The 50994-nt window shown below is 39.5% G+C and overlaps 3 protein-coding genes and 1 non-coding gene across 7 annotated transcripts; all 4 read right to left on the bottom strand.

Annotated features, from left to right (window-relative positions):
* Positions 1-3342: 3342 nt before the first annotated feature.
* Positions 3343-7949, bottom strand: NAA20 (N-alpha-acetyltransferase 20, NatB catalytic subunit). Of its 2 annotated transcripts, none has more exons than XM_041398341.1 (6): positions 7770-7949; positions 7601-7625; positions 7422-7512; positions 6048-6249; positions 4944-5089; positions 3343-3667 (listed from the first exon to the last, which is right to left on the bottom strand). In XM_041398341.1, exons 1-6 carry the CDS (start codon positions 7820-7822, stop codon positions 3582-3584), a joined length of 603 nt encoding a protein of 200 aa, XP_041254275.1. In that variant the 5' UTR covers positions 7823-7949; the 3' UTR covers positions 3343-3581. The 2 variants fall into 2 exon arrangements, with proteins under 2 accessions (XP_041254275.1, XP_041254276.1); XM_041398342.1 differs by having other exon boundaries at positions 6048-6183; positions 7770-7942.
* A 2002-nt stretch (positions 7950-9951) lies between these two features.
* On the bottom strand, positions 9952-22739 carry RABGGTB (Rab geranylgeranyltransferase subunit beta). 3 transcript variants are annotated; one of them, XM_041398327.1, is made up of 9 exons: positions 22669-22739; positions 22077-22184; positions 20886-21083; positions 18642-18747; positions 17173-17225; positions 16935-17045; positions 13777-13902; positions 12837-12986; positions 9952-10940 (listed from the first exon to the last, which is right to left on the bottom strand). In XM_041398327.1, exons 1-9 carry the CDS (start codon positions 22669-22671, stop codon positions 10800-10802), a joined length of 996 nt encoding a protein of 331 aa, XP_041254261.1. In that variant the 5' UTR covers positions 22672-22739; the 3' UTR covers positions 9952-10799. The 3 variants fall into 3 exon arrangements, with proteins under 3 accessions (XP_041254261.1, XP_041254263.1, XP_041254262.1); XM_041398329.1 differs by lacking the exon at positions 22669-22739 and adding an exon at positions 22428-22448; XM_041398328.1 differs by lacking the exon at positions 22669-22739 and adding an exon at positions 21681-21730.
* Positions 21830-21912, bottom strand: LOC121332671. Its single transcript, XR_005952183.1, has one exon. It is a non-coding gene; the product is annotated as a small nucleolar RNA SNORD45 (small nucleolar RNA).
* Positions 22740-24889: 2150 nt separating the features above from the next.
* On the bottom strand, positions 24890-39700 carry ACADM (acyl-CoA dehydrogenase medium chain). The gene is made up of 12 exons (XM_041398333.1): positions 39486-39700; positions 36111-36210; positions 35163-35260; positions 34971-35040; positions 32980-33080; positions 32814-32894; positions 31876-32006; positions 30680-30788; positions 29687-29827; positions 29513-29608; positions 28576-28824; positions 24890-25190 (listed from the first exon to the last, which is right to left on the bottom strand). The coding sequence occupies exons 1-12, from the start codon at positions 39507-39509 to the stop codon at positions 25119-25121; spliced, it is 1272 nt and encodes a 423-aa protein (XP_041254267.1). The 5' UTR covers positions 39510-39700; the 3' UTR covers positions 24890-25118.
* Between the last annotated feature and the right edge of the window lie 11294 nt (positions 39701-50994).

The raw sequence follows: 50994 nt of genomic DNA, 5'->3' as shown, positions 1-50994 counted from the left end.
CACTGGTAGTGAGTGTGTTAGCTGGTGTTTACTGTGAAGCTCTGCTCTCCCACAGTAGGACAAGATCCTGAAGCTGACCTCGGGTGCAAAGTTAGGTGCGCGCTGCTGTCCTTACCACGATCCCCCGGTGGAGCCGTGCTCCAGAGATGGGCAGCAGTGAGTCTGCGGGTGCCTTCCCAAGGTGACAGAGCTCGCCCTCCCTCCCTCCCTCCCGTCTGCAGTCAGGGGATGTGAAGGCAACCATTGCTGTCCTCGGCTTCATCCTCTCCAGTGCAGCCAAGCACAGTATAGACAGTGAGTCTCTGTCAAGTGAGCTGCAGCAGGGCAAATCCCAGCAGGTTTATATCCTCAGAGGAGCTGCAGCTGTTTGGCTTCTCTGACTAAATTCAAGGTGAGCAAAGGGGTTGATGAAGGAGCAAACTCTTCAAGGAAGTTACAGCACTTTGTTTCTTGCTGCAACTACACTAAGTGAAAGGGCAAAGAACTGCTAAGAAATATGGTTTGTGTTTTGGCAGCATAGTTGGATAATTGTTGGATAACAATTGGCAGAGAAGTTGGATAATTTGTTTTTAACTTGCATAATTATTTCCTAGTGATTATTCCATAGTTCTCCACATGTGACTAAGCAGGGGGGAGAAGAATAGCAATATGAATAATGTAACTCCCATTGGAACCTTTAATTAGAGCTATATATATTATAAACAAAAATAAGAAAAAGAAATAGACTCCTGGGCAGTGTAAGGGTTACATGTGTGCTGGGCCCACATGCTGGTGTGACATTTGGTACTGGGACATGGGTAGGAGCACCCTGAAATGTAGATTTAAACCCTTAAAATGCTGAAAAAGAAGAAGCTTTCCTCAATTAAACCCATTAAATTGAGGGAAAACGGGGGATTACCTCCACTTAAACTGATACAATGGCAAGTAAACGTCTTCTTCCCTTTAATTTAATCCCCTAAACTACTGGAGAAAGGTGGGGTTTTCCCACTTTAAATATCTCTGGTGATGGGGAAAGGAGGATTTTCCCTCAGTTCAAACCCTTTAAAAGGAGGGACAACTGGCCTTCCCCCTCAAATTAAACCTTAGGATGATGAAAAGGGGGGGTTACCCTTAATTCAAGCCCTTAAAATAGCATCATCAAGGTTATTGCCTTCCATTTAACCTGGAAAATAATGGAAAATGAGGGTTCCCTGTCGATTAATACCCCCAGCACCATGGAAATAGCAGGGTTTCCTTTAATTTAATCCATTAAAATTGCAGGGGAAGCAGATTCCTCTTCAATTTAGACACAGACAGTTACAAAAAGGAAGCCTTTTCCCTTATTTTGAACTCCTTTTCTCCTAATAGCCCCTCTCTTTTCTGGGGGCTCTGGGGGGGACTGACCAGAAGAAAGGGGGAAGTACATGGCCTCTTGTCTGCCCCTGAAGCACCAGGGTGCTGGGCTTTTCTTTCCGTGGCAAAGAACCAGCCTTCTCATCCAAGTGCCCATGGCCAAAATTGGGATTCTGCCTCTGAAATTCTGTACATCCTAGCTTTGTAATTACCAAGGAAATTCTCCATAGACCATAAGTGATTACTGGTAATTTTTCGTCGGTAATCTGTTGCGGTGTGATGTCATGATTTGCCTGTTTCCCCTGGGTTCTCCCTGAAATCTCCTTCCCCAGGTGGGTTGTCAATCACCATTCCTTTCCCCACCATTGACCCCTGCTGGGCACTGTCTATCAACCCAGAGATTCCAAGGGGAGCGTCGAGCAATTGGCAGGTTCAAAGGATGCTCTCCAGCCCCTGGGGGGCCACTGGCCCACCCAGGTGTCCCTCTCACCTGAGACCCGCTCGCCCTGTGCCTGGTTGGTGCTCCCTGGGTCCCCTCCCCTGCCCCTCTGCCCAGGTGAAAGGGCGAGCAGACCACGAGGCCGGGGTTCTGGTGGAAGAAGTCTGTTAGAGAGTTCATGGGAATTATTGCAAGATTCAGAGACTGTGCCATGGAAATAAAAACTCTGGATTAAAAACTCTGCATCGGGACTCGCTCCTTTCTTCACCTCGCTGTAAAGCTCAGGAAGGCCTGAGGAGTGACCCCCTCAAAGCAAGCTCCAGCCCGCAAGCACTGGAGCTCGGGGCATGCCTGGACTTGTCTCCACGTGCTCAGCTGCAAGCACAGGCACTGAATAGCGTCTCTGGGGAGAAAACACCACAGGTGCCGCTATTCGGTCAGCAACCGAGACCAGACAGACCAAGACAGTCCCGTCAGTAATACTGGTACACTCCAATAGTAATCATTACTGACCTGTGTTTCTGTTGAAGCGTTTGACACGTCTCTTGAGGGGTCATGGGTTTGGCTGTGTTGTTTATGGCTAATCCTGATGAACCTGAGCACCCCCATCGCTGCTGTGCCCTGAATTTCAGTGAAATATATAAATGCTCCCTTTGCCTGCTCCGCAGTCTTTCTCTGTGCATCTTCAGGGAACAGATTTACTCCATCCTTTGATCCCAACCGCAGCTCTCCGGCCCAAATGCCAATTCTCACAGACACAAACTAAGCAGACAGCTACTGCAAGTGTTTGCCTTTAAAGTAAAATTCTTATTGCACCTGGCTGTACAATTAGAATAAATACATGTCTTGATGGTCATCAGAGGAAAGCTTTTCAGACGAGAAAATATCCATTTTTGTAGCACAGATTCAATTTTGACAATATTGCATTCTTTTGAGTTTGGGAATCCTGACCATATAAGAGATCTGAAAGTTGGTATTTTGCAGTTTGATATTTTGAAATGGGGTCATTCTGATATTTTGGAACTTGGTATTCTGGTATTTTCAATTGAATTATTTTGGTCTTTTGGAGCTTGATATTCTAGTGTTTTCAAACTGTGTTATTTTGATATTTCTGAACTTGCTGTTCTGGTATTTTGAAATTGGGTTACTTTTGTATTTTGGAACTTGGGTTAGGTTAAAATTCTGGTATTTTAAATCGGTGATTTTCAAACCTGGTTTTCTTTGATATTTTGGAATTTGGTTTTCTATTATTTTGAAACTAGGGCTCAAAACTGGGGTTTTGAACAAAAATACACTAGGGTTGTATTTTCGAACCTAGTTTTTTGTAGGGGGAATTTATGGCATTTTTGTACTTGAGTTTCTAGTACTTTTGTAACCTGTTTTTTTCATTTGGCAACCTGTGATTGGCAGGGGTTTGGGGCATCCTAGTTGAGTGTCCTGGCTTCATTTGCCTTCTTCCATCACAATTAACCTCACACGGGAACTGTTAAATCACAGACTATACAATAAGATGCTTCCTGAAACAGAAATAAATTCTAGCTGCAACAAGAAAACCAAGAAAAGACCATACAGGAAGTAACTCCATTTTAATAGTCTCCAAATCTCCAACATGTGAAAGGAAAAATAATAGAGTAAGTGTAGCAGTATACAGCCATTACCAATAGAAGCAGTGTTAGTCAGCTTCTCAACGTTGCTTTTAAGTATTTTATGGGGAAAACATTTGGCCTACAACTTCTTATGCATAAGTTGTTGGGGGTTATAGGAGATGGAACCTGACCCTTACTAAATTGCATGAGAACCACAGCTTAAGTTACTCGATGTCTTCTGGTCTCACAGGATGAGGCAGAGGTATAACTGACTTCTTTTCTGTATCTCTGGAAAGAGCTTTTCTCATATCTATAGCAACAAGAAAAAATGTTATTACAGTACTGCAGTCATTGTACAAAGCCATATTAAGTGAATTCTCCATTAAAATAAGATAATTTTTAATCAAGAAAATTTCCTAGAATCATAAGACTACCTCAAGTTCAAAAGGACCCATAAGGATGCAACTCCCTGCTCCACACAGTAATACCTAAAATTATACCGTATGATTAGGAGCATTGTGCAGATATTCCTTGAACTCTGATGGGCTTGGTGTCATGACTCTTTCCCTGGAGAGACCACTGCAGTAACCAACCACCCTCAGTGAAGAGCCTTCTGACGTTCAGTCTGAAAATTCCCTGACACAGCTTTGCTTCATCTCCTCAGTTCCTGTCACTCGTCACTGGAGGGAGGAGATCAAGACCCCCCTCTGCTGTCCTTGGAAGTTATAGACTGTGACAAGGGCATGCATCAGCTTTCTCTTCTCAAAGTGGCACAAAGTCATGGACATCAGCTGCTCCTCCTAAATCTTGCTCTTGAGGCTCTCACCATCTTGGTTGCTCTCCTCAGGACACACTGCTGTCCTTAATGTTGCTCAATGGCAATAATATCAACTGATACAAAACACTGCATGAAACTCAGCCAAATGGAAAGGAAATGACAAGCTAAAGCGACAAATACATGACTTAAGTCACATGCAGCAATGCTAGGTGTCCATCTGAGCCCCTGTATTTCACAGCACTCCTCTACAGTGCAAGAACAGAAACGATACATAGCCTGGCCACGTAACCCTTTGGAAGGATAATTTAAAAAAGGACCTAGAAAGAGGAAGCACTTGGCAGTTCACTTTTGTTAACACAATTAACATTTACATACTTGAATTTCCATGTTCCTTCCCTTTTAAATTGAAAATGTTACCCAATTCTTTGTCATTGCTGAATGCTGACAATTGTTAATTTACAGGTAGACATCTGAGAAAAACAAAGTTTCAAGTCCCTGTTATGGGATGAAAGGAAGAAAGCACTGACATTCCTTCTCATTTATTCTTGTTCTGTGGTCGATTTTGCCAGAGATGCTACAAAATGTATAAATGGCAAGATTAAGTTTTGTAACTAATATAATCTTAAGTAGGAAAAGTTACAAAAATACAAAAATCCCATTAATCAGCAACTATCTGAAATGGTTATTATAATTGTTTCATGTTTTTTATATGTTTCATATAAAAAAATTGTAACACTCTTACAAACAAGCCCAGGAACCCTCAAGATGAGAATAGTTCCATTCAATTTGAGACCAAACAAGAACTTACCATAAGCATCTTCATCTGGCTCCCCACTGCTAGCTGAGTAGTACTCTAAGACTGTCCGGTATACACTGTAGCCTAGTTGCTTATACATATTTACAGCAACCTGATTTGATACTCTCACAAAGAGATCGACAAAAAATCCACCCTTTCTTTAGCAGGGGAGGAAAAGAAACAAACAAACAAAACCACAGTAAGGAATAGTAGATAAATGTATTTCTAAGTAACAACCCATAAATTGTAATGAAACCAAAGCAAGTCCAATGTAGTATACTAATTAAACATCTTTCCCAATGTAATAACAGATACACTCTTTTACCAAGGGAAAATTCAATCATAGACAGGGATTTAATTTTATTTTTATCACATGGCCACTTTTTACCAGTCAGTAGGTTCAGAAATTTGACCAGAAAGAACAAGACAAATTCCCCCACAGGTCTAAATAAAATTTAAAAAGTATCCACATTTTAGATTGCTTGAATTAGGAGGACTGGAATCAGTCACAAAATTCAGTTGCCTAACAGGAGATGATAGACCCTTCATTCCACAAGGCAAATTTTTCAAAACATCACACTACTTTCCAGTCTTACCAACCATAGCGGGGTTGCCCTACCAGAATCAGTTAAGGACATTTCCCAGTGGGTTCATCTGACACTAAATTAAATTTTCTCAGGTAAAAGTAACCAAGCACGGGATGGCAAGTAAACTAAGATACTCTCCACAGTACAAAATTTGTTCAGGATTGTGCCTGAGGGCATTGCACAAAGCCCACAGTTACTGAACAAGTATTTTGGAGGCCCTACAGGAAACAGTGCTGTCATTTCACAAAGCTCTTTTCCTGTCAAGGAATGTTCTTTTATACAGTATCTCTACTGGAATTCAGCCTATGCCCTCCTCATTCTGGCAAGTTAGCCTTCAGAGAAACCTTGAAATTCTAAACTGCTAAGCAATTTTCATAACTCTTTTTCTTCCAACTATGAGGAATTCCAGAAAATCAGAACACCACATAAAGCAAAATTCCGCCATGTAAAACAGGGACAGGTTTCTGTAGAAATACTACTTTTAAATGTTACTTTAAAAGATAAATTTAAAGACAGTCATACTACTCACTTTTCTGAAATTTCTTCCAGGAGCTCCATCAATTTAGCAGCCAAACCCAGCCGTCGGAATTCTGGTGCAACAGAGAGAGCAGTAACGTGTCCATGCCATTCTTCCCTAGCCACAGAGCCTTCAGCTTTGCCCATGACTGTGAACACACAGAGCATCAGCGCAGCAGCACCTTTGGGGTAACGCACTGCCTGTAGCCAGACAACTTCACAAGAGGAATAAGCCATGGATAAACACACGTTACAGTGGTTGTCATAAAGGCTAAAACAGGGATGTCTACCTTTTCACTCTATGATTCAGCAGCCACTGAAAATGTCATTTTGCTCAAATATTACAGCAGTTTCTTGACTAATGTAAAAAAATACCAAACAAGTTTGCAAATTCCTTGCTTGAGGTGACTTCTAAATGCAAATTTTAAGCAATTCTCACAAGTCTCACCGAACCAAAATTAAAGATCTGACTGAAATAAAGGAGGAACAGAGGACTAGAAACCCAAAATTACCATCCCAGCAACTATTTGAGACTTTTGGAGATTATGGGGGAATACAGCTTGGGAAGCTTAGCCAGTCTGGCAATAGAAATATAAGGCCCTGCCAACACGATGTGTTTAGGGAAAAACAACAACAACAACAAACAAACAAACAAACAAAAAACAAACAAAAAAAAACCAAACAAAACAAAAAAAACCACCAAGAAGCGGAGGTGGGGATGATGTTCTGGGGGGGCTTTCTAGTTTCTCTCCTTTCTACACTGGGCCAATCCACTGTTAGTTTATTAATGAACATTCACACTTCCACCCTGTGCTTTTACAGATATCACAGTCACTGCTAATAAGCAACAAGTGTGGTGGATACAGAGAAATGTTCTATGCAGCACACATACTTTCAGCTTTAGCATGTCAAATACTTTTAGTTCCTGGATCCCTGCAAAAACCATTACTCTGCCCCACCCTGTCTCCTGGCAGTTCTCTTTGGCATGATTTCTGAAAAACACAAATATTCCACAGCAAATTAGCAAATGACATCCAGGCCAGAGCTTTTCCCTCACAGGGCAATGCAAAACGCAAGCCCAGCACTTCTACTGACTGTGGGTAAGGACTTAATATTTCAGATTACAGAAATACCCATTCACCAAATACGTGTGGATGTTACCACAGCCAAGGCTCCTCGCTGCGCTAGGAACATCAAACTGGAAGCTATGGCCATGAGTCCTGCATAATACCCTAAGACATTTAAAAAACGGGAAGATGCAACGCAGGGTTCTCTCTTCCATGCTGGACGCGTTTGGTAAACGCGAAGAGTAAGAAAAGCTCCCGCGTTATAATCCCCGAAATAGGCAACGAAGGGAGACGTTACCGCCGGAACACCCGGCACTCACTGTAACCCATCAGCTCCCCGCCGGGCGCCTCGGCGACGATGAAATACTCGGGCCAGTGGGCGAGGTACTGCAAGTAGAAGGGAATCCCGTACTGGGCGCTCGGTTAAGGAGCAACTGCGGCCGCCACGGCTGCGCCGCCCGCGCCCGACCCCGCGCCCCTGCCCCGGCAGGAAGGATACGGTCTCGGTCAGCGGGTCCAGATTGCTGTGGGGGAAAGAGAGTGCGGCGCTCAGCATGGGCCCGGGCCGGGGCGCGGGCCCGCCCGGCCGGCGGGGCGCCGCGAGGACCCCGCGGGGTGGGGGAGCGCGCAGGGGCTCGGGGGCAGGAAGAGGGACAGCCGGCGCTCACATGTTGTTGAATCGGAAGAGGTCGTCGCAGGTGAAGGCGCGGAGCGTTGTCATGATGCTGGCGACCACGACGCTGACGCCGAGCGTGACGGTGATGACGCTGCCCCGGAAACGCTCGCGCGCCCAAGGGCCACCTTCACCACGGAAAGGCGGCAGACGCGGCGGCCCCGCCCCCTAGCAGCCGTGCCCCGCCCCGCAGAGCCGGCCCGGCCTGCCCGCGCCTGAGGCCTGCCGCAGCGGGCCGTGCTGCCACGGGGCAGGGCTGCGTAGGGGGCGGCCGCGGGAGCCCTGACCGAGAGCAGCGGGCGGGCGGCTGGCACGGCCGAGCCGGCCCGTACTGGCGTGCGGCACGGCGGGGCGGGGCCCCGCGGGGCCGCAGTAGCAGGAGTGCTCTGAGCTTGGGCAGCTCCGCGCCGAGCCCTCACGGGCGACACGTAACGTGACGTGACGGTAGTATGCGAGAGTACCATATGCAGAAAAAACAACTCTGCCTCTGGTAAGGCAGAGGGCACACACTGGAACTGCCGCCGGACGAGGTCGGACACACATTGGAACTGCCGTGCCCAGCACGTGCTCGCCTCATGTGGAATGAATCCCACAGCTGCTTTCAGCACCAAAACATCACTGATCCTGAGCACCCCTCACCACTGCACTGATTTACACACCTCGCTCATCCCATTCTGCAGTCTTTCCACCTTACCCTCTCAGACCATTGGCCCTTCAACTTCGCTTTCAGAGGGCTGCAAGTCAGAATCCATCCTCAAAAAGAACAACATCGATATAATTGGGATGCTGCTGCCATCAGCAGTAGGTGCCTCTTCATGATTTGCCAAAACACAGGGCTGGAGGTCATGCCAGCCAACACGGACCTCTTCCACAAAAATACTGTCCTCAGTAGTGGACTATACTTCACTCACCTGTTGCACAGCATGCAACTTTGCCACAGCACACTTTGCTGTGGCACCCAAAAAAATAAAGAAACAAGATGTCCACTATGCCCATAAGCATTCACCTACTCCACACAACCTGCTGTGCCATTTCTCTCACTTCCATTCAAATGCTGAGCTATTTCTGAAGAAAGTTACCACTGCAAGAGACCCAGATCACTCTAGTTATTCTCAAGGAAGATTTGCCCAAAAGTTGGAGGCTATACTGTGGGTTTGATTTTTGTCCTTGAAAATTCTGCATGACATGCAGTGAATGGAGTTTGGGTACATATTTTGGGACAATGAAAAAGGCCTTTCTTGACCTGGAATCAGGAGATGCTGGCAAGGCTACACCAGACAGAGCACAGCCTGTCAGAGTCGAGATCTGTCAGATTTCTGGTAATTTAAGGGTCAACGTTTTGGTAGGAGAAAGTTGGTTTAAGGTCTGTAAGTTGTGGTGCAACAGTGATGTGGGATTTCAGAGTTGCCAAAAGCAGGAAGAGAGTACACTTTTCAGGATGGTGGTGGAGGTGTGAGGAGGAATATGAAACTTGGGAGAAGGAATAGATGATTTTAAGGCTGGTTCTTGATCCTTTGAGGTGTTAGGAAATGTATAGCTTTATAGCCCTCTCCTGCTTGAGGCACCCCCTCTCTTTTACTGCAGAACCACAAGAATGATATAATGACACACACTTAAGAACAGAAAAAGCTCAGCCATTCACTTGACGGCCGTGACTTAAGGCACTCTCTCCAGCCAAACTGGACCTTGGGCTACTTTGCTGTACTCAAGATAAAGCCTTTGCTTCTGAAGTGCTAAAAAAGGCACTAAAAAGTGCAAAAAGGCACTTTTGTTACTGTGACTGAACTTGGTTCAAAAGCTGGTCATGGCTAGAGTAGTCTTTACTACTACCAAATTAATTCCCAATATTGTAGCCTAAGGCAGTATTTTCTACTCAGTTTGGGTTTTTATTTAAAATTACTAGACATCAATACATAGTTCTGCTAGTATGAAAACTGTGCAGGCCAAATCTTGGGTGGCTATCTCTGCTGAGTGAAGTACAGGTGAAACAACTTTAGGCCTTACTTAAACGTAAGTACAGAGATTATCAAAGACTTCCTCCCCTTCTCAATTACCTTTCACTGTATGTTACAAGTGGAGTATCATTCAGTCTCAGCTAGGATGCGTGGAATGTAAATTAAGAGGCAATTTTTGCACTTCTATGAAGACAAAGAGGATTTCACCCTTCAGAGAACAAGTATTTTCCACAGCTAATTTTATTTTCAATTACACCAAAATCAAGTGTTGACAATTAGTGTCTTAAAAGCTACAAAAGAGGGATTTCAACCCAGAATTGATTCTAAATCTCTTGCTATGTTCAATTACAAGTCACCGTCCAACAGAGACCCTCTCTAAAATGTTTAATGTTAGCAAGTTTCACTCTACATACTCAAGGTATGCTGCATCTCAAGTGTCAGTGGAATTTTGTCTAAGGGACTCATCAATAAATGAAGACATTTGTATATTTAAAATAACCATAATTATGGTATTTCTGGCATCAATTACTTTGAGAAGAAGCAGCTGTTTCTCAGTATAGAGAAGCGATGGCAAATGTGAACAGGAATAATTAGATATATAAGTGTGTGGTATTAAGTGCATGCCTTAAGTAGGAAACCTTGTTTGGTTTGGGGTTTTTTTGGTTTGTTTTTTTTTTTTTTTTTTAAAGTGCTTTGCATGATCCACCATCAAAAGAGGCCTGTATGAAGACCAGTACTAGCATTGTTGATATTACAGGAACAGAAAAGTTAAGCATTCACATAGTCAAGCTCTGATTTGAATATTATATTAAAAAAAAAAAAAAGCCAAGGCCCATACATTTAGACACAGAATTGAAATGTTTCTACACATCTTAAAATACAATCAAATAACATGTTACACTCAGATTATAAGAACCAGCCTAACAATTTATAAAGTGACAAAGCTATTGCTTTACTTCCATAATGTAAACACATCTGAAAGAAGAATATACTGAGAATTTCACTGATGAGATTATAAATTAGTAAAACTAAAGCAATTGGTCACACAAAGCTTTTGTCCCTTACGAGGCTTAGCTTACAAGCTCAGGCTGTACATTTATTCTTTGAAGGACATCTTCTGGCATACAAAAGACAGGATTGACGGCCTTAATTTGTTCTTCTCCTAATAAAGATAGTCCAGCAATACCAAATAAGGTGTGAAATGGATCCACCTGGAAGAAAAAAGAAAGCTTGTGTCTGTTTCCAAAAGTCAACTGGTTTTTCACTTTTATGGAATGAAATTTTCATTTGCCAGCAAGGGAACGGAAAATCTCCACGGCTTCTCTGGGGAAGACAATACAACTGAATAAATTTTCATTTATGCTAACATGTGTTGACAGGCAAGAAATTTCCATAGCAGGCATTTACAATACTATGATTTACTCAAGAATGCTTATCAATTATCTGCTGCTAAGACGATTTTCAACTCTGAGTTAGACAGAAAGCACTCACATTTGTCTATTAGCATGCAATATCACAGGGTGGTAGAAGCAAAAATAATTAACATTTTAAAAGTAAACTGCATTATCTACAGGTACCACTTCCATAAATTCCCCATTTGTTCTTCAGAAACATCATAATGCTCTATATTGGTCTCCAAATACAGAGCTGTGCTGTAAAACCTTGAGAGGGAAGCAGCAACATATTTTGCTAGAAAACCTCCCAGAACTATAAATAAAAACAAACCCCAGCCCCCCCCCCAAAAAATCTATTCCTAAAACTACACAACCACCACCCCCTCTCCCCCCTACAAAACAAACAAATGAAAAAACAACCCAAACACAAAATACCCCCAAACAACAAGGTCAGTTAGGACTGTGCTTCTGCAGGGATAAAGCAAAAACCTGGAAGTCAACATTTCTACAGGAGTAGAAATTTCTACACTTCAGCAAAGACAGGTAAAACTAATATTAAATGACTGCTACTGTAACATAGGAAAGCTGTCCCAAAGATGTTCTCCTTAGATATAGAGAAAAGGCTCTTCAGAGCTGCTCTTCCAAGAAGACACAAATATTTCATTACTCAAAGCTAGAAAAGCATTTAGATGTCAAGTTGTGGGCTTTTCTTCAAGAATTCTGAAAAGGGAAAAGGTCTTCCTGTAAGGTCCTTAGAAATACAAAACTCTTCCTATTTTAAGAACACAAAAACACTTTCCAAATGACAGATCAGAGTTAACAGATTTCTCCCCCAACTGGGAATAAAGTAGCTGCTTGCAAAAAAATTAAAAGTTACTTTATTTTTTAATGCATTTGTGGAGAAAGGAGCAAACACGGGCAGCTGCAATAAAAACAGCTAATCCTTTCCAGCTAGCCTTTCCAGACCATTAACAAATAAGCCAAGTGTTCAACAGGAATGCAGTCTTACATTACTTTTATTTTATCTGTCCAGCACTCTTGAAAGATAAAAACTTTATTTGCCATTTCACTGGGACAATATCAATTACTTCCACTTGAAACCAAAGAGAACAGACCAGCTAAATCGTAACTGCTCTCTCAACAAGCAAAAAATCCATAGCACCAGCCCCTTAACGTTGTTATCACAAAAGTTTCTTCCTCTTTCAGCTAGACAAATGTCAGCTACAAGATTTATTCAGTGGCTGGGCTAGCAAAGAATGAAAGTCAGTGTATAGGGATTCTTATTAAAAACTCATTATTTAATTAGATCAGACAAAACCACCAAGAGAGTTGAAGACTATTTAACCAGACTTTAACTTGAAGATCATTTCACAAAACAAAATAATACACCCAAAGAACTCACACATGCACCAGAAAACCCACCACGAAACAGAGCGTTTTTAAACAGATCTTCCAAATGGTCTTGTGAGAAATGGTTTGTGTTGCGTGTGTTATGGGGGATCAAACCAGATTTTGTAAGGAATGGCAACTGACTTCACTGGGGGATACATGTGCGTTATAAGGAATGCGCTCCACAAGAATGCCTTCAATGGCAATTCTACACTCTTCTTCCTTCAGAGTAAACTGCAGCCTTTGCAAAACCCACTCAAAAAAAAGTTGAAATTTCCAGTTGAAATTTTCATGTGTATTTTATTTTGAAAAAATATCACTTACCATATCTCCCGGTCTGTCAGCAAATCCTCCAGTCTCCTCATCCTGGCACGCCAAAATAAAGCAGCGCAGTTTCTCTCTGTCAATCCACTGTATTCTACCAATCATCTTCAAAGAAGCTAGCACCCACCATGAATAACATACATCAGGTAACTGGCAAGCAGAGAGGCAGATTAAATATTTGCTTGGGTTTTAAACATAATGCTGCAAATTTTACTGGCAATTCTGCACATTAACAGGTGTGCTATCATAATACTCTTGCGGAGACACAACACTTAAGAGTGTCTTTGGAGCAAAGAATTTCTTGACAAAGTCTCTTTTCAGCAGACTTCTGTTTTCAGGAAAGGAAACTATCTTTTTCAAACTTCTTCAATAAACAAGACCACAAGAATGTGATTTTTAAAGACTTCACCTTCTGTGACAGAGGCTGAAAAACCACAGCTCTTCATTCAAGAGGAAATACAAAGAAGTTCATATCAACTATTTGTATTTTGAGGGCAAGGGGGGAAGCAGGGGAATCTGTTGGTTGATTATCTATTTGCCAGAGATTATTCTAGGTTATGCAACTCTCTAGTGCGATGTAGAACACTATGACACTCAGGGTTTACATCCAGTAGAACAGTAATTTTTATACAAATCATACAGAAAAGACCATTCCCCAAGTCAGAAAATATTAAAGACCCAGTTTAACAGGATAATGGTTCAAGTGGTCAGCAAGACATCCTTCAGTATGTGTACTTTGCGATACTGAGGACTCACATGAAGCACAGCTAAGGACTGCATGACAGGTGTTAGTAACAAAAGAAGGAATCAGGATGAAGGCCTGACTTCTTTGAAAAGTTCACTAAATGTTTTATAGAAGTCATGACATTTTCCAGTAGTTCAGCTTTAGAAAAGGCAATCTCTATGGAGATTTGAACAAAGAGAAGAAGCCACACAATACCTTCTCTGGTCGCCCGTTGAGACCTCCAGAAGGTAACTGACGTTCACAAAGCCACCAACCCAGCAAGTCCACATTTACTTGATGCAATTGGTCTGTTATAGCCAGAAATCCTGTGCAACAATAGATCTAAAATTACAGACATAAATTTTTGTGTATTTAATAACTAAATATAGTTTAGCAGACTAAATGCAGGAAGACCTCAAAACAGCAATACAGTCATATAAACAACACAAAGTAAGCTCACACCCATTTCAACTTTTAGTCTCAAAGACTTTTTCTTCAGAAAACCATGTTATTGTTATAGTTCCTTTTGTAAAAAAGTACCAGTAGCACAATTTGTAATATTACACTAATATAAGACACTAATGCATGGTTTGGAAAGTAATTGTAGGAGATCTGAGAGAGCCATATAATTTTATTTTAAAAACTCAAAGAGTCTCAAGCCAGAATAGTCAAACTGACTTCTGTAGGCTGGATATGGCCTTTTATAAAAATTTTGCATCCAGTCTATGGTTTGCTCCTGTACCTGCCTTTTACCCTAACGCTTGCAAACAGCAAACAAAAGACCAAATTAACTCCCTAACAGAAACAGGCTCACTCAGATCATTAACTATCTTGGCAATTCCCTATGTGTTTGGTCATGCCATGCTTACTTTCAAAGTGCCATGTAATGAATCTGCATTAATTAATCCCCTTTTAATTGTATTAATCCCCTAAATTAATGAGTTAATAAAATTAATTAATACAATTAATTTTATTAATTTTAATTCAACCCCCCTTTAATATTAATTTTTAAATTAATAATTTTTTCCTGGGAGATAGCATTTATGGTGTAACAGCATATTTTGGTCACATTTCATGTGGTCACTAAGAAAGCAGCAAAGCGCAAAAAGCCAAGAATCATAGAACTATTAAGGCTGGAAAAGGCCTCTAAAATCATCAAGTCCAACCTTTAACTTAATACCACCAAATAACACTACACTATATCAGGAAGTGCCACATCTACTAATTTTTTGAACACTTACAGAGATGGAAGCTCCACTGCTTTCCTAGGGAGTCTGCTCCAATGCTTAACCACTCCTTCAGTGAAGAAATTCTTCCTAATATGCAACTTGAATCTCCTGCAGTGCAACTTGAGGTCATTTTCCCTCGTCCTGGAACTAACTGACTGGAAAAAGAGGCTCACCCCACCTTGCCACAACCTCTTTCCATGTAGTCTCTCCTGAACCTTCTTTTCTCAGGACTAAACACCCCAGTACCCTCAGCTGCTCCTCACAGGCCTTATGTTCCAGACCCTTCCTCAGCTCTATTACCCTTCTCTAAACATGCTCCAGCACCATAATGTCCTTTTGGAAGTGATGGGCCCAAAACCGCCCTCAGGATTGGAGGTGCCCCAGCAGTGCCAGCACAAGGGACACCAACTGCCCTGGTCCAGTGGCCACACTGTGGCTGGTACAGGGGCCAAAGGCCTTCTTGCCCACCTGGGCTGATTCAGCTCCCACCGACCAGCACCCCTAGGTCCTTTCCTGCTGGGCAGCTTTCCAGCCACTCTTCCCCAAACCTGGAGCGTTCCACAAGGTTGTTGTGACACTAGTGCAGGACCCGGCACTTGGCCTTGGTGGATGTCCCACAGTTGGCCTTGGCCCCTGGATCCAGGCTGTCCAGAGCCTTCTGCCCATGAATCAAAACTCCCACACAAACTGGTCCTTCCTTTGACCTTACTGAAAATGCACTTGATTCCTTTGTCCAGACTACTGATGAGGATATCAAACAGGACTGGTCCCAAAACAGAGCCATGGAGAATCCCATTTGTGACCCTTTGGATTTAACATCATTCCCCACTACTCTCTGGGTCCAGCCATGCAGTCAAAACTGCACTTGTCCAAGCCATGAGCTGCAGGAGAATTCTGTGGGAAAGCATGTCAAAAGCTTTACTCAAGTCTGGGTAGACATATCCACTCCCTTTCTCTCATCTACTAGGCAGGTCACCTGCTCATAAAAGGAGATCAGGTTTGGCAACATATCCAGAAAAATACTGAACTTCCATGGAGATGAAAGAGAGAGCTTTTTAAGGGGTACGTGAATAAGCACAACAGATCTAATCCTCACAGAAAATGCCAGCTGCAAACAGAGTGGGTTCAGCTATTGAACTGACTTCCTTGAACACTAGAACATGGTCCAGCCATTTAGACTATATGGGTAATGCTATTATACATTAAAACTATATGGTACGTACATGTAACAGATTTAACTTTTTTTCCTGATTTTAAACAAAGAAGGGGCAGGAAAGCCAACACTCGTCAACAAAATGCCTTTAGTATTTTCATGTGATGAGGTGAATCCTAGCTATGGCATTACTCACCATAATTATGCAAAATAAACAGGTAACTGCAACAGCATTAGAAGTTTTTTTTTTCACACATTCAGGTTAAGAGCACTAAACTTTTCCATGAAAAGAAAAAAAATATGAAAGGTAAATTTAAATTTATTTCCATTATGTAAATCTCCTGTTGAAGGAAGTTATTTAGATTGTCTTCGCTGGGAGATCCCTTAATTTTTTCTAATTATACTGCATTTTCTTCTCAAGTACGTTTTACTGAGCTTTTTGTCAGAATTCACTGTCACCAATAAGAGTGTATAACACTACTGATTCTAGCTGATAAATACGCCCATTACTAAGTTCGGTATGTCATCTAAAAACTGACTTTCCTCAAAAAATTAAGTAATTCTTGACAGGATTCATGTCTTGTTTTCATTTGGGTTAATTGGCTGATAAATCTCAAACAGACTACACAATTGATGTTTACGTCTCATTATGACCTGCGTCAGGAACAGTGATAAATCTTGTTCACTGTCTCCACTGATACCCATTTCAAATTCTCTAAAAATCCTCATGCTAGCAATTTCAAAATCACTCAAATTCAGTCCTAAAAGCTGTTCCGTTACTGTCTTTTTTCCTACCTAAACTCTCAAGTCTCGACTCGCCTTCCCAGATTAGGTTACATATCCATTCATTTATTTTAACTAAGGTACTAGAATCAGACATTTGGGAAACAAGAGGTACATCCATGGTCATCACTGATACATGCTGTAACGTATCACATGGCAGTATGTGATGCTTGCTAATTTAAAGTATTTCCATATAACGAGAAACTCACCTGTCCTGCATGTGATTCGGAACCTGGTCTACAACCAAATCCTCCATCAAAGTTCATACACGACAAAACGAATTCTACTGCTTTTCCCACATCAATAGCATCCAGCTTTCCCTGAAAGTCAGAAAATAACTAATGCACTCGATATTCTACCAAGCTGATCTTCTGCAGAAACTTCAGCAATACCAAAGAGCAGTACCAATCAATTCTCTACTTGTGCAAGTGATGGTTTAGGACTTACCAGAAGTGCAAGAGTTGCTGCAGCACAGAAAGAGAACCTTGTATCTATTTCGCCTATAATATGGGGGATAAGAAATGAAATCAGATTATTTTTTCAACAAATATACATTTAAATCACTACTGAAAATACAGAACAAAATGTTAAAATCCTAGGTTCTACATCAAAAAAACCAAAAATCAGCTAAAAAAATCCCCCATACAATTTAATTTTCCAGCTTACCAATTATTTTCCCAATAATTTAGAAAATATATGTTACCATTTAAGTGATCTGTATGTTTTACTGTCCATAAACGTCAACAAATCATTCAGAGCTGGACAGCTACATATCCAAATCAATTCAGCTAGTGGTAATTTACAAACAACTGTTTAATTTTAAGAGTTTATCTGTAGTGCTCTACAGAGAGTTGCAGAGCAATAGAAATAATGCAAAAATAATCAGACGTCTCTTGCTCTGCCTTAAATCCAGCTGGAAGTAGAAGCCATTTCTTGCTTTAGGGGAAATCTAATTAAAGTTACAAGGCTTTTTTTTGCATCTTCGTACTCGGAAGAAAAACCAAAGCCCCTACACCTATAACAGAATGATTGCTTATCAAGTCCAATATAACTCTTGTAGCACAAACTCCAGGCAATTAACACTTGAAGTCACAATTTAAAATTTAACTGAGCTGCAAACATTCTGTTCCTTGGTTGAACTTTTGCAAGACTTCTGTTCTTAAGAAATTCACAAGCTGAAACACATAATCCAAACATCTGCTGCTCTATCCTACATCAGGGATCACACTCCCTCAGCCGTGCCTCTCGGAATACTTCAACAAAAAGGGCACAGCAACCTATGAACCAATTTAGCACACAGCATATCATCTACCTTTACAGTAGCATACCTATACTAAGATCTCAGATGCTGAATTTTACCTGAACAAAAGTGATATGCAATAGATTTGCTTAAAATTTAGGTCTTCACTGGTGATAAATACTTTTAGAGTGACTAATTATTTATGCCACAGCTTAAAAATGCTGTGTTTGTTCATAAGAATTTATATGCAGAAACAAAATCAGTATTAAGAGAAGTTCATGAGTACAAACCCAGTTTTTCTCACACCCACATAGTGAAAAATCCTTTCACATTTGACACGGATATAGGTCATTACTAACTACCATCAAATAGCAAGTATAAAATGTTCCTTATGAAACAGTGTATCTAGTATTTCAAAGTACTGTTAACTTAAAAATGCCTGAAAGTCTTCTTCCTCAAGACACTTTATTCTCAATACAAGAATGGGTCTGAACTTGAGAATATTTATGAAAGGAATTAAACATAATTCTGCCCTTCACAAACTCTTCTTTTTCATGACTCAGAAAATAAAAGTGTCACACATAATACATATGCAAAAAGACCATCCAAGGAAACTTAAGTTTACAGACTTACACAAGTCAACCTAGACACTACATTTAAAAGATCTAAAAATTACCCCATTCATCTCCAGCAAACGATCCATCTTCTTTCTGCAAGTTCTGTATATATTCAACAATTTTATTTACATCAACTACATGGAGACTATCATATAAAATAAGAATCTGGGGGGGGAAAAAAGGACACAGTAACAATCAAAGAGGAGCAAAAATTTTTTCTTAACAAAAAAAAGTATTTATAAAAGATTTGATTTAATTAACTCTGAATACAATTTGGTAAGGTTTATTAAACTTTTTTTCCACTTTAGTAGTTAATCTCTGCACTGTAGATTATCTTTGTCTAAAACATTTACGACATCCTCAAAAGGAGATAAAAACAATTCAAACTGAACTCTTTCATGCTTTGTCACTTTCCAGCGTTGAGATCTTCTTTCAAAAGCACAACCAGGTTTATTTATTTTATGTTAGCAATATGATGTGATTATGGTTAATATTGTAATGGGACAATGACACCTTAGATGTACCAATGTGTAGTTTTGCACTGTGACTACTTGGATATGTGTATGTTAAGTTACTAACTCCACTTACAGTGGAGTCAAACTTGTCAACAATTACTCATTTCAAATTATTAGATTTTTATTTACATTAAAATTTTAAATATAACGAATAGAACCAAAATGCAATAATTTAAGAAAAAGTATGAACAATATGATTATGCACCAACTGTACAGTGAATATATTCTGGAAGAAAAATAAAGGTTATAGTAGGGAATACAATTTTCTAAACCACCGCTGATTTAAACCAGCAAATCAGTATGACACAATGTCATGTGAAAACAACTGTTTCTGAGCCCTATCTGACCTAATGTTTTTACTCATACCTTGCATAATCAGTAGGGAGTAAATAAGAATTTATTATATATCACAAAATGGAAAAAAACCCCATCTGAAACGAAGCAGTATTATAGTACTGACCTGAAAAACACGGGACACTATGACTTTAAATCTAGTTAGCTGGAATCTTTCAATTCTTAGATAAAATTGAAGTCAAATAAAATATAAGTCTCACAGAAAATTCCAAAAAAAAGAACGTACAACTCCAACAGAAAATATATAATCACATCATGCACCCTAAATGCAAATCTGAACAAATTACTATTAACTGTGATTACAAGAACATACAATTTGACCCTTTAAACATCCCAGATAGGTAGACAGAAGTAAACGGTGTTTGTTCACTAAGACCACACATATTCATTAAGATACGCTGGTTAAGCTTACCACAGAAATTTTACATCAGCATTTGTGAACACTTTTTCAGTTTGGACAGCTACAACTCAATTTAGCTGAAAATATCTCCTAGTAATACCAAGTACATATTTAAGAACTAACATAATATGTAAGGTAACAACCTCAAATTGTACCCCCCTTATACTGAATTGGAATTTGTGAAAGAAGCTGGATTGGACAGTTTGGAAAAGTTCAGACATCACAGCCTGGAAAAACTTTAGTGTCCTGGTTCTCACAGTATTCAGAGTAATTCTAGTGCTAAAGTGGTGGTACTAACGATCAACCTTAGAGCATCCTGTCCTACCTAAGGGGCTCAAACCTAATATCTTAAATCAATGAGATTCAATGAGAGATGCACACTGCAAGCAATCAAGCTAATTGTTCAGAAGTGTTTGAGCCTTTTTGGTACTTTTTCACACAATGGCTTGCATCAGTAGAACAAGCCAAAACAAAAAACAGAACAAAATAAAGGCATATTGTGAGCAATAGAGAGAAAATAAGTCTATAATGGAGACAGCTGCAGTTAAAAAATAAGACTGAGAGTTACTTCTTATCAGGGGGAGCATACATACCAAATAAATTAAATGCTCAACACACTAGTACAATTTTTAAATTACACACCCCCAAAAAACTCATATAGAAATTAAAAAATTTGCTCTTGTTCTGGTCATATATATCTGTCACCTCAATATACACTAAGAATTTATAAATCAAAAATTATCCATAAAATGCTCCAGTAAAACCTGTAGCTAAGGAGTATTCCAAGATAACTTACAAAACTGGCAACAATGCAGTAACCATTAATTGATATTAAAAGTAAAACATTCCCAAATATGACAATTTTTAGAAAGTGATATATCTAAATCCTACAGTTTTGTCTATCAGATTTTTTTTATTAAGATACTGAAATAATTTATGTCATGAGCCTCCAACAGTAACTGGTTCGTAAATCTGCAATCATCAAAATCTTAATCACAAACACTGTTTTTCTAAAATTACCCTCCTACATTTACCTGGACAGCACTGAGGGTATACAGAAGGTGAGGATCATGACCTATGCTGGCACTTATTCCACCACACTCATGTTGGCACGATTTGATGAATGACAGAATTTCTTCTTTGTTCATTCGGTGCAGCTGGCCCATGAGATCCATTGCTGTCAGTCCCCAGTACACACCACTCATCCTCAAATACTCCGACATACAGTACTCCTAAACAGTGCATTATTTTAGTTCTCGATCAGATAAGCACACCATCACTATAGCGCAATGAAAATACATTAGTTAACTCTCACAAATAGCTTCTAGTCAACCATTTTCCAGCCATTTAGCAATTACGCATCAGCCACTCACAGATATTCTGTACATCATGCACATGTGTATATACACACTCATACATATGGGAAAATGCACATGTAGATACCAACACGTACTACACTCCCTTCCTTCCTGTATTTTTCTAGTTCACACCGTCAAACTCAATGTCTAATTAGCCACAAACAAATAGTTGCACACCAATTCACTTCAGATCACTTATTATCTCGACATTCAAAGCCCTCAAATTACCACTCCAACTAGTCTCAAAAAATAACAAGTCTATTTCCGAGTGCCAAAACTCTCACAATTTATGTTGCACTAGAGAGTGAAATTTCATACTGAATTCTCTTACATTGATTACATCACCTGCACTACATAAACATTATTTTTTACATGCACTAAAATTGAAAGCAACAGTGCTTGGCATCCTTTTGTGAACAGTAAAGGTAACTGCAACTTTTCTTTATGTAAGCAGTCATTGACAATTTTTACCTGCCAGAAGTGGAATCCCATTGCTGTGGACTACATCCAACCACTTGTGGCTGTAAAATTGACGTTAAGTTGTCCCATCAAAAGAGTAACATGCAAATGCAACTCTACTTGCGCATTCTAGTGGATGACGAGGCTAGTAGCTTGTTTCTCAGGTCTCAGAGTAATTACAGAGCTAAAATTATAATCTTTAAATTTATAGTCAGATAATACATGCCAAAACTCATCGCAGACCTAGAGAAATTAACAAGGGCACCTTTGTTTTATACTTTGGATTGCAGGGTAAAATAAAAACGAGTTAGCTTGTTAATATGCATCTAACCCTTAACTCTGAGCCAATAAATAAAGGTTATTACTGTTAACAAAACCACAGCTGTACTGTAACATACTGATACCTACATAATCATCTTTCTTTGTTCCATATGAAGCTATATAGTCCGCATGTTTTTCTGAAAGTAATGTGCTTGGGGCATCGGGTTTTATTATAACATCCTTTTGCGGTGTCCCCTGCAAAAAGCACCAACAAATCAGTTGCAATGTCAGGTCAAAACGTTTTAGCAACTTGGTATAAAATAGACAACACCGGTGACTGTGACTCTGGGAAAAAACATCTCTAGCTATTTTGAGCCTAAGACAGGTTGCGCATCTCAAGCCATCACTGTCCAGCCTGGCTAAACCCTTCCCCAAGAAAGGCTACGAACCGAACCTTGCAATAAAGCTAAGAAGTAACACCAAGTCGCCAAGAATGACCTGAAGTGCCGGACGCAGGAGCCCTTCCCCGAGCCCGGCCGCGCCGCCCCGCGCCCCCACGGCCCCGCGAGGCGAGGCCCGGCCCGCGTGCTCCCGGGGCCGCTGGAGAGACGAGTGCCACCGCCGTGCCCCGAGCGGACCCCGTGCGACTCGCGTCTCTCCAAGGCGGATACAGCCGCGCGCCTGAAAACAAAGCGTTCCCGCAGGCGAAGCGAACGGCAACACAGACCCCTACACCCACCATGTTCTCCGCGCGCACAGGAAGAGCCGCAGCGGAAGGCAGCGGCCGGCGGCGCCTCGCTGTGCCCGCCCGGCCCCGCCCGGCCCCGCCCGCCGGTGGCTGCGCAGAACCGAGCGGCTCGGAGCTGCGCCGTGCCCTTCACGGGGCCGGGAGCGGCCGTGGCCTTCCGCGTTGCCGCAGAAAAAGTCTACTCTGAAACAGGTAGTAAATTTAAAGTACACTAACTCCAGCTGTGCACTTTCTTGCATCACAGCAAATAGGACAGCGTTTAGAAGTAACTTCGGTTTCCTTCCTCTATGAAAAAGCAAATCCAGGAATTTAGTCGCAGGTAAAATGGATAAAGATAATTGTCCTTTTGCTCAAAACCGTCTCTCTTGCTTCCTAATTAAAACTATCTTGGGTGATTCTGCTCATGATTACTAGCTCTCGATTCTAGCACATGTTCCCCCTGAACTATACCAGGCAGGAACATCAAAGAAGTAGTACTATGTATAATGCTGTGCTGCATAGGACAGTCAAAAATAAGGTCTGTTTCTTACATACGTCAAATAGTTACCAAAGATGTTGCATTATGACTCTTCCTGGAGGAAAGTCAGTAATTTTTAGAGAGTAAATGCTTTCTTGAAAGAACTGATTTTTCCAGGTAGCTTACCCAAGAAGGATTGAAGAGCTTATACCTGATGACAGTAGTAGTACCATCCAGTAAATTCAGATGAGACATGAAAGAGACAGACACAGGCAAGGACATTTTGGAGTAAAATTGGAAATTACTTATAGAATTACTGAGGTTTGAAGATACATCTTGAAATCGTAGAGCACAACCCATCTACGCCAAGCAGGCTTAGCTAGAGCAGGTTGTTTGAGACCACTGCCTGTTGAATTTTGAGTGTCAAATGGAGACTCCGCCACCTCTGCCAGCATATGACATCCCTCACACTAAAAAAATAAGTTGTGTTTCAGTGGAATGTCATGTCCTAATTTGTCCCCATTGCCTCTTGTCTTGTTAATGGGTACTGTGAGGCTGGATCCCTCCTCTTCATTACTTCCCATCAGGTATTAATGCACATAGATAAAATTACCCAAGCTTTCTCGTGTCCAGGCTAAAAAGTTAGCCTCTTCTCACATTACAGATGCTTCAGGTCCTTATATATTTGTGTGGCCATGTGCTAGACTCCGTCCTTTAAGTCCCCATCTTTCTTATACAGGGGAGCCTAGAACTGGATGCAGTACAGCCTCACGTATCCAGTAATTTGTCCAAGAACTCCAGGGAATGTCCATTCTGCCAGCATTGCCAAGAAAGGTCTATCCAAGGTTAAAAAATAAATAATCTCCTAATTCCTTCTTCTTGGCTGTTCTTGCTGCAAGCATAGTTAAGTATATACATTGATGGAAAGGAATAATAGGTTTACATATACAAGAAAGACATTAAGCTATTAGACAGCATCCAAAGGAGGGTAATGAAGATGGTGAAGGGCCTTGTGGGGAAGCTGTATGAGGAACAGTAGAGGTCACTTGGTCTGTTCAACCTGAAGAAGAGTTGGAGGGGACACTAATCAGTCTGCAAATTCTTTGTGAGGGGAAGAGGGGCAGTCACTGAGCTCATCTCTCTGGTGCTCAGTGACAGAACCTGAAGGAATGGTTGGAATTGAGTCAGGAGGTTTAGGTTTGGTATTACGGGAAGGTTTTTGCCCCAGAGGATGGTCAGGCACTGAACAGGCTCGCCAGGGCAATGGTCACAGCTCCAAGGCTGCCAGAGCTCAAGCAGCATTTGCACCGTGCTCTTGGGCACAGAGTGGGATTTTTGTGCAGGGCCAGGAGCTGGACTTGATAGTCCTTGTGGGTCCTTCCCAACTTGACATACTCTCTGATTCTGTGTTTAAATATACTGGATTTTAAATAAAAAACATATTGTAAGTCATTGTTAAGGGAAAGCTACACATTCTCACTTGAAGTGACTCATCCTCATTTAATATGTACATGCTTCAGAGTGTAAAGGCCAGACTCTACTGCTGACTAGTATAGAAATCCCCAGCACAGACGCACACAGACAATAGCAATGCAGGCCTTCCTGCTGCTCAGCTGGAACGGCTGTTCAGCTGCTTGGGGCAAGAGCATAGAGAAGCTGAAATACAGCTATTAACGTACTTCAGAAATAGTATTTTGGCTTAGTTGTCCAGTGAAAGTGATATGACAAGCAAAATTAATACAAACCAACCACGCCTGTCATAAAAATATTTTATTGAAATGCAGCATTGACTGTCAAAAATTACACTCTTGATTATCTTATTTTATAATAAGAACAGAATCAGTGCTTAATAATGAACAGAATAAAAATATTTTGAAGGAATTTTTTTTCATCCCTTTTTAATTCTATTCAGAAACACACTAAAATCTTCTTCCATAAGAACACAGAGCACTACAGCAGCACCAGACACACTTTATGCATTTCTTTAAGCCTTAAATTTGCCAACATGTTCACGAGCTATGATCATCCTTTGAATCTGAGCAGTTCCCTCATAAATCTGAAAAGAAGAATTGCAATAATGTTACTGGGTGATTTTTAAAAAGGTTTTAACAGGTATATGTTTGTACACCTCCATGGCACTAATCCAGTGTGGATTAGGATGTGCAAGAAGACAGAAAAAAACAGAGAACATTCCAGTGTGCCGGAGTAATTACAGTGGGCTAAATTAAATGTAACTCATACAAGATATTGAGAAAGTCTTGTTCTCTCAGGTGCTCCAATCTAAAGTCAGTAGGGCTCTCATGAAAATAGGTGACAACATTCCTCTTATTTAAGGAAGAAAATACATTATTTAGGTTTTTCAAAGTAGGATCTGAAATCATGGGTAGAAGGGAAGAGATGATTTGTCCTTAAGTGTTTTCTTTAACTAGCCTTTCAAGGTCCTACCATATGTTGTCTTTGATCCGTTTCTTTCCATTGCTTCTTGTTAACTAGTACTCTCTCCCATACAGTTTTGTTTGTGGTTTTCTTTATTCTTGCATTTTCTTCTAGAAACAGCCTGCATCATGCCTCTGTTCTGTTTGTTTGCTAGCAGCAAAGTCAAAAATAGACAAAAAAGCACCTATGAAGTTCTAATGCCAAAGCAGGACGTATGCTCCACAGGCATACTGCAATATAATGCAGGGGCTGAGGCAACATAGTCTAGAGGTTTTAATGTTTCAGCTCCCAGTTCTGCCAGAACGTGGCTTGGCAAAATGCTGAAAATCATGCAAATTCACTTATAGGAATAATCTTTCTAGGAACCTTAAAGAGCATCTTAAAAATAAGAACTCTATAACCTGTGTTCACATTAGTGTTCTGGTTCAGAACAAGCTGTTGATTCCCAAAGTGAATTCTCTGCTGCTGCTTACCCCATGTTGATCCAGTCCACAGAGCAGACTGTGTTTTGTGAGTACTAGGTGCCTTCTGAAACCAACTGAAACGGCAGCTCTGCTTTCTCTCTATACTAAACATTCACTGGCCCCTAGGAAAGCCACAATGGTACAAGCCTACACCTGGACCCTGACAGTTGGATGCCTGTCAGGGATATACATTCCAAGGAACCAAACAGGCTTGCTATGAACTCAGCCTGCTCAAACTGCTTAGAGTGTAGCTCTCAGGGTCTCAGCAGCTGTTCCTGCAATCTACCAAACTGCTCCTATTGCACTAAATTTGCACTTGCTGATGAACACAGCCATGGAAATCAAGCGTAAAGACATCACAACTCACAATCTCATTAAGTAATTGCAGGAAAGGTTTTGGTTTATAAGCTGATGGAAATAGTTTCAAGACTCTCTGACAATCAAAGAAAGGAAGTTTTCCAAATTTAAGAGTTTCCAAACCTAAGAGTTTCTACCAAAGTAACCAAGATTTCTAGAAGCCAGACAAAACTAGGGCACAGTAAGGTCATGTAAAAATGTTATCAGTAAACACAATAAAAGGATTGTGGAATACCAAAAAAGATCAAACATATGAAAGATAATTTGAAAAATCAAGTTAATCTGCATGCAACATATGGCCAAAAGTATATACCATCTGGAATTGAGCAGTAATACAGCAAAGCACAGTGAAGTGTAAGATATAATCAAGAGACATGGACAAAATAATTGCAAGACAAAACCCTCTCCTGAATTCTTTTGGGGATGAGATGGAACAGACAGTCATCAAAAATTTAATACTAAATCTGATTAATTACAAAAACAACCTACTTAGCCATGCATTTGGATCACTGTAATGAAAAAACTACGTAATAATGGAATTTTGTCAAATCAATCTCAATTAATCTGAGTTTCAACCCTCACACTATCATTCTCTAAAAAGCATGCAAGTCTGACAGGAAAAAAATTCCAATCATAAATTTCAATTAGTCATTCATTTCCTCACTCACAGAAGTGAAGTTAGTTACAGGGACCTTTAGATTCCAGCATAGCAGTTGTCTTTCCTTAAACTGAGAAAAATAAATTCTTGGCTAGTGGCAATAATAGTCTACATTTTGAAGTCAGCTGTGAGACAAATATTAACTGCCTAGAATCTTGGATTGACAGCTAGTATAGCTAACAATCATTAGAGGTCATGGTCTATGTGCATTTCTTGATATCATCTACTTTGTTATGTTTTATCTAGTCATTATTAGTGTTAGCTGTCAATAAGGATTACTGGGTTTGCTGAATTAAATGAAAATATTCTTGTTGAACGAATAACTGCAGCATAGTATATGCCAATATACTAATTACAACATGACACAGAATAATTTCTTGACAGTAACACTGCAATAAAAAACCTGGGGATATATGAGTACAAAAGGGTCTTGTTAAAAAAGTGGATAATCACTCTAGGTTGTGTCAAACTTCTGCTGATATAACACAGGCAAGGTCATAATTTTACATGCCATGGTGCCAGCTAGGATAGGGTCAATAGTTTTCTTAGTAGCTGGTCCAGTGCTGTGTTTTGTGAGAATAGCGTTGGTAACACGTTCATGTTTCAGACCAGGTGGTGAACAACTTTATTGTGCATCACTTGTTCTTCCTGGGTTTTATTCCTATATGCCTCTCTCTTTTATTATTATAATTTACTTTATTTCAATTATTAAACTTATTATTATTAAATTTATTTCAATTATTCTCAATACATGAGATTTACCTTTTTTTTCCCAATTCTCTCTACCATCCCTCAGGAGCAGGGAGGAGAAGGGAGTGAGCAGCTTCCTTGTGTGGCAACTTAGTCGCCAGCTGGGTTTAAACTACAATACCATGATACTCAATCCTGTTGATACGTATTCTACGCAGCTTATAATACCACAGTTTCAAACAGAAAGTTTAATGGAAAAGTAAAACAAAAACCCCAACCAAACAAAAAACACCTCTTCCCTCATAAGTCATTGGGGTAAGAAACTGCTTTAGTGTTCAGGCTAAGAAGACAGCTGAACTATAAGCAGACATCAATCCAAGATACAGACCAATGGTCAAAAGTTTTGCATCTCTGTAGATTTTTAAGAACAGTATGATATGTAAACCACCTCTGCTTACAGAATACAAAAGCAAGCATTGGTATTTTGATAAAGATTTTTTTTCCTAAGAGTTCAAAGACTTCAAAATTGACAATCCAAGAATTGCAATCAGTTACCACATTAGAGGGAAAAAAAAAACCAAAACCCACACAATATAATTTTTTTTTCTTACGTGGTTTCAGTTTCCGTCAAGTGCAATGACTTTAGTATGAAGTAATTTCCTGATTTGAACTAATTTCCTGATTTGAATCACTGTTTCTTTAAATGGAAGGATTACTGCTTTCATTCTAAAATTATTTTTTTAATATGTGTACATCATGATTTGAAGTAAGTAGCCATTACTTCATTCTGTATAAAATAATTTATTTTTAAAATTATCACTTTCTCTTTTACTTACCTGGTAGATTTTAGCATCTCTCATTAGTTTTTCTACAGGATATTCAGTATTAAATCCATTTCCTCCAAAAATCTGTACTGCGTCTGCAGCTACTTGGTTTGCAATGTCACCAGCAAATGCCTTTGCAATGGAAGCATAGTAGGTATTCCTGCGACCAGCATCAACTTCCCATGCAGCTCTCTGGTAAGCCATCCTAGCGAGTTCAACTTTCATTGCCATTTCAGCAAGCAAGAAAGACACTGCTTGGTGCTGTGATGAAATAAACTAGGTTAATATTGCCTGCTTAAAATTCTATGACATGCAGGAAAGATAAAATCTTCTTAATGCAGTGATTTTTTTCAAAAAACTCAGTAAGTCGTGAGAGTGAAGTTACACAGAACATGCATTGCGCTCTCATATATGTATGTTGAATTACACTCTTGAGTTTTCGATTTCTAAATCCATTTAGTCATAGGGATTAAATACTGATGAAACAATAGTTGAAGTTGTTCTTTCCTATTTGTTGGTATTTAGCTTGTTGTTTATTCATATTTTTTCAAAACTGATAAGCAGCATGATGGGCAATGTTTTCTATTGGTGTTAATACTGTGTATCTTGTTTCACATACCTCAGATGTTTTCTTCTTTTCTGAAAATCCCTCTTTATTAGCGCTGAAGAACTTAAGTATGCCCAGGTGTTATGTAAGTTCTAGCTTTGGGGCAGAGGTTTTTTTCTGCTTTGCCTACTATCATTGATAAATTACCAAAAATTCTTGAAGTTACCACATAGCTAAGTTTACTTACAGTGCAACCTATATACTTGGAAACCACAAAATGGCAGAGGTATAATATAAAAACTAAGGAAATATAAATATCAAGGAATAACCTTGAAAAATCAGTACCAGTACATCTGGTATGAAAACATAAGCTTTCATTACATTGTCTGCTCCCACACTTACTTCAACAATTGGTTTCCCAAAGGTTTTTCTCTCCAAAGCATATCTAGTAGCTTCATCAAGGGCTCTTTTTGCTAATCCAACAGCACCAGCTGCTACCTAAATTGAATACAGGCCAGAATAAAAAAATCAGAAATTCCTGCTATATTTTGTAACCTCATTTTTTCTGATACTTACGGGTGGTCTGGTCTTATCAAAAGCTCCCATTGCGATTTTAAAGCCAGCTCCTTCAGCTATCAGTACATTTTCTTTTGGGACTCTCACATCTTCAAAGACAATGCCTCTTGTATCTGAGCAGCGTTGACCCATATTCATTTCCTGAAGTGGGAAATTTACAGATGTGCTACTAATTTGGGTTATTCAAAGATACATTATGTTTTCATTCTTTTGTTGACGCAAAGCATAGTTTTTCTTCCCCAAAACACTTAATCTAAAAATTACCACATGCAAGACAAATACTAGTTTTGTATTTGCAGACCAGCATGCCCTTAACTTGTCTAAGCCGGGCAGCTTACTTTCTCCTTATATGAAATTAGTTCTATCACTGTAATCAGTCTTCTTGCGTTCTTCTAGTTCAACTGTCTTTGAGATGCAAATAGAAAAAGAAAACAATCTAATATGCAGGAAGTACAGCTATACTATATATACAAGTGAATAAATAAATGAGCTTTTCAAGTTTTCAGATTTCTTGCCTAATGTTCCACATTCAGTTTTACCTACTATTAAAAATAGTGCTTTCTGTAAAGAGAGAAGTAGCCTCAGTATTTCTAAGGCCTCTTCTTTGACCAGCACTAGCTAAAATTAAAATTCATTATGTGTGTATTTGTGGTCAAAATTGTCCAGCTTGCTTCTTATTTTTTCAAGGCATACTACTTCTCATTTATTGGCACCTGCCAATGTCGTAGTTCTCAAAGATTCTTTGCAGACGGTCAAAGTAGTCATCTTACTTTAGACCATTCTGAATAATTCCTTTTCTGAATTAATAGCTTTAAAATTATGTTTCATGAATAGTTCCTCTGTGTTGTGAACATGAAAAGATGGTTGTACATAAGCATATGAAACTGTTCAGTTGTGTAACAGTCTTTTTTCTTTAGTGGTACATTTGTTTTATTATTGGTTTAGAACTGAACAACAATTCCTGGCTTGTCAAACAAGAAATACAGTCTTCACCTTTCTTCCAATTTGGATCCCTGGGCTGTCTGCTTCCACAATGAATCCAGTAAAGGCTTTGCTTGCAGGAGTTTTTGGATCTGGATTTGTACGTGCTAGCAAAAAATACCTAGTGTAAAACAAAGTAGATGAATGCAGTTAATCTTCACAGTTAACAAGATATATTTATCTAGCACTTTAAATATTTTTATGTGCATTTCTACCATATAATAAGTTCTGTCTATGAGTTAACAACATTTCTTTCCTGCCCATCCTGAAAATAAAATGAGAGGGAGAAAGAGAGTAGAAGTTTCAAAGATTCAAGATTTCATGAAGTTACTCAGATCAACATGCAAATATTCCCTACCTTTTCCATGTATTGTAAGTCTTTATGATATTAGCAGCTTCCCAAATAGTACAAAAGAAACCCATTCATAGCATGTATATAAAAATTAATGCTTAGGACATACTTTCTTGGATGTAAAAGTTATAACCTGATTTCAAAGATCTTGATTTTATTTTTCTAAGTGTAAGTTGTAAATAAGTATTTCTCTTAAAAATTAAACAGCTGTAAATCACTTCTATGATATTCAGTAAGGTCAAAAGAAATCTGATAGATTGTCTTTGGTGGGTTTGCCTTCAACAAGAAAATAACTAGAAAATTCAGCTTTTGGGTAAGTCTAGGAAGTTTCTTCCACTTGAATTCAGGGAAATTTCTATGTTGTAAATCAGCGTGATGTAAGACATGATTTAAGAGGTTTACATTGTAAAAGCACACTCCAGACAACACAGCCATGTCTGCAGTTTCTGACAGATAGAAAATGTCTTCTTTTCAGAAAATAAAAAGTAACACTACAATCTAACAACGTTTCTAGCTTCACTAGGAGTCAGAGGTGTTTCTAGTAGAATCACATTTAATTTTGATAGCTGAAAGATTCAAGAGGCTATTATTGAGTGTGGAGTCATAACATCATCACTCATTTTTCTTTTTAGGCTTTGCATAGCACTCAAGACTGCATTTGCATATGCTATCCTGATAGCTATCCTCATAAACTAGGCAGAGATTAAAATGTAGTCTGCTGAAACAGAGAACATTCAGATTTGTGTCTGAAGGATAGGTTTTTAAAGAATTGGTCTTTAAAGATTTTAACTGAGGTTGGAGGGGTGGGGTAAAGCTACTACATAACAGCATAAATCTATGACACCAGTTAACATACCAGTTTGCTTTCCCCCCATTTGTGATCCACATCTTCTGACCATTAATAACATATTCATCTCCTTTCTTCTCAGCCTTTGTTTTTATACCAGCCACATCAGAGCCTGCTCCAGGTTCTGTTACACAGTAAGCCTAAAACAAATTAAGATGCAAAATCTTTCAGAATAGAAGTTCTGTCTTTAGTCAACTACATATTCATGCAGATTATGTGCATCAAACTAGTTGTTGAAGGTTTAAGTGAACTGCATGGTAATATCCAAACACCAAATAAACAAAACTCCCCAATAAAACCCCAAAACAACCCTACACATGGCCCATTCCCCCCTGCAAACAGCTGAGTTTGGGTTAGTTTTCTTTATAAATCCATAATAATACATAAAATTGGCTTTTAATCAAACAGAAACATTCTATAATCCTTAAGTTAGTACTTCCAGGATTCAAAAATTCTGATGTGAAAGCTGAGGATCTTTAAAGCCTGAAAACAGGAGCACTGAGTCCTTCAATTTAGGAGGCTTAGTTGTAAATTTACATACATTGCACATGAATCTTTACTGCCTTCTATGTAACAAGTACTGTTTATGTAATATTTGAGATCACAAATACGAGTGTCATTGCCATTCAAGTTGAGGGTCTCCTTACATAAACCTTCTATTTTTCTTAAACATCTACAACCCCTCTTGAAAGGGAAAAAAACCCTGTAATTTTTGGTAAGTGACTTAGGATGAGGATAATTTTCCAGTTAATATCTTCTGTTTACTTACTGGATGTATCTCATTAGGTATTCGCTAACTTTCAGTAAATGTCACTGTTTACATATAAATCAAACAGGGCTAAGTTGTGAGTACATATAAGTGTTCAGGGGGAAAAAAATCACAAAAAAAAGGAGTAATACAATTAATGTGGTTTAGAAACATTCTGCAGTATAGCAGTTATACTTACACACATCATTGGTTCTTCCGTCATTCTTCCTAAGTATTTTTTCTGCTGATGCTCATTTCCCGCAATGATAACTGGCATTTGCTGAAAAAAATATTTAGACCATTAATCCAGCTCTTTCAAGGGCAGAGATTGTAGTTTAAGGGATATAAGAAAAGGCAGAACTTACCCCTAGGGAGTTGGCTTCAATGGCAGTTTGAACCCCTGTACACCCGTAAGCTAACTCTTCTGTAATAAGGCACGCTTCAAAACTGCCAAGGCCAAGGCCACCTATGGTTGAAGTATTTAAGTTACTCAAGGGGATATAAACTATAATGTACTAATAATAATGATGTACACAACATAATTAGCAAAAATGTATTATTCCACATACATTTGATTGTGTATTGTGTTTGGTTAGGCATTCTCACGCAAGCTTTTTAAATGTATCTTCATCAGAAGAGTAAAAGGTGATTTGAAAATTACGTATCATGTGTCCAGAGTTATTGTTTGATTAATGTGGGATAACTTGCACAAAGTGGCAAGAACGTACCACTCACATTTTTTTACTACTGTACATTCAAGAATTAAGAGTTCGTAGGAGGCAGAGAAAAGAGCCAAAAGCATTTGAGAACAAAGAAAGTGTGCATATTAGTAGACAACCAACGCAGTAATCTGTTTCTGACAGAAGCCAACACTATGGGAAACTGGCCAACAGTACATATAAGTACAATAACAACTACCTCAAAAATATTTTCCTGAACTTTCAGGTGACTTCCTCGGTCAAATAAATAATTCTCTTTGGTATCTTTGTTATGCCAGCCCCTGACAGACATCTGTTACATGAATTTATCTGGTGTCTTTTTGAATCTGTGTCAGATTTTAGCACGTATATCGTACAGGGACAATAAGTTGCAAATTAACTCCACACTGCATGCAGAACCATCTCATTCACTTGTTTTGAATCTAGCATCTAGCATAATTTGATGCCTTCTAGTTATATTGAAAGGGACAGTGAACCATCAGTCCCTTTTCACACTCTCCCATGACACTGACATTTTAGTAATTTCTTCTATAGAATTTACATCTCACACAGAAGATAAAACTTCTGTATTCTTTGTCATCCTTTTAGAAACCTTCTCCATTTCCCTAATACTCTCTTGAGATGGAAGGATCTGACTATATAATGACTTAAAGAGGCAAGTGCAATTTGGATTCAGGAGGCAGTATAATTATGCCTTCTGCTTTTTAATTCATTCCCTTAAGAGTCCCTCTTGACCTTAGATTTTACAGATTTAACCACTTCTGAGCATTATGCTCATGTTCACAGGATCCAAAGATGTCTTTTCTGAGAGGTAGTATCTAGTGCATACCTTTCCTCTGTGAAGTTCAGATTGATTCTTTCCCTTCACACATGCATCACTTTTTCTTTTTGAATCACATTGCCATTTTAACTCTCACTCTCTTCTGTGATCTTTTCCTGCAGCTCTCTGAACCAGACTGTCTTAGTATTATCAGCAAACTCTATCATCTTTGCATTTACGCCCTTCTCCGTTTGTTTTTAGGCATCCCAAATAGCACAAGACCTAGCAGCTGCTAATGTTGCCAGTATGAAAGCTGATGATTTTTAAAACTTATTTTGGAAGTTCAGACATTCTCTATCCCCTGCTCACACATTTATTAGCTACTTCAGAGATCTTCAGTGACTTTATGAGGCATGAGTTGCTTTCACTAAAACCCTTCTCTAGCATATCATGTTTGTCTGTATCACTCAAACATCTTATGAGCCAGGACTCTGCTGTACTGCACTTAATCTAAACTGAAAAACAGTCCTTCTGGGATAAGTTCTTAAATTGCTCCAGCTTGTGCCAGAGACTAGAACAAAACATGACCTTCTAATTTCTCTGCCTAATCAGCTGACACTGCACCAGGGAAACATTAAGCAGCTGTAATCATGGTAGAAAAATCTGGTCATAAATTACTAAACCATAATCTACGTAATTTGTCTCCTGATTACACCCACACCTAGTACCACCTGTATGTGTCAACCTGCCTACTGATTAGATTATTCAAGTATGTGACTATTTATGCGACGGTACAGAATCCATAATTACACAGAGGATTCTCATCTAATGTCTTTTTGTTGTTTCATTTTACAGATTAAAAAGAATATTTACTTACCACAGCTTTCCGGTATGTGTGAATTCATAAGACCAAGCTCCCAAGCTCTCTTTATAAGTGGAACAGGATACTGAAACAGACACAGAAAAATCACCTTCTGATTCATCACAACCAAAACTTTAAATTTTATGCAGGTTAAGATTAAAAGTCTGGTTTTTCCCATTTTTTCCCGTACACTATGGTAGAATTTACCTCTCCAGTTTTGTCGTATTGTGCAGCAACAGGAATAATTTCCTCCACAGCAAATTTACGAGCAGTAGCTTGAAACTCTTTCTGTTCATCAGTAAGTTCTATTTTAGAAAAGGAAGAGAAAAAGATCATAAATCCTCTGCTGTCTTTTATTTTGCTAATTGTCAAGACTACGATAAAGAAAACGAGCATCCTTCCAGGACAATCCAAACCACCACTATTTGGGGCTCTCCAGGAAGCAAAAATGTTCAGGTTCCTCTTCCTCCGGGGAGGAAACTTCCATTGTTCTCTGATCAACCCCTACATGCACTTACTTATGTCTGATGAAATTATCCACAAAATATTGAAAACGAAGCAGAAAGGACTGTGTAACATAAAATGTGTTACCAAAAGAAATAAGAAGAATGCTGTGCTAATTAAAAGCATAAAAAGACAGAGGTTGCCCAAAGATCCTGACTCTTCAATTTCAAACATCTAGCTCTGATCCTCTAAATTTGCTTGTATATATATATATATATATATATATATATATATATATATATATTATATATAATATGCCAAAATGAAGATAAAATTATTTTTTTACATTTCTTGATAACCAAGTTCAACTATGACTACATTTAGGTACTGTAACATTGAAAACAGCAATATGAGGTAAGTATTCAAAGCTAAGACACTCTAGCAATAAAAAAAAAAAAAAACAACAAAACTTATCATAGACATGAGTTAAAAAAAGAAGAAAATCTTAAGAACACTACACACATATCTGCCTTGCCTCAGTTACGGATAAAGTTACTTTGTTTTTCAAACTATTTTTTTTACTAGAAATATATTTGGAACAAACACCTTCATTTTAAAATCATGGTGAACTACAACATAGGATATGATTTCTTTTTAACTCTGCAATTTGTCCATTATTGTTACATTTCTTTCAAAACCTGCACTACTTACCAAAGCTAAAGCCAGCTCCAGGTTTGCCTACATGTAAGTTTTGAGCAGGTTTACCAGAATAGGACCTCCATCCATTCCCTGTGATGGTTTGAAGCATTTGCTAAAGAGGAAAAGAACATGAGGTGTAAGATCTTTACAGTTCAAGCCTCCTAAAGCTACTAACCTATCTGCAGCACAACTCTAGACTCCCTGTCTGGAAACTGTGTCACATCAAGTATAATACAATTACTACAGCGATAAAAGAATTACTGGCTACATTGTGTTTTCCTCCTGTGGCAAGCAGCACTTACATGAACTGACACCTCTCTACCAGGAATCTCAGGCTTTAACAGGACCAAGGGTGAGTGAACTGCTGTATGCACTTTTAAGTATTGTGCAATTGAGTATTTAAAAATTATTAATCATAATTAAAATTTATGTTCACAGAGACACAACAATATATATTTCTTTCATTTATACACACACTCATCAAACTTCATTTTCTGGCCCTGTAGTGAATATCCTATTACTCAATGCTTACCTACATGCAGGTTTAGCAAGATTTTAAAAACAACCTACCTATTAGCTGATATATCAGAATATTTTGATAATGTCCTACACTATTCTCTCCTTTCTTTTAATAAGCTGCTGCCACTGACACTTGGTGATTATTACTGTCCTCCAATAGGAGAGACAGCAGACTATCTTGAGTTTATTTTTCCTCCTAATACTTGCCACAAATTTATTCTTTTTCATTGTAAATACTTTCTCTGCTTTTTCAAGTTTAGAGCCCCAAATATTGTTGCTACAGGTATTTTCAGAATGTCTTAATACTGTGAAAAAGCATGTCTGAATTTGTTTTAAGAGGATGGTTTACTCTCTTCAAGAGCTATGAATCTCTGAAATGTTTGAAAATTAATGAAAAATATGAAATTGGGTAATTTTTTTAGCATGACCCAAATCAATATTGCAAAACCAAATTTGCCTGAACACTAAGGAAAGGCTTCTTCTTGATTTTCTTCTGTGAAAATGTAGACTTCTTTTTTTTAAACTTGTGATCAGAGCAGTCACTTATTTCCTAGCATTAAAAAAAAAAAAAAAAAAAAAAAAAAAAAAAGAATTATTCATAGTAATGAAAAAAATATCACAGAAATTTTACTGGGAAGTCTAGAAGACAAGGACATTACAGAAAGTTACACAGCTGGGGAGGCAACAAGTACCTTCAAAAAAGTTATGGTAGATAAACGGTGCTGTTAATAATAATGCTATATGATAGATGGTTATAACACAGCACAAGAAGCATGACGAATACTGCCAGTAATAGGTATCAACACAGTGAAAAACATATTTCCAGAGGATACTGAAAACATCTATAAAGTTCAAAGGTGAAGAAATGCAGAAGGACCTCTTCTAGGCAGGGAAGAGGGACAGATTATGACATATTTGCATATTGTGCTGGTAATGTCAATTTATTAATTGTTCATTATTGCATTTTGCTGTAGGTAATATATTATTAATTTCAAGTTTTTAGAAACAATAGACATTGCAAAAGAGTATCTTGCTAAGTTTTCTGTTACTGCTACCTCTCAAAAGCCAAAACAATACCACAAAAATCTAGATAGACCTTGATTCTTCAGCATTACTTATGCCTTATTTTATCTGGAAAAAAGACAAGATGAGGTTGAAAAAAGTCAGATTACTGAATTTTTTTTCTTTTCTTTTTTTAAGGAGCAGCCCTTAAATAGGCTAGACTAATATCCCTAATTAGTCTATTAGGAATAGACTAATGCATAGCTTTGCAACCAAAAGTTTTTGCCTGCACTTGGAAAAGTACTGGATTAAAACTAATCCAGTACCCTATATGGAAGAAGCTGTAAAATTTGAACAAATGAAATTATGTCTGTTGTGGTATAGTATGCAAGGTAACACTGAAGATTACTCTGGAAAAACTCAACAATATCCCCACAATGAAATATGGACAGATGGGACTCATACCTGGAAGCTGCATGACTGATCAGATGACATAGGATGAGGGTTTGCTACATGTAAAAATTTGGATGACCATCTCTCTACTTGTCAGCTTTCCTGTTGCTTAACTCTGAGGAACAGTTGGATTCAGTGACAAACTACTAGTAGTGATGTTCAGATACAACTCCTACTGCATTTCCTTGCACTACTGTATAAACTCTGTCGTAATTACAAATACGATCATCAGTGTAGTGAGACTAACACTGGAAGAATGTGCTGCCAGGAAAAAGGTATGACAAGGCTACTCACAAAAGTGATGCGATCTCTTTATTACCTTGATGACAAAAGAAGTACAGAACTGTTTGAAAAGATGCAGGTCACAGAAAACGGTGGGACAACAATAAGCTAATCGTTGCTATCCTTGATTCTGCCTCACGTATCTCAGAGCAAAAAGGAAAAGAATTATCAAGAGAAGTTTGTTGCTGGGGTAACATGTCAGGAGGCTGAACTTGAAAGAATAATTTCCTCCCTATGGGCTTCTTTTGCCTAAAGCTTTACTTTTGAGCCATGAGATACCAACTTCAGATGGAGACTTCTTCCCTCACGGACTTCCCTCACTCTCACAGCAACACTTAGGACTTGTGGCCAAGCTGCATCAAACTGGGGCAAACTAACACTGCTGCTAGGAGGCTGTGAAGGGCCTTTCAAGTAATTCAGACTCATGAATGCCTCTGGAAATGGGGAATCCAGAAAAAGCCATGTGTAGTGGTAAATGTGTTTTGAATAGTTTCTGTTTCCTAGTTTGAAGATGTGAGGTTATTGGTTCAATACAGTAGAAAGTTTGTACTTTAGAAAACCAACTATTATATTTTGCACATATTTTTTAAAACATTAACATAGGTAGTACAGCTACGTATGCTATAGGAAATGCATTGGATAAAATATCCTGAACTCTAATCCCGGTGTTTTGAAGCCGTCTCCACCATTAAATGGAGAGGTGCCAGCCACACCTGGCACGACGCGGCCTTTGCCACATGAGGAACCCCAGGGCTGTGCACTGTCTCCACTAAAGAACATCAAATGGCGATACCCATTCGACCCTTGAGGATTACGGCCATAAACTCGGGAAATACTGCGAGGCAGGAAAAGCAGCACGGCGGGTGGATTCCAGCCTGACCGGCTCTCCCCAGCGGGGCAGCCCCTACGCCTGCAGCTGTCCCGACGGTCACGGCAGGCTGGCCCTGCCTCTTCCGCCCTTCGCCCTCTGCGATCCCGCGGCCCTTCCCCGCCGCCCGGGCTCCCCCAGCCGCCAGCACCGCCAGCGCCTCGGTTCGGTTCAGTCCGGTCTGGTCTGGTCCGATCCGGTCCGTCCCGTGCCTCTCCCTGGGTCTCGTGTCCCCCAAGCGTTCACCCGCCCCGGCCGCTCACCCGCGTTGCCCTCAGCGCAGCCATCTCGGCGGGAGAGCCCGGCAGCCGCAGCAGCTCCGGCGGGGCGGTGCTCGGGCGGCCGGGGCGGTGCCACGTTGAGCCGAGGCGCTGGGGAAGCCCTGGGTTCCACCGGCCCGGCCCGCCTTGCTCTGCTCCCGCGAGGGGAGCCGCGCCCTGTGGGCTCGGGCCTGTGCGTGTCCCGGGTGGGCCTTCGCTGCCTGTTTGCTGAGTGTCCTAGGCTGGCTCCAATCGCGTACACCATTCATCTGTTAGCAGAAAAGCCCGTGTAGGCAGCTCTACTGTAATTTGCGCCTCAGGGAGTCGTAAACCCATGTTTCGGAGGTGTGCCGAGAACTGGAGAGTGACTGGGCCTGGCGCACGGGAGTTGTAACTATCAACTGTGTTGGTACTTACATAAAATGTGCTTATAAATGCTCTTAATTCCGGTTGTATCTTAAAGAAAAACAATGCTTTTGGAAATTATCTGTGGTGCATAAAATATATGCTTTTGAACAGTACTGTTTTTCACAGCAGTGTTATTTAGGGGTTTATTAAAACAAGGATTCCAAGAAAAATGGCAGCCATTGATTTCTCTGTGAATTTCTTATTTGGTGTGAAATTTCAACAAAATTAATAAAGTATTTTTCTGGAAGCTAGATTTTGAATAACATTTTATTTTGCATAATAATACAAAATAGTATTCAACAAATATTTTTGCATCATTATTGCCTTTTTATATTTGGCTCTTAGTTGCTTGTTTTGTTTCTGACAGTTGAGAGTATTGATTTTGTAGTTAATGCCAAAGAAACAGTTTGATAGAAAATTAGCCATTTAAAAGTTATTTACAGACATATTTATCAACTGTCTGAAAGGAGATGATTGTAATGTTTTATAGACTTCATACTGTTGTGATTGCAAGTGATTACCTAAGGGAGGCATGTGGGCAGCTTTGATTCAGTGCATAGGCTGCTGCTTTTTCACTCTAATATCAGGAGATTTTTTTTCCCTGTACCTTAGGGGCAATGGAGTAAAAGACATGAGCATAATTTAAAGCTCTGTGTTGCTTAAGTATTTTTGAAGATTCTGTATGTTCCTGTTTCAAGTACACCATATCTTTTGAATGTAAAGCTGCAATTGGTCTGTAAAATACCAGTACTCAAAGTGTGTATTTTGTGTTCCATTTTATATAGGATTCTCTTCCATAGATCATGGTTCTGCATATAGTGAGGGAATTTCATTACTGAGCAGTACATTTTCTGCCTATATATTATTTAACTATTTGTGTGGTTTATGTGTATGCAATATCTTTGTATTCCTCAGTTTATTTATCATCGCAACACTGTGTTGCGATGCTATATAAGGAAATAAACTAATCTCATTTGAAAGCTTTAAAGTTTTAATTTTTGATTTGTGGCATGGATTATACTGTGCATATTCTAAAATGGCATACATCAAAATTCTTAAGATGCATAGATGGGTTCAGAGTATGTATAAAAAACTGATGTTGTATGTAATACATCCTGTCATGTAACAAGCAACTTCAGCTGACTGATCATGATTAAACACCTGTAAGAATGCTATATACTAAACATAATTGCTAGCTGCAGGAAGTGGTTCAAATCTTACAGTGATCAGAAATGAAATATTATTTCTAGATGCTTTTGAGATGCTTTAGGATCCATAGCCCTTCAGTAGTAGATAAGGTCTTTTTTGAGGTGAAGAGACAGTTTTGAATGGGGTTGAGGACATCCCTAAGGCAGGGAGATTGAATACATCAGTACCCTGAGAGAATGTTGACATCAGGAAGTAATGCAGAACAATGCTGTTTGATTTATACAGTGACATGTTGTATTCAAGACCTCAAGAACATTTTGGAGTTTTTTTACTTCTGGCTTGACTGAGTGTTCCCTAGTAAGGGGTTGGAATACTTTATGTCTTCAAGTAAATTTCATCCAAAAATCAGTTCATGTGCTTTGAGATCTCTCTGTGAATCAAGTAAGACACCGTAAGTAGGAACAATTTGGAAACTCCCCTCAAAACTACACTCCTCACCTGAACTGAACTGTTCATGTAGACAAAGACTGAAAAGGTTGTTGTCTGAAACTGTCAAATTGAAGAAATTGAGTCAGCAATACACCATAACATTTGATGTCATCCTGGTTTGCCTTACACTAGAAACATGTTTGCAAGTGAAATTTGCTACTTGCTTCTGAAGACAGATGTCAGTACTTCCTGGAAGTAAGCTTCTGTAGTAAAAAGCTGCTAACCATCTGTGATCTCCTGCAGGGTTGTAGACGTTAAAAAACGGAAATTGTTCCAGAAAAAGAAAGGAAAGAGTGCATAGAGCCAAGACAAAGGTATTCCAGGAGATTTCCACTAAATGAAGGAACAAGTAGATTAAGGTTTTAAAATCAGCTGCTCACTATGCAGCTTTCACTTACCCTTGCTTACCTTCCTTCCCTCCCTCAGATTGTTTTCTTGCTACCTTTCTTCACATCTCCTTGGGTAAACAAATGAGAATTCTTTTGGCAATATGTTGTCAACATAGTTTTCCCAAAGCCAATCTGGAGGAGAAAATTTAAAGCCCAGATGGTCCATGTCTACTAAATGCTTGGGATTAGAGGGGTATGAAGGATGGCAAAGTTATTGTCAAAGCCTGAAATAGTAGAACTTTGAGGTTCAAACTTATTTACATAAGGAGTGAGAATAGATAGAAATCTCCACAAGGTGTATTTAGAGATTTTTGCATGTCTCTCTGAAGCAGGAAATACAGCATCTGCCTTTCATTTTTCAAATGCTTAATACTGTGTCATATTTCTTAATTAATATTCCTCTGATAACTTTTACTACAGTATGAATTATATACTGCACAGTATGTTGCTTTATTAACCTAGAATACTCTCTCATATATTAACCAGCAGAATGCATGATGCTTATTGCTGAAATGCATAACTTAGCATTTCAGTAAGTACATGTAAACACAGTAAGTGTTTACAGTAAACACAGTAAGATTATTATATTACAAACTACTGCTCATCATCATGGTTTGGGAATGGTATTCCCCAATATATTGCTGATGCTGACACTCTCCAAACTATGCTGCCACTCACTAGTTCCTTCTTCCCCTCCTCCTATGGCAGGCTGAAGAGAAGAATTCAGCGTCTGTTTCATGGAAGGGTATTCAGGGCAATAAATCCAATGATAAAACATGGAGGGAGACACATTCTTACAGGAGCAAGCTAAATGGATTATGTGCAGAAGATTTGACCCTGCTTAGTCATAATCTGAGTTTGCGCAGTCAGTTAATAACGTATCTCTGAATTTCATTTCTGCAAATTAATATTTTTCCATGCTCCTCCACTAAACATATAAAGTATAAATAAACATTGTGTAATGTTAGATATAGGGTTGTTTTTTAATGTTGTAGTTTAGAAATGGTACTCCCTGATTTAGAGTTCCCACTGTGACTCTTCAAATCACTCTCACTCCCCCTATGGGAGGCTGGAGAGGAGAACTGGAGACACAAAAGGTCATGAGTTGAGATAAGAACAATTTACTGGAAACAGCAATGAGATAAGAAAAAATACCAATAACTGTAACAATAATAATAAAAGTATGCAAAAGAGAGAGAGTGATTCATAGGAAAAATGCTCATTAATCCTGACTACTCCAACCAGAAGCAGCCCCTTCCTCCGACCCTAACAATGGTGAGGTGATAAAGAATAACCTCTGGGTCATGGTCATGTGCCTTCTGGCAACTGCAAAAATTAACCTGGTCCTGGCCAGAGCCAGGATGCTTATCCCTTAAAGTTAGCAACTGTATTCTAGGCTGAAGTGTTATTTTTTATTAGTAATTTTAAGTGTTTTACAGGTTTGGAGTTTCTTAAATTGTTAACAACAAACAGGATTTTACCATTTGTTAATGAACTTTTGCTTTAGAAATGGAAAGCAAAGGAAATTTTCTGCAGTGATTTATGTATTAAGAGTTACTGAAGTTACTGCACAAAACAAACATAGTAAAATTTAGCATGTAGGTCCTGAATTCACAATCTCTAAAGCAGAATAATTTTTGATGTAGTGTAATATAACAAGCATGGCAACTTCTTAGTAGAATTATGACCTGTTTTACTTTTCTTTGATCCCTGATACAACTGTAACTTAAAACATCTTAGACCCAGCATTTTTTTCTAAATTTCTGTTGCAAGCTCTTGTGATTTTTTTAGTTTGTCTTGGGTTGTCTTGGGATTTAGTTGGGGGGCTCAGGGTGGGTGGTTAGGGTTTTTTTCCCAGATTTTTCATGTTTTTTAAAACAATAAATATATTGAAAGAAAAGAAAAGAAAAAAAAAAAAAAAAAAAAAAAGGAAAGCATCTCTATGGAAAACTCTGAATGACCTAAAATCAAGATAATATAATACTTGAAATAAAATATTTTCAATTATATTTTAGATTGTTTAATTCCTGGGTATCACAAACAGTACTTAATGTCAAATTTTCAGTCTTATTTAATCACAAAGTCATAGCTGCTCTAAGTCTTGAAAATTTTTTATTTAACTACTATATGTATACAAACCAAATATTTTTCCTTAATGTCATCAAACCACACTGGATTACATTTATGCGACTATCAAACATGAACTGTAAGGAAGGAGAAGGGACAGATGTACAGAGCTTGAGAAAAAATAAAAAACATCAGTGGCATCTTGTAATAATTTTGCTCTCTATTGACTTTCTGAAGAAACAGAAAGTCAGTAGAAACCAGAGAAGATCAGTTTTGAACCTTGCCTTAATATAAAAATCACCTGTCCTGAATTTTTTTTAAAGTATGGTGAGACTTTTTCAGGACTAACTGTTTTACGAAACCAGTGCTTAGTTAGACAAGCATGAATTTGCTTGCATGAAATATGAAAACAAGTTGATCATTAAGAAAGAGAGGTAGGCCTAGTCATGTAAAGGAAGTAACTAGGACATTTTTGCACTAAACATGCTGCAGCTGGCACTTTAGCCTAAAAATCTTCAAGATATATTGTTTGGTACATTTCTTCTTGTAGAATCAGATGTTAATAAAAGTCCAGTTGTAGTGAACATACCTCTTGGAAATGAATTTAACTCTTGTAGGTTAGAGCCCAGAACAGTGAAGTTAGAACTCTGCCAGCCCAAGCTGACTAAAGGTGAGGTACCACATAAGCACCACTGAGATACTATGGTGGGTGGGATTTTAATGAACATTTACATTGTAAAACTCCGTTTGTGGCTCTGTAAGACCATAGCAATGCTAACATTTAATAGTATACAAGAACCTAACCATGTAAATGTGTATTGATACAATGTAGACGCTAATTTTATAGTAAGACTTTAGTAAGTGCAGCAAATGACAAAACATGAAGCAAAACATGTCTTAAATCCCAAGAGTTCAGTTTTCATAACAGCTGACAGAACTTATGCCTGTGTAATAAAGTCAGAATTCAAAAATGATTGTAGCTGTTGCTTGTTGAATTGTATAAGGTAGACTTTAGAAACACTAGCTGAGATAATAGCCCTATTGAGGCACATGCAGTGCAAAAGTAAAGGGGGAGACATCTTGGGTTGGAGATTCTGGAAGAAGAATACTGGAATTGAGAATACGAGCACTAGAAGGTGGCGACTGAGATTTTCATCTAACATTCATGTGACAGCGAGGCCGTTTACAACATGAATAGCTGAAGCTCATTTTGCCGTGGAATTAACAAGACTTGTACGAGGTCAGACCAAAGATCCATTTGGCATAGTATCCAGTTTGTGGTAGTGCAATGTAGAACGGTCAGGAAATGGTTTCAGGTCATTTACCAATAATGTAGTGATCTTACAATTTTTTTTTCTAAATTTTTTCTACCCTCCAAAAATTTTTCAATTTATAAGTTTCCTGAGCTGGACGTGATGCCTTTGTGTTTAATAATCCTTCATAGATGTCTCCTCCATTAACTTGACTTATTGCTTTTTGAATGTGTTGGGAACCACAGCTTAGTTTCTACAGTATGAAGAACTACTTCAGGTTGCTTCTTTTTAATCAGACATCTGATAAATTCATTTGTGGTCCCTACTACTTGAATTCAAACAGGCACATTCAAACATAACGTCTTTGAGGCAGTCATCCTCTTTGGGTCTCAGATTTGATAAAAAAATGTATTGATATTCAAAGAGCAATTTCTTTTCCAAGGTGAATAATCATCTTTGAGTACTTTCTGCAATGTCTTAGCTTTGTGTCAAAGAATCAGAATCATAAAGTCACTCATGTTCTTGCAAAAAAATAAGAGTGTAACTTCTGTGGTCTTTTTGTGTGATTTTCTCTTACCCTTTTTTAAATTCCTCTGAACATCAAAGTGAAAATGTTCATGTATTATCTGTGATAACAGGATGTGGGATGTAATGGTCAACTCAAAGCTCATCTTTGTATGTAGTTATTTCTCTGCACCCCTTGTCCATGCCATTTTACATTTTATTTGTCCTGAGCTTATCTGAAATTCTTTCAGCCCCATAACCATTGGCATCAGATTTTCCCACTTCAGTATTCCTCTCCTTTTTTAAATCTTTGGTGGGTATCTGGAACAAGAGTCTCAACATACAAGCCTTCAAGAGTCTATGGGTGACCTCACCAATTAAAAATGTTTTGATTAGTCTTCAGATTAAAAAAAAAAATATTTTTCATAAGGTTATGTGGAAGGAAAATGTGTGCTTCTTTAAGGATATCTGGTCATGAACCTTTTCAGTGCAGAAATGGAGGAAGCCATAAACAAGAACATGAAAGACCTGACTGACAAATGGTAAGGAGTCAGGGATGACACACAAATCAGTCATACTAACTGATGAGGAATGTTTATTTCAGCAAGACTATCTGATCAAAAGTCTTGACAAGTGAGATAACAAGAAAAGGTGGAAAGCAATAAACAAAATATGGAGACACACACTACAGTCAAAGATAACAGTGACAAAGACAAGAAACAAACTGCCTCTCAATAAACTGCAGGCAAACTGGGACTTTGCACCTGATAAGATGCAAATGTGAGGGTCCATAATGTTGGAAATGAACGTGTGGAGCTATTCAAACTAATGAAGGAATGTGCAGAGGAAGTGCATCTGGAAGAACAGAGGAGAAAATAAAGAATGGACTGTTGTGATACGGCACAAAATGATGACACAGACACTGCTGCTCTCGAGGGGAACAAAAAGGAAGAAGAAGAAGAACTTTATTTTCTGACTCCAACATTTATAGTTTTCCAAAGGTGACAGTGGATTGGAGGGTGACAGTGCCACCTCTCCAATGCCACTGGACAGACTAAGGGTCCATCAATTCTCTCCACCTCTATGAAAGAATGCAAAACATAGGTTATTTACAGAACTGTGTGTGAGAAAGTTTGTTGAAAGAATGCAAACATCAGAAGGCTTAACAAAGTCTTATAAAATCAGGGCGACATCGGACCATTAAATGGACCAGTCAATATTAAAAAGGGCAGTAGGTACACTTGTCTGACTGAGCCCAATCTCACTCTCCCATGTGTATGTGTGTTGTAAGGATGAAGTGGTAACTACTGAGGGTCCTCCATGAGTGGATTTAGTACCAAGGTTACATTTGGGAATGTAAGGTGCCCACTGGTGCTGCTGGTGTTGGGGAGGTCTCATTATCTGCTACTGGAGCGATTGGAGGTCTTAGCTGCCAGCTGCTGAGGTGGGTACAGTGAGTGTGTGTCCTGAAAATCTTCTACTGGGAGGGACTGCTGTGGGTGAGGTGAGAGAGGGGTTCAGCACCAGTAGCTGGAGCATGACCACGTCACAGCTTGCGTGCCTGGTGCTGGATGCTGAGGGTGCCACGGTGGGTGTGCGTTTCTCATGTCCTGGCAAACTTCAAGCTGGACTTGCCAATGAGTAGGAGACATCAGGTCATCAGGCGGGCAGGGATCCATCGTTTCATCCATGGCAACCTGTGGAGTGCCTATGGGATATGTGAATGCAATATGTTTGCAGCAAGCATCAAGCTGAATTAGCCTGGAAATATGCACTCCTGAGGCAGGTAAGGAGGCTGGGATCTGGCCAGGGGTACCGGGTGAATGTGCTTGGGCATCCAGGGAGTGTGTGCCTGCACTAGTGACCTTTTGTCTCTGCCAGCCCAGGAAGAGGAGAGGACATGGCTGCCTGTGCTCTGTGCTGGAGCTGAGGGTGAGTCCTGCATGTAGGTGCTGCTGTAGACTGTGCACCACAAACAGGAAGGCAGCAGCAGCCATGTCACTCTGCCTGGCAGGGACCCTCCATTCCCAGGCACCAGCATGGGCTCCAGTGGCAGGGCAGGACAGGAAGGGTCCTGGAGCTGCAAGAAATGATAGACCATTCAACACCCTTTAACAATTTTCAGCCATAAAAGAACTTTTCCCTCTATGGTGGCTTATTTTGTTTAAAACTTTTTTTCATGAGGAGCCATGTGGAATGTTTTCAGAAATCCAAATAACTTGAAAATCAGCTTTATGCCCTTCTTTTCATGTCTTCTGGCTCCTTGGGAAGTCTTCAGTAGTTCTCTGAGCCTTGACTTCTCTTTACAAAAATTATACTTTCCAATATACCACATATTCCAAATCTGTCTGCATTATTGTAGTTTTCAGTATTTGCAACATTCAGAGGCAAGGTCAGCAGTTTTATGGATTTTCATCAGAAGTATTTTCAAAAAATTGTGAAAATGCTTATCACTTTCAAGTCTATGTGTGCATAGAAGACTTAAGGAGGATATCCTATTAACTCTATATATTCTGTTCCTCCTCTTTGCCTTTAGACAAAATATTCTTTTTGGCATCCATACTTTTTTGCAAATTAATGGTCAAACTCTTTTTTTTGGCCTGCCTTACTGTTCTTTCACACTTAACATGCCAAATTTTGTGATCCTTTATTATTTACTCACTTGAACGCAATTGTTCCCTACTTTGATAGGTTATAGGAATATAGGAATATTACTCCTTGTTTGTAGTTACTGACCTTTTCGTTCTGTCTAGTCCTGGTGACTTCCTTCTGGTATATCTCAGGCCCTTCAGAGAAACATGAATATGCAAAAATTATCTGCTCTGTCTCAAAGTGGCCTCCTTACATAGCCTTCTATCTATCTGAATAGCTATCTTGTAGTTTTTAGCACTATTCTAACCTTTTGAATGGTTTTTAGCAAGTTTTGTCTTTCATTTTAGTGTATTTTAAAGTTGTTCATTGGTTCTGGTAGTCAGTAGCAGTAGAAGCTCTGTAGTAGAAGTGGTAGAAGTAAAAAGTTACTTCTCCTCGAGGATATAAATACTACATTATATAAACTGTATAGTATAGACACAATATAGACATTGTGTAAGCTCTGTATTATTTATATTTAGCATATATATATATATATATGGAATATATAATATGTGATACTTATGTATCTTAGATATTTATTTGTAGAAGAGGCTATACTACCTGTATTACCTATGTTTTTTATTGTTGAGATTCCAGTATTCATTCTTGAAGGTAGGCTGTTGTTGTGGTTTGACACTGGCCCAATGCCAGGCACCCATGAGGCCATGCCAAACCAATACAGCTATATATAGATACATTCCCCTGCACAAGGGCAACAGAAGAACACTGAAGAATAATAACTGAAACTTCCTCAAGCATGCTACTTAAGCTTTGACTATCAAACCCGGTCATGCCCTGCTACCTTTAGGTTGCCATACCTTATCAGAATGAGCCAGAAGACATTAGTACACCTCCTTCCTTCTTACAAAGCTGTCCTACGCCGCTCTTCTCATGTTTGACTCAGTCTTTGACACAAGAAGATCTTTCTTCTGCAGGTGAGATTGTCTGAATTGTTTTCCTAGTCAACATCAGAGAGGAAATAATTTCTTCCTAGATAGCAAAGTATGTCAACCCTTTTCCATATCAGGTATTTACTTGAGGTCCATTTCCTGGAACACAGACAGGCATCTTGGGTAGCTAGGCTAGGTAAATGGCCTAGAGGATAGGAAGACGAGGTTAAGAAGGAACTCTCATTAAATTTGTAGTCCATGAGCAGTGCACAGAATCATAAACCTCTGCCCAGGTTTATGATCATAAATCAGAGTCATAAACCTCTGCCCACTCTGATAAAATGGGATGACTGAAGGAAGCAAGTACTCATTTTAAAATATAATATTTAAAAGTATAAATTATAGCAATTCAATATATGGGGGGGGGGAGGGGGGGGGGGGGGGGGGGACTCCCCCCAGTATTTGGGGGGGGAGGAGGAGTGACTCCCCCCAGTATTTCCACTACTAGCAGACAAAACTGCATGTGTGAAATTCAGTAATTATTGGAGTGATTGGCCTGAACTGAGACCACTAGGAGGGTGGATGAGGTTGTAAATATGCCTGATTTAGTTTTCTTGAAACTACCCCAAGGCAGCCACCTCTACAAGACTGGATGATGCACAGACCATGTATGTAAGAGACATGTACCTTCACTAATGCACAGATTATTGGTTTACATTTCCATACAAGCAGAGCAACAACTTCCATGATCTGTGGACATTAATTTACTCATAAATAAATGAGCCATATGCTTTTGAGGTCTTAAGCCATTTTTTGAAAGGGTACTTTTATTTGCAAGCCTTGGAAAAATAACTTTTCCTCCAAAGCTCATGTATGAAAATATAAGTAATGGCTGATAGGTGCACTTCTGTCATTTCAAAATGTTTTCTCTTATAAAATATTCTGTGTCTTGTTCATAGTGACAACAGACTAATAACATCATGACATCTGTGTATAGTGGTCTTTTGCTGTAGTGATTTGTACTGTCATGACTGTAAAAGACTTTCAGCAATCAGACTAATTGCTCGTAAGTGGCCTTTGTCCCATTCAGATAAACGCATGGAGGAGGATGCCAACTGAAGTAAAGCTTATGACCAGAAATGCGTATTTCTCAGCATTGAGGGTGTTTTTTGACTGAATCATGAAAATGCCCCAACCCAGGACCAACACACTTCCCCGTCGGGGACAGACGGACGGCTGTCGGTGAGCTCGTAAGAACGCTTCGCCCTCCTGCAGCGCCGGGAGCCCGTGCCGGCTGCTGGGCAGGAGACTGCTGCCCGAGGGCGGCCCGGCGCTCAGCACGGGCGGCACGGACAGCTCCGCCACGGGCGGTGCTTCCCGGCGGGCCCGGCCGGGCGGCGAGCGGCTTCGGGGCCGGCCGGCCGCTTCCCACCAGCGGCAACAGCTGCGGCCTCTGCGCGGGGCACGGGCACAGACGGGCAGAGCACCCGGCTGCGGCCAGCGGTGGTTGGTGCGGGAGCATGGAAACCGCCCTGCCAGGTACGGCCCGCCGGGTCCGGCCCCGCTCTCCCCGACGCCGAAGTTGCCGCCGGGCCCACGCGAAGTTGGCGACGCGCGACCCGTCCCGGCAGCCCTCGCCGGCCCTCGGCGCGGCCGCTCCGCCCGCGCCCCCCTCCTCGCGACCCGGGCACCGGCACCGCCCCCTCGGGTCGGCGCAGGCGTCGCCGCG

Source organism: Onychostruthus taczanowskii, unplaced genomic scaffold (assembly GCF_017590055.1).
Source record: "Onychostruthus taczanowskii isolate IOZ18803 unplaced genomic scaffold, ASM1759005v1 scaffold144, whole genome shotgun sequence".
In the NCBI taxonomy this organism is placed as follows: Eukaryota; Metazoa; Chordata; class Aves; order Passeriformes; family Passeridae; genus Onychostruthus; species Onychostruthus taczanowskii.
The sequence above is the reverse complement of the archived record's forward strand: the minus strand, read 5'-3'. Positions and strand labels throughout refer to the sequence as shown.

Bases quoted from the DNA above. Each gene is read 5' to 3' on its own strand.
- NAA20 (XM_041398341.1), bottom strand. From the start codon at position 7,822: ATGACAACGCTCCGCGCCTTCACCTGCGACGACCTCTTCCGATTCAAC. The intron at 5,090-6,047 runs GTGAGTAGTATG...CCCCTGCTAAAG, and splicing joins CTGGAAGAAATTTCAGAAAA to AAAGGGTGGATTTTTTGTCG. The intron at 3,668-4,943 runs GTAAGTTCTTGT...TTGTTGCTATAG, and splicing joins GCCAGATGAAGATGCTTATG to ATATGAGAAAAGCTCTTTCC.
- RABGGTB (XM_041398327.1), bottom strand. The intron at 17,046-17,172 runs GTAAGTCCTAAA...TCTGACTTTCAG, and splicing joins CAGCAACTCTTGCACTTCTG to GGAAAGCTGGATGCTATTGA. The intron at 10,941-12,836 runs GTAAGTGATATT...TTTTTCTTCCAG, and splicing joins CTGACAGACCGGGAGATATG to GTGGATCCATTTCACACCTT.
- ACADM (XM_041398333.1), bottom strand. From the start codon at position 39,509: ATGGCTGCGCTGAGGGCAACGCGG. The intron at 29,828-30,679 runs GTGAAGACTGTA...TTCCCACTTCAG, and splicing joins GGATCCAAATTGGAAGAAAG to GAAATGAATATGGGTCAACG. The intron at 29,609-29,686 runs GTAAGTATCAGA...TATTCAATTTAG, and splicing joins TTGATAAGACCAGACCACCC to GTAGCAGCTGGTGCTGTTGG.